General features: G+C 41.5%; 1 protein-coding gene across 1 annotated transcript; it reads right to left on the bottom strand.

Moving 5' to 3' along the window:
• Window positions 1-22,255: 22,255 nt before the first annotated feature.
• On the bottom strand, window positions 22,256-57,483 carry LOC128686373 (sodium-coupled monocarboxylate transporter 2; the record flags this gene model as incomplete). The annotated part of the gene is given in 6 exon segments (XM_070081329.1): window positions 22,256-24,102; window positions 45,886-45,980; window positions 46,308-46,570; window positions 51,292-51,382; window positions 51,865-52,104; window positions 57,343-57,483. Coding segments are annotated over 6 exon segments (1,051 nt in total), but the record flags the coding sequence as incomplete, so codon positions are not given.
• Between the last annotated feature and the right edge of the window lie 5,196 nt (window positions 57,484-62,679).

Below are 62,679 nucleotides of genomic sequence, written 5' to 3'. Positions count from 1 at the left end.
ACTATAAAGCACAAGTGAGTATTACAAAGACAGGTCATATGGTTGCATGCATTGTTGTACATTCAGTCGTATGGAGTATTCTGTTAGGTAGTGTATTTAAAAAAATAATAAAGTTAGATTGGGTTTTAGGTTTAACATTTATGTGATATAATTGTGAGAAACATTTAAGATATACAATTTATAAGGTTCAGTTATTCAGTATTTATTTGGTTTTGGGTGAGTAAGTGATCTTTGAGAAGAGACTTGAATTTATAAACACGTAGTGTTTCTTTTATATTTACAGGTAATGAATTCCAGATTTTAGGGCCTTTTATGTGCATTGAGTTTTTGCATAGTATGAGATGGACACGAGGAACATCAAAGAGTGATCTGTGCCTTGTGTTATGGTCATGTGTTCTGTTGAGGTTGGCAAGGAGATGTTTGAGGGGAGGGTTAATATCAGAGTTAAGTGTTCTATGTATGTAATAAGTGCAGTAATAAGTATGGATGTTTTGTATGGTGAGTAGGTTTAGTGTATTGAATATTGGTGGAGTGTGCTGCCTGTAGTGAGAATTTGTTATCATTCTAACTGCAGCCTTTTGTTGGGTAATTAGTGGTCTGAGATGGTTAATTGTTGTTGAGCCCCATGCACAAATTCCATAGGTGAGATAGGGGTAAATAAGAGAGTGATATAGGGCCAGGAGGGCTGACTGTGGAACATAGTACCGTATCTTCGATAGTATGCCTACAGTCTTGGAAATTTTCTTAGAAATTTGTTGTATATGTGTATGAAATTTGAGTCTATTATCAAGGTGGATTCCTAAGAATTTTCCCTCTGTTAGCTTTGTGATAGGTGATCCGTTTATCACTATGTTAAGAGGGACATCTGTAGCTCTGTTACCAAACTGAATGAAGTAGGTTTTGTCAATGTTTAGTGTAAGTTTGTTAGTCCTCATCCAGGTAGATATTTTCTGTAATTCGGTATTTACAGTATTGGCTAGCGTGACTGGGCTCGGGTGAGAGAAGACGTATGTAGTGTCATCTGCAAATAGTGTGGGTTTGAGTAATTGCGAAGCATTTGGAAGGTCATTTATGTATAGGAGAAAGAGAAGAGGGCCAAGGACACTTCCCTGTGCGACACCAACTGTAATTGGTTGCGCAGAAGAGTTTGCCCCATTTGCGTACACATATTGGCTTCTGTTGCTGAGGTATGACTTGAGGTAGTTGAGGGAGTGCCCTCTTATACCATAGTGTGACAATTTTACGTGGAGCAAGTCATGGTCAACTGTATCAAAAGCTTGACGTAAGTCAATGAAGATCCCCAGTGGGACTTCTTTTTTCTCTATTGCAGTGTATATATGTTCTAGCATGTATATAATAGCATCATTAGTATTTTTATTAGGCCTGAATCCAAATTGGCAGGGGTTGAGTATGTTTTGGGAGATAAGGTAGGAGTAGATTCGTTTATGAATTAATTTTTGAGAGAGGGTGTAAGTTGGATACTGGCCTATAGTTATTCAACTCTGTTTGGTCTCCTCCTTTGTGGATCGGGGTGACCCTAGCTATTTTGAGTACTGTAGGGAAGGTGGAGGATTCTATGGATTTGTTAAAGAGTGTTGCAATGATTGGTGATAGCACTTGTGACAGTTTTTTGTATATAAAGGGTGGTAAGGTATTTAAATCTCCTGCCTCCTCAGTCGTCAGTGGTCAGTCGTCAGTCGTCAGTGGTCAGTCGCGTCACGTGAGGTCACAGACCCTGAGCTGCTTTGGGGATTAGGCAGGTCACAGACCCTGAGCTGCTTTGGGGATTAGCGTGGACGGTTACAAAGCATGGCTTGCTTCTGCAGTGTTTTAAAAATTGAGGTTGGAGAGTTGAAGGAGGAGGTCTTGCTTCTCCAGGAGGAGATTAGGAGGCTGAAGGTCCACCTCAATGGGTCTGGGAGAGAGTGTGAGGTGGCTGGAGTTGTGGGGAATGAGGCTTCTAGCAGTGAGGTGCAGTCTGTCTCTCGCTGTGAGGAGGCTGTAGTTGGGGAGGTAGCAACGGCTACCAGCAGTGAGGTGCAGCCCAGCACCTGCTACAAGTGGCGAGTGGTTCACAGTAATGGGAGGCGCATCAGAGTAAGGAAAGTTAAGAGTGAAGATCTGAAGGTAGGAAATCGCTTCTCTGTTCTTCAGGATGAATGTACTTCAGTGGCCAGTGAAGGTAAGGGTACTACTGCCCCTGCTAATGGAGGTAAGCGCATTCTTGTGGTTGGTGACTCTCAGGTAAGATATATTGACCGTGCTTTTTGTAATAGGAATAAGAAGATGAGAGATAGAGTGTGCTTCCCTGGAGCTGGTGTTGGGGACATTGTCAACAGGCTGGATAATATCATGTCAGGTAATGGGAACAAGCCCATTATCTGTCTCAGTGCTGGTGGAAATGATATTGGGAAGGGTAGGAGAGAAGAGCTGCTAGATAAGTACAGGTCAGCTATAGATTTCATTAAGTCTAAGGGAGGGATCCCAATCATATGTAGCATCTTGCCTAGAAGGGGAGTAGGAAATGAATGGTTGTCTAGGGCAATTGGTGTAAATTGCTGGCTAGACAGATACTGCAAGGAACTTGCAATCCCATTCATTGACAACTGGAACAACTTTTATGGCAAACATGATATGTATGCAAGGGATGGGGTACATCTCTCTGGGGCTGGGGTGGTAGCACTTGCAGACTCGATTGAGAAGGCCATTGGTGAAATGCCTATGATTTTAAACTGATGGAAGATAGAGGTATGGGTGTGTGTGGGAAACAAGCAGGTTGCAACACTAGGGTTGGAAACAGTAAATGTATAAAAGGCATTCAGCATGAAGTTATAAATAAAGACAATAGATCAGGTCAGCAAACAAAGGGGGACAGCAGAGGGCAGCAAGGGACTAGCTCCCTTAAGGTTTACTATACTAATAGCAGGAGTGTAAGAAATAAGATAGATGAGCTAAGATTAATTGCAAGTGCAGGAAACATAGATATTATTGCTATAACAGAGACCTGGCTCAATCTGAAAGATAGAGAGATGCCCTCTGAATGTCACATACAAGGCTATAAATTATTCCACACTGACAGGGTCAACAGGAAAGGTGGTGGAGTAGCGATGTATGTCAGAGACAATTTAAATTGTTGTGTTAGACAAGATATTAAATTAGAAGCGTCAGCCACTGAATCTGTTTGGTTACAGCTTCTCGAGGGCCGAGAAAAACTAATTTTGGGTGTGATTTACAGGGCCCCAAATCTTGATAGGGAGTGCAGTAAACTTCTATGGGACGAAATTCGTAAGGCATCTACATACGAAAATGTTGTGCTAATGGGAGATTTCAACTATAGACAGATTGACTGGAGCAATTTGACAGGAAATTTAGAGTCAGGTGACTTTCTTGATACGATCCAGGATTGTTTTTTAAAACAGTTTGTGACAGAGCCAACTAGGGGAAATAACCTCCTTGACTTGGTTCTTGCCAGTAGGGAAACACTAATTAATAATCTTGAGGTTAATGATGAGCTTGGGGAAAGTGATCACAAATCACTCAGTTTTAATATATCATGGAATTCCCCTAATAATGGCAATCAAGTCTCCGTCCCTGACTTTCGCTTGGCTGATTTCATAGGACTGAAAAATTACTTAGGTGGGCTGAACTGGAATGACCTGACTAAGGGTCAGGTAGGTGGTGATGGTTGCCGATATGATGCTTTCCAGGGCATAGTTCTAGCTGCTCAGTCAAATTATGTTCCAAATAGGGAAATCAGATCAAACAAAAATGATCCTAAATGGATGAACAATAGATTAAAATATCTGATTGGTCAAAAGAGAGGCATATATAGGCAAATCAAAAGAGGAGAGGGGCAATTAAGAAATCGATATATTCAGTTAAAGAGAGAAATAAAAAAGGGAATTAGAAAAGCAAAAAGAGATTATGAGGTTAAAGTTGCAAGAGAATCGAAGACTAACCCAAAAGGATTCTTTCAGGTATACAGAAGTAAGATCAGGGACAAGATAGGCCCACTCAAAAGTTCCTCGGGTCAGCTCACTGACAGTGATAAGGAAATGTGTAGAATTTTTAACACATACTTCCTCTCAGTTTTTACACAGGAGGATACCAGCGATATTCCAGTAATGATAAATTATGTAGAACAGGACGATAATAAACTGTGCACGATTAGGGTCACAAGTGACATGGTCCTTAGGCAAATAGATAAATTAAAACCTAACAAATCCCCAGGCCCTGATGAACTGTATGCAAGGGTTCTAAAGGAATGTAAAGAGGAGCTTAGCACACCTTTGGCTAATCTTTTCAACATATCACTACAAACTGGCATGGTGCCAGATAAGTGGAAAATGGCAAATGTGATACCTATTTTCAAAACAGGTGACAGGTCCTTAGCTTCGAACTATAGACCAATAAGCCTAACCTCCATAGTGGGAAAATTTATGGAATCAATAATTGCCGAGGCAGTTCGTAGCCACCTTGAAAAGCATAAATTAATCAACGAATCTCAGCATGGTTTTACAAAGGGGCGTTCCTGCCTTACGAATTTATTAACTTTTTTCACTAAGGTATTTGAGGAGGTAGATCATGGTAATGAATATGATATTGTGTATATGGACTTCAGTAAGGCTTTTGACAGGGTCCCACATCAGAGACTATTGAGGAAAATTAAAGCACATGGAATAGGAGGAGAAATTTTTTCCTGGATAGAGGCATGGTTGACAAATAGGCAGCAGAGAGTTTGCATAAATGGGGAGAAATCAGAGTGGGGAAGCGTCACGAGCGGTGTTCCACAGGGGTCAGTGTTGGGCCCCCTGCTGTTCACAATCTACATAAACGACATAGATGAGGGCATAAAGAGCGACATCGGCAAGTTTGCCGATGACACCAAAATAGGCCGTCGAATTCATTCTGACGAGGACATTCGAGCACTCCAGGAAGATTTGAATAGACTGATGCAGTGGTCGGAGAAGTGGCAGATGCAGTTTAATATAGACAAATGCAAAGTTCTAAATGTTGGACAGGACAATAACCATGCCACATATAAACTAAATAATGTAGATCTTAATATTACGGATTGCGAAAAAGATTTAGGAGTTCTGGTTAGCAGTAATCTGAAACCAAGACAACAGTGCATAAGTGTTCGCAATAAAGCTAATAGAATCCTTGGCTTCATATCAAGAAGCATAAATAATAGGAGTCCTCAGGTTGTTCTTCAACTCTATACATCCTTGGTTAGGCCTCATTTAGATTATGCTGCACAGTTTTGGTCACCGTATTACAGAATGGATATAAATTCTCTGGAAAATGTACAAAGGAGGATGACAAAGTTGATCCCATGTATCAGAAACCTTCCCTATGAGGATAGACTAAGGGCCCTGAATCTGCACTCTCTAGAAAGACGTAGAATTAGGGGGGATATGATTGAGGTGTATAAATGGAAGACAGGAATAAATAAAGGGGATGTAAATAGTGTGCTGAAAATATCTAGCCTAGACAGGACTCGCAGCAATGGTTTTAAGTTGGAAAAATTCAGATTCAGGAAGGATATAGGAAAGTACTGGTTTGGTAATAGAGTTGTGGATGAGTGGAACAAACTCCCAAGTACAGTTATAGAGGCCAGAACGTTGTGTAGCTTTAAAAATAGGTTGGATAAATACATGAGTGGATGTGGGTGGGTGTGAGTTGGACCTGATAGCTTGTGCTACCAGGTCGGTTGCCGTGTTCCTCCCTTAAGTCAATGTGACCTGACCTGACTAGGTTGGGTGCATTGGCTTAAGCCGGTAGGAGACTTGGACCTGCCTCGCATGGGCCAGTAGGCCTTCTGCAGTGTTCCTTCGTTCTTATGTTCTTATGTTCTTACCACTTATACACTTCAATGATATCTCCCCTCATTCTACGCCTCTCCAGAGAGTGGAGATTTAAGGCTCTAAGTCTATCTTCATACGGGAGGTTCCTTACACAGTAAATCATTTTAGTCATTCTTCTCTGTATGTTCTCTAATGAGTCTATGTCCATCCTGTAGTAAGGGGACCAAAACTGAGCAGCATAATCTAAATGAGGCCTCACTAGTGATGTATAGAGCTGTAAAATAACTTTTGGACTTCTGTTACTTATACTTCTTGAGATAAATCCAAGTAATCTGTTGGCCTTGTTGCGCACACTGAGGCACTGCTGTCTTGGCTTTAAATTTCTGCTTACCATGACTCCCAAGTATTCTGTATGACCAAGCTCTTCGAGGGTTATTTTCACTATTTACATCCCCTTTATTTATTCCTGTTTTCCATTTATACACCTCGATCATATATTCCCTAATTCTACGCCTTTCGAGAGAGTGCAGATTCAGGGCCTTTAGTCTATCCTCATAGGGAAGATTTCTGATACATGGGATCATCTTTGTCATCCTCTTTTGTACGTTTTCCAGAGCATTTATATCCATTCTGTAATACAGTGACCAGAACTGAGCAGCATAGTCTAAATGAGGCCTAACCAAGGATATATAGAGTTGAAGAACAACCTGAGGACTTCTATTATTTATACTTCTAGATATGAAGCCAAGAATTCTGTTAGCTTTATTGTGAACACTAATGCACTGTTGTATTGGCTTTAGATTACTACTAACCAGAACTCCTAAATCCTTTTCGCAATCAATAATACGTGTATTAAGATCTACATTATTTAGTTTATATGTGGCATGGTTATTTAACTGTCCGACATTTAGGACTTTGCATTTGTCTATATTAAACTGCATCTGCCACTTCTCCGACCATTGCGTCAGTCTATTCAAATCATCCTGGAGTGCTCTAGTGTCCTCATTAGAATGAATTGGACGGCCTATTTTGGTGTCATCAGCAAATTTGCTTATGTCGCTATTTATTCCCTCATCTATGTCGTTTATGTAAATTGTGAACAACAACGGGTCCAACATTGACCCCTGAGGAACACCGCTTGTGACGTGCCCCCATTCTGATTTCTCCCCATTTATGCAAACTCTCTGCTGTCTTATTTGTCAGCCATGCCTCTACCCAGGAAAAAAATTCTCCTATTCCGTGTGCCCTAAGTTTCCTCAATAGCCTCTGGTGTGGAACTCTATCGAAAGCCTTACTGAAGTCCATATACACAATATCATATTCATTACCATGATCTACCTCCTCAAACACCTTAGTGAAAAAAGTTAGTAAATTCGTAAGATAGGAACGCCCCTTTGTAAAACTGTGTTGAGAATCATTAATCAATCTGTGCCTGTCAAGATGGCTACGAATTGCTTCGGCAATTATTGATTCCATAAATTTTCCCACTATGGAGGTAAGGCTTATTGGTCTATAGTTCGAAGCCAAGGACCTGTCACCTGCCTTGTAAATAGGTATTACATTTGCCATTTTCCACTTATCAGGCACTATGCCAGTTTGCAGTGATATGTTAAAAAGATTAGCCAAAGGTATGCTAAGTTCCTCTTTACATTCCTTTAACACCCTTGCAAACAGTTCATCAGGACCTGGGGATTTGTTAGGTTTTAGTTTCTCTATTTGTCTGAGGACCATGTCACTAGTTACCGCAATCGTACATAGTTTATTATCATCCTGTTCTACATAATCTATTATTTCAGGAATATCGCTAGTATTTTCCTGGGTGAAAACTGAGAGGAAGTAGGTATTGAGAATTTCACACATATCCTTATCACTGTCAGTGATCTGACCAGAGTTACTCTTAAGTGGGCCAATCTTGTCCCTAATCTTACTTCTGTATACCTGAAAGAACCCTTTTGGGTTAGTCTTTGAATCCCTTGCGACCTTAGCCTCATAATCTCTTTTTGCTTTTCTTATTCCTTTCTTTATTTCTCTCTTTAATTGAATATATTGATTTCTTAACTGCCCATCCCCTCTTTTGATACGCCTATATATGCCTCTCTTTTGACCAATGAGATGTTTTAATCTATTGTTCATCCATTTGGGATCATTTTTGTTAGATCTAATTTCCCTACTCGGAACAAAAGTTGTCTGGGCAGCTAGAACTATGCTCTGAAAAACGTCATATTGGCAACCAAGATCACCTACCTGACCCATAGTTAGGACATCCCAATTTAGCCCACCCAGGTAATTTTTCAGTCCCATGAAGTCGGCCAAGCGAAAATCTGGGACAGAGATTTGATTGCAGTTATCTGGGTAATTCCATGATATATTAAAACTTAGTGATTTGTGATCACTTTCCCCAAGCTCATCATTAACCTCAAGATTATTAATTAGTGAATCTTTGTTGGCAAGAACCAAAAAATATGTAAATGTTGTAAATAAATTTATTATTTCTCATTTAATTTTAATTGAGCCACCACAAACCTTAAATGGTATAAAACTGGAGTTTTTGTGCCACTCTCAGATCTTGAATAAATTAAAAAGTTTCTGTATATGGATTCCTGTTTAGGAAGTTTTGTGTAAAGTATAGTTTTTTAAACATCTGACACTTAATATCACAAGCCTTTAGTGTGGACTTCACAGTATTCCATACGTCTTGCTTGGTCATAGTTACTGTACTTGAATTTACCTAACAGCCTCCATATGTAGGAGCATAGTTATCTACTGGAAGACTGTGTTCTGTAAGGAGCCCATAATTTTGGCTTCAGGTTCTGTAGGTGTATTGTTATGTTCAGTATTATTGGCAGTGTCAGTGGGTAGACTGTTCTATAGGTTATTACTTCTCAGAAATAATTTTTCTACACTGGCTTGGCAATCTTCCAGTTGTAGTCTTTCATGCCCTCCAAGGGGAGAACCTCAATGCTAGTGAAAAGTTTTGATCTGAGGAATTGGAGCTATCCTCCTCATCCACCAATCAGACCTGAAGGTATCTCATTCATGAGACACTGATGACCCCTTACAGATTTAGCATTATCCTAAACAAACAAAACATCATTTTTCATAAAGAGGAGTACATAATTCTTTCAGTACAGTACGTATATAATGTACTAGTTACAGCCCACCTTTGACACAGACTCTCTCTTTGACTTTTTGTCAGTGACAGCTTTAATATAACACCTTTGATTGTACTTCCCTTTAGCACTCTTCACTGCACTTACTGACTGCCTCTGACATACTCTTCACCATTACTGGTCTCTGATCTTGCATATTACACCTTTAGCCCATCTACTCTGAAAAGCTGTATGACCCTTGTGGATTACCTGCTTAGTTTTGATTGTAATAATAAACAATTAGGGTATTGATATGTATAAATTGCTTTATAAAAATCCCCTTGTTATGCAAGGCATTTCAGGCAGCCTTAAAACTAACTAACAATTACTAGACAATGTACATTTATAGTAGTACATGAAAATAATATTACTTAGTTTATACTATAATGAAGGTATTCAGTAATTCAATAAACAAATCTAATAAAGGATGAAGCTATGTACCTAAACTGATATAAAAAAATCCCTTCATAATAATAGAGTTGAAGGAAGGATGGAACAAGAACAGGGACAATATTTCATGAAAGACAGGGATTCAGGATTTGTTCAGCATAAATTGTTGTCATGATTATGTAAGGTAAGGAGTATTTACTTGGATTTGAAGTTGTTGGCAGATAGGGAGCCTCTGGAATCTTCAGGCAAAGGGTTCCAGATACTAAGTATGTATGTTTATTCACACTGAGTTTTTACATAGGTTGAGTCAGACACGGGGAATATCATGGAGATTTTTGTGTCTTAGTAATAGGCCTCTGAGTTCTGTTGCAGCTATCAAGAAAGAGTTTCAGGGCAGGATTGATATTAGATATAGATAGTAGTAAGCTGGTAGACAGCAACCATCCAGGGAAGTACTACTGTCCCGCCAAAGGAGTGTCATACAGAAACCTGTATATGTTTTACATAATGGTAGGAGTGCTGATGTTTTTTTGTCTCATATGCACACAAGATAATAGGTAAATATATCTTGCTCCTTTACTGACAATTAGGTCACACTACACATACATGTACTCATTTATGTATAAACACTCATCTGAGTTTTCTTAACAGTTCTTGTTCTTATTTTCCTTTCATATCCATGAGGAAATGGAATAAGAATAGTTCCATAGTAAGCCATATGTGTTGTAAAAGTCACCTAAAATATTGGAAGTAATGGCAAAGACCAATTAAAAGACATGTTTGGCAACACTGAGGAGATAAAGGTAGCTATACTTTATCGGTTGTTGGATCTAGAGGCTTGTCGCCATGACCGTCAGAGCCTAGAGAAGTTCCGAATCGAAGTTATGAGTTTGACGAATAGTCTTAAAGATTTACATGATTGGGTTAAGTCGGAATGGTTCATCAGTCAGGTGATTCAGAGGAAACTGGCTGGCACTACAGTGCATGAGTTACACTTAAAATATCAGACGAATAGGTTCACGATACAACAGATCGTTGAGGGGTTGGGAGATCTCGTTTCTCATTTGAGTATAGGTGTGAGAGAAGAGTCACCACCATCGCCACATAAAAACCCAGAAAGTCACTCAAAGATCTCGAGAGATCAGTCTAAAGCTCGTACGACTAACGTTGGAGTGTACTATGGTAAAGAGGTGTCTAAGGTAAGAACCTCTAAGCAGAACCTTAGAGGCACTCATGCCAGAATATGCGTGTTCTGCGAAGGCGAACACTCTAGCACGAGTTGCCCGGAGTATACAACACTGAGCAGTAGGCAACAGAGACTAAGGGAGTTGAGACTCTGCTTCAAGTGTTGTGGGGAACACTATGCGAGAGACTGTGGCACCCAGCTCAGTGAGTGTCGAGTCTCTTGCAAAGGTAAGCACCATACTGCGCTATGTCCCAATAATTTAAGGGAACCCCAGGCTAGTAGGGATATCTCTCAGGTAGAGATAGAAAGTGAGTCCAAGCCTGAAATGGTAGCCAGCGTAATTAGTGGGAGTGAAGTCTCTAATCTGAGTGAGAATCACGGAGGTGCTGCCCTACCTACAGTCATGGCAAAGGTTGTGAATGGGCACAGGTCCGAAACAACCCGATTATTCTTTGACCCAGGAGCACAAGTATCCTTGATAACAAAGAAGTTGGTGGCTAAATTAAAGTTGAAGGCCACAAAGAAAGTTAGTATGATGTTGGGAGGGGCTATAAGTCAGGTCCCACCCAAATCTTATGATGTGGTGGATGTCACAGTCAAATTAGGTGGACATCGCAGAGACATTACAGCCTTGGTGGTAGAGACATTACCCACGGCAATTACAGCGAGAGGTCTTGCTGCAGCAGCTAAGCGATTGAAAGACCTTGACGTGAAGCTGGCAGACCAGGGAATTACCACTGACAGTCAGAAATGTAGGTATCCTGGTGGAAGCCAATCATATAGATGACTTCCTGTCTACACGACGGACGTTTAAGGAAGGAATTGGGTTATACAGATCCCCAGTAGGATACATCATAGGCAGCAGGATTCCACCTGAATTCCCTGCCACGCCAGATAGAGGAGAAGCTGTCCCCATGATAGCTGGGGGAGTAGTGATAATGAATACCAGTATACACTATGAACCACCAGGGAAGCTGAACCAGGTAGGTAGTGATGAACACTCGGCCACCTTGGGAAAACACTTTTACAGGGTACATAAAGAGGGAGATAGATTGCCTTTAAATCCAGGGAACCTCGTAACAGTGGGAGGAAAGGCTACCAGGGCATGTGGGCCACTGGGTGGGAAAGTACGGAGCCACTCAGTCAAGGCTAGACATACGAAAGACGCTAAAGTTAAAGGAAAGGGTGCTAAGACCACCGGAACCAACAAGTTTACACCCCCAGAGGTCCACACAGGGGAAACTGGATGGTTGAAGTTAGACCGGAGTCTGCTCGACGAGAGTGGCCGGACGGCACTCGTGTCCAGGGTCCGCTGTGGGGGCTTGTGGAAGGTGAACTTGATTTAGACTTAGCACCTACCTTCGCCAGCGGGAGGATGTGGAAATTTATTTGGTCCCTAAAGTTCCACAGGACAGATCCAGCATGGCCGTACAGGACGGCTGTGCTGGATGGCCCTTATACCCCACCCAAGCATGAAAGCATTCTCTCTAGTTGGCGATGGATTGTTGGTAGGCATGTATTTAATTTATAGATTTACTCTTCAGGGAAGGAATTGGTAGTTTTACTGTTAGTACACTAATATTAGGATTATTGAGGCAACTGTAGATAATAATAATTTAGACCTAAGACCTTAACATAGGTAGTAATAGGCCGATAATGTAGGCAAACACTAGGATAAGTTAGCTAGGGAGAACTGGCAGCCCTAGTTTGAACGAAGAGACGAGGGTCTGGAAGAGGGACCAGCTCATTCTTCTTAAGACAGACACCAGCTGGACAAGACGTGCCGTGATCAGCAGACGGCGCCCCCCACGTGTCTACACATTTGAGACCTGGGGAAATCTGGTAGAGGCACCTCGATGTACTGTAGATGACCTCCGTCAGGCCCATACAGTAAGACAAGACCTCCTTTATCTCGTACATTTCTGGCCAGTGTCTGGGGAGATTGTGAGTGAGTTGATCTGTGGGCCTAGTGTGCAACAGGCAGAGCATGCCCAGTAAGTACCAGTGTCTCAAAGCAGTCTGGAAGCTAGTGTCCGTGTCTGCATAGTTATACTAGGGGATACATACCCTCTTGGATATAGGAATTTCTGAGGTGCAGGCGGGACACTAATAACGATTGAATATTGCAGGAATTAAGGCTCTCGGTTGCACGTGGTTTCTGAGGGAAAGTCCAGAGGGGCTAAGGCTAAGCTTAGGGAAGTTGAAGATCAGGATATATGCTGCAACACCAAGTAAGTTAGTCCTTTATACGTGCATGCAGGCAAGTTTCTTGCAACATCAATCATTTGTGAAAATCTGTCCTATAAGCCACTTGTGAGGCTGAGGTACCCACCTCAGAGCTCGGTGTCAACAGAGTTTGCCAGGGTAGGCGACTCACATGGAAGCAGTCCACACAAATTTTCACACACACACACACACACACATATATATATATATATATATATATATATATATATATATATATATATATATATATATATATATATATATATATATCAATAACAGCACTGCAACTAGCCAAGGTCTCGAACCCATGCTGCTTTGGCCTGCCTCATGGTGGGCAAAAACTCATGATGCCTTAATTCACGGGACCACACAATCCTTAAGAGTAGCACACCCAGCAGAACTGAATGTTGTACTGACTACCCAAGGACATACGGTGATGTGTGTAAGAAAGGTATAAAATACCGACAATATGAAAGTTTAGACACATGTGCAACATCTGGGTATCTTTATTGTAGACGTTTCGCCATCTAGTGGCTTTATCAATACAAATTCTAGGACATAATTAGAAGACAGTAGAACTATATACAAAAGATAAGGTAATCAGTCCCTCAGCCTTGGAGTTCGTGTGGAGAGCACCGTGGTTGTAATGATTCTGGAGCAAACGATACGATAGGACTCACAGGTAAGGACCCACGAGGGGCGAGGGGCAAGTGGGGACAGTGCGAAGAATAGACGGTGAGAGGAATGTCTTGAGTTGAAGAGAGAAGAGTCAGGACTAGACCCAACTGCTAAGCCTGGATAAACAATAACGAAGACGACATAAAAGACAACAGGGACTCTGCGGGTGCTGAATGCAACTGACTGGAAGCATATCAACTTGCAATGACTGGATATGGTTCAGGGACACGTTGCTGCAAAGGCGACGCAAACGCACATCGCAAGCACTTCAGCCCTAAAAACGCACAAAGACACAGCTATACGGCAATGGCACTTTTAAGTTATTTGAATTTTTAAGCAAAAGTCAGATAATTTATGTGTATTGTGGTGGAGGTGCCGGATCATTCAACGATTGAAAAAGATTTACTTCATTGTAAGGACGTCTGATAGTATTTGCTAAGTATGTAGTCCAGTAGTCATGATATGTTTCAAGTCTGTCAAGTTGTTTGTCACTAAGTGTCTTCCAGTATACGTTCAAAGCTGGTGTGTTTGTCGTGAGGTGGAGAGATTCACTGGTGGCAAATTCGTCCCACCTCACTCCCAACACCCAACGTAATGCACGATTCTGGATACTTTGAAATTTTAGTGCGTTTGTCTTGGCGATTAACGTCAGAGCGAGTGGAAAGTAAGAGAGTAGAGGACGAATGAGTGCTTTGTAAAGATGTAGTTTTGTCTTGGGACTGGCTCCTCGCAGCTTACATAACCTTGAGAGTGCAGTTCCCGCCAGTGTGGTCTTTGCAGTAATGTGAGATTTTAGGTTCAGTGTGTGGTCAAGGGTAACACCAAGGACAACTGTCGAGAAGGAGCGTGGGATGGGGGTACGGGAGGTGCTTTTGAGTTCGACAAGAGTGGGGACATCACGCATTCTATGGAAGTAAGTGATTTTTTACTTATTTGGGTTGGTTTTGATGCGCCATAATAATTCCCAGGCGGTAATCCTGTCGACCTCTCTTTGTGTTCTGCGTGCAAGGAAACGAAAGTTTTCATGTGTTGTGAGTTGAGTGATGTCGTCTGCGTAAGAAAGGGTAAGTGTGTTTGGGTAAAGAGGTTCAGGTAAATCATTCGTGTAGAGTATATATAGGGTGGGAGACAGGACAGAGCCTTGGGGTACACCCGCTTTTAATGTGAAATAGTCCGAATAATGATCTCTGAACCGTATACGCATCGTTCGGCCATCTAAAAAGTGACATAATAATTTCATCATATTTATAGTTAAGTCAAAGGATGTGCAAAGTTTGTATTTTAATCCTTCATGCCAAACAGTGTCAAAAGCTTTCTCTACATCTTTGGCGACAAGGGCGGAGGTACAGTTCTGGGCTTTATTGATACGTACATAGTTCAGGATTATATTCAAAACGTCTTGGGTAGATCGTTGTTGTCGGAAACCGAATTGTCTTTCAGTAAGCAAGTTATGTGTCTCTAGGTGAGTCCTGAGTCGCATATTTACAAGTCGTTCAAAGGTCTTACCCAAAATTTCAAGGAGGCTAATTGGTCTATAGTTCTTGGGGTCAGTCAAGTCTTTCCCAGGTTTTGGTATGAGACATGCAGTTGCAGATTTAAAGAATGGGGGGAAATAGCCAGATGCAAGAGAGGCATTAAAGAGGTCAGTGATAGCAGAAGCAACAGAAAGTGGAAGGTGACGAAGGACTGAATGTGACAGACCTGAAGCACCTGGAGCTTTTTTAGGAAGGTGTGTTAGTAAGGAGTGAACATCATTTACAGTAAAAGGAGAGTTTAGAGGATGTGTGGAAGATAGGGTGTCTTCTCCCACCCAAACCCGGCTATACTTACTGACACTGTAAACAGCAAGTTACATGAAATATCAAACTGGATGACGCCCAACAAACTCATACTTAATATAGACAAAACCTACTTCATGCTTTTTGGAAATAGAGCATTAAATATCCAGCTAAATATGTCGATAAATGGTTCACCCATTAGAAGACACTGAGGGGAAATTTCTAGGTCTCCACTTTGACTGTAATCTTAAATTTCAGAACCACATCCAGCATATAACTAAGAAAGTTTTCAAAACAGTAGGTATCCTTCCAAGGTACGATACTATGTACCCCAAATGGCGCTCCTTACTTTATATCACTATAATATACCCTTACCTCACCTATGGTATTTGTACTTTGGGATCTACCATGGCCAATCACCTTAAACCTTTAATAAGCCAACAAAAAGCTGCAGTGCTGATGATCACAATCTCCTGTGCCAGATAACACACCCCACCACTCTTCAAGAGCTTGAACGTACTTAATATACACACTTATTATTGTGCCTACTCAAACTTCTAGACAGCTTCAACAGAACACACAAGCAAAACACAAGGCACAAAACACTTTTTGACATCCCTCGTGTCCATCTCACACTATGCAAAAATTCAATGTACATAACGGGCCCGAAGATCTGGAACTCTTTGCCCGAACCAGCAAAAGGTTCTCTGCCCACAAATCAGTTTAGGACTATATTTAAAAATAATGTCATCTCTCAGTAATAACCATACCCACACTATGTTAATCTCTAACCAAATTTGAAGCAACTCTCTTAAATATTTTATTATCCCTTATCTATTAATTCATTATTACAAACCTAAAAATGTATGTTTGTATCATAAATTGTACTACCTCATATTAATGTAATAAATGAGTAAAATATTGAATATTTGAAGTTTGTCTAGATTTAAGTAGTCTTTTAAGTATTAAGGTTAAGTCTGCCCGAAATGCCTCAGCATGATAGTGGTTTTCTTTGTACCAGTCAGATTATGAAATGTAAACACACATTGTAACCTTTGCAAAGAAATAAATTTTTTATTTGATTTTGCTCTCACGCCGCCGGAGATTCATACTCCGTCTTCACTCAGTTCACTTCTTGTTTTGCATTACTATTGGTTAATTTCAAGTTTATTTCTTTAAGATTTTCCATCTGTGCTTCAGTTCATGTTTTATTGTTTTCTCCTTTTATCCTCATCTATTAAAAAAAAATATTATTTGTCTATATTTCTAATTTGGAGGGAGAGAGTATGGAGGAGGTGAATGTGTTCAGGTATTTGGGAGTGGATGTGTCAGCAGATGGGTCTGTGAAGGATGAGGTGAGTCATACAATTAACGAGGGGAAAAAGGAGTCTGTGGAGACAAAGAACTTTATCCATAAAATCAAAGAGGGAAATGTATGAGAGTATAGTTATATCAATGCTCTTGCACGGGTGTGAGGCATGGGTTGTGAATGTTGCAACAAAGAGAAGGCTGGAGGCAGTGGAGATGTCATGTCTGAGGGCAATGTGTGGTGCGAATATAATGCAGAGAATCTGTAGTTTGGAGATTAGGAGAAGGTGTGGGACTACCAAAACTATTATACAGAGGGCTGAGGAGGGGTTATTGAGATGGTTTGGACATGTAGAGAGGCTGGAACGAAATAGAATGACTTCGAGAGTGTATAAATTTGTAGTGGAGGGAAGGCGGGGTAGAGGGTGGCCTAGGAAAGGTTGAATGGAGAAGTAAAGGAGGTTTTGTGTACGAGGGTCTTGGACTTCCAGCAAGCATGTGTGAGCGTGTTAGATAGGAGCGAATGGAGACAAATGGTTTTTAGGACTTGACGTGCCGTTGGAGTGTAAGCGAGGTAACATTTATGAAGCGATTCAGGGAAACCAGCAGGCCGGTCTTGATTCCTGGAGATGGGAAGTACAGTGCCAACACTCTGAAGGAGGGGTGTTAATGTTGCAGTTTTATAACTAGTGTAAGCATGCCTCTGGTAAGACAGTGATGGAGTGGATGATGAAAGTTTTTCTTTTTCGGGCCACCCTGCCTTGGTGGGAAACGGCCGATGTGTTAATAAAAAAAAATATATATTTTTCATTAAGGATTAAACTGAGATCTTGTACTACTGGTTCCACACCAAGATCCTCACAGTATAATTCGGAAACGCTGACTTAAAAATAGTTTCTTGCTAGAAAATGATGTAAAATAAGTTCTTATTGCATGTGATAATTTATCTATTTTTTCTAACATATCGCAGGTGTTAATATGGCCTCAACACAGTGTTCTTGATATATACTGCATCAAGCATCAATAAGTATGCCTTAATAATTATGAATATTCCTGATTTTTGGTGAATTAAATTTCCTTGGTTTTAATACTCATTTAATATATTGTACACACCATCCCTATACAGAAGACGTATGTGCAACACTTTCCATTAAGTAATAAGATTTATTAAAAAACTGGCGAATTTTAAATCAGAGAGCAAACAATAAGAAGCGCTATCGATACAACAAATATAATAGAATGCATAATAGGAGACACGAGCAAAAAAAGAAAGTCAATATTACATATGTTTTGTTGAGAGAAGTTTCTTCAGAGCTGAGAAAAATCAATGAAAACTGGTGAATGAAATTAATTCCTAATTAACATTGCATAAACTGATGTAACACTTTACGGTCACATGATATATAGTTTTTACAAAAGTGGATAACATTTAGCAGAACACATGCAGAAAATTTCGGGCATGGTAAATCTTAATAGAATATAACAAAATCTAAAAACATTGTACACACATGCATACAAAAAACAAAGATAATTCTGATGAATATAACAAATACATATGCATGAAAGTATATTAAAAGTGTAGCATTATACAGGACGATAATAAAGATAGAGTTATTTCCAGCCATATAAATTATGTTTTCATCCACATTTTTTTTAAACTTTAGTCGGTTCATTATTATTATTATTATTATAATCAAGGGGGAAGCGCTAAACCCGGAGGATTATACAGCGCCTTGGGGGGGGATGTGGAAGACATTCAGACTTTTAGTCGGTTCAGAGGCAGAAACACTGGCAGTGAGAACACAAGAGGTGAGCACTCGTTGTTGCTGTTGTTTGTTGTTGTTGTGATGGTGGTGGTAGTAGTCATTGTGTGTTGAGACTGTCCGGCGACTCTGGAGAAAGAGCGATGTGTTTTTATTCCTTTGTGAAATAACAGTCACAGTTTGATCATGTGACAACCCCCTTTGTCCTTCAAATATCGGATTTCACTCTCTCAAGAAGGCAGGACACCGACGAGAATAAGAGGTGTGCTTCGCCGCAGTTAAAGCAAGATGGATGTTGGTTGCAGGATGGATCATTATGGCCTGCTGCCCAGCAAATCGAACATTATTCTACATTGTTTGGCCAAGTGGCCATACCACCATCCTTTTTGTCATTGCTGGGCTGTTGATTTGTATGCTCTCACGTCGGAGTAATGACCTGCGATATTGACTGAGGAGGGTAGGTCGCCCCAACTGAAAACGAGTGACTACTTTGCTTGAACATTGTCTCCGCCCACCAGTTGGACGAATATAGGTTTCAACCTTGGTGTGAGGTAGATGTTGTATAGCAGAAGCTGTACTACAGTGTTGGACGATAATGATTCCATAACTTAATGAAGGAATTATATTGTATTGTAAAAAGAGTGTCACCAACAGTGTAGTTCTGCGAGTTTCCCTGATCAGAGGAATTTACTGGTGAGAAGCCCCTCACCAGCGTCAAGGGATCTACAATACAATACTTTATTTGGACATGATATATAGTTGTACAAGGAATTATAGTAGTTGGGTGTACATGCCAAAAGCCCCTTGTATGCAGAGCATTATGGGCAGGCTTAAAATTAACTTAAAATTAACTAAGCAATGATATATTCAGTGGTAAAAAATATCGTAAATAATTTACAATATAAAGTACAATTGAGTATCTGAAACAGTGAAGTTTGAACATTTCGATTTTGAAGCATTTAGTTGTGAATTTGTCGCATTACAATGTATAACATAACAAGATGATCAATTTGCTATTAGTTGTCTTGAGGTTTTAAGATTTAAGTAAATGGAAGATTTATTGGTAAAGTTATATATTGAGTATTGATTATTTAGTCCAGAGCGAGTAAGTGTTTTTTTTAGAAGTCTTAAATTGATCTTCACACCAGGTTACTTTAGTATTTTCTGGTAATGAATTCCAAATTTTGGGGCCCTTTATGTGCATAGTTTTTTTACACAGTGTGATATGGACATGGGGTACATCAAAAAGAGATCTGTGTCTTGTGTTATGGTCGTGTGTCCTGTTAAGGTTGGTGAGGAGAAGTTTGAGTGGAGGGTTATGTTTGCGTGTATTGTTCTATGTATGTAGTAGGCACATGAATAAGTGTGGATGTTCTTTACGGTGAGTAAATTCAGACTTTTGAAAATTGGTGGAGTATGCTATCGCGAGTGGGAATTTTTTATCATTCTGACTGTAGCCTTTTGCTGGGTTATTATAGGCCTTAGGCGATTTAATGTTGTTGATCCCCATGCACAAATTCCATATGTGAGATAAGGGTAGATGGGTGAATGATACAGTGCAAGGAGAGCTGATTGTGGAACATAGTACCGTATCTTTAATAGTATGCCTACTGTCTTTGAGATTTTCTTGGAAATTTGTTGTATATGTGTCTGGAATTTGAGGCTACTGTCAAGGTGGATTCATAGGAATTTTCTCTCTGTGAGTCTTGTGACGGGTGATCCATTTAGTGTTATGTTAAGTGGAACATTTGCAGCTCTGGTTCCAAACTGAATGAAATAGGTTTTGTCAGTATTTAGGGTAAGTTTATTAGTCATCATCCAGGTAGATATTTTCTGCAATTCAGCACATTATCTTTGTAATTGTGAGTTCATTACCTCTGTAACTTGCTCAGCTATCAAAACTTTGTAGTCCAGTCCCTGGACCCATTATGTACCTCTGTAATCTTTTGACTACCGCCCACAGGATGGGTATGTGGTGCATAATAAACAGTAGACCACGACATCCTACTCCACGAACTTGACCATTACGGTATAAAAGGCCATGCGCTTGCTTATTTCAAATCTTACCTTACTAATAGGTATCAGTATGTCACCATTAAAGACACAGCATCAACAACACGGCCACTTGATACTGGAGTTCCGCAAGGAAGTGTCCTTGGTCCCCTGCTCTTCCTCATATACATCAATGATCATCCAAACGTATCCCAACACCTGAAACCTGCTGACGACACGACTTATGTCATCTCTCACCCTAATCTTGCCACCCTCAACACCATTGTTAACGAGGAGCTGATCAAAATATCGACTTGGATGACAGCCAATAAACTTACGCTTAACACTGACAAAACCTACTATATTATGTTTGGTAGCAGAGCAGGAGATGCACAAATTAACATTAAGATCGACAACACTCTAATTACCAGACATAATGAGGGCAAATTCCTAGGCCTATACCTTGACAACAACCTGAATTTCAGCACCCATATCCAACACATAACCAAAAAAGTATCCAAAACGGTTGGGATCCTCTCCAAGATACGATACTACATGCCGCAAAATGCCCTTCTCACACTATACCACTCACTTATTTATCCATACCTCACCTATGCTATTTGTGCTTGGGGATCAACTGCAGCAACACACCTAAAGCCAATAATAACCCAACAAAAAGCTGCAGTAAGAATAATCACTAAATCCCATCCCTGGCAACACCCCCCCCCACTCTTCATAGATCTAAACTTACTCCCTGTTCAGTACATCCACACTTACTACTGTGCAATCTACATCTACAGGACCTTAAACTCCAATATCAACCTTGACCTAAAATGCTTTCTTGATAGTTGTGACAGAACCCACAGGCATAACACCAGACACAAACATCTCTACGACATTCCCCGTGTCCGACTAAACCTTTACAAAAATTCAATGTATGTCAAAGGCCCTAAAATCTGGAACGCCCTACCTTGAGAACTCTAGAACTGCAGACACATTCATCACCTTCAAAACTACCATTAGAAAACATCTTATCTCCCTGATACACCCCATCAACTAACTACACGAATACCACCTGGTGGTTCACACTTACACTCACTCACCCATTTGACCATAAACAGAAATATTAATCTCAATCTTAAAATAATGAATCCTATGATACTCCAATACTGAAACTATGTACTGTGCCAAAACAAAAGCATTCACATTGCTAAACTCACAAACTAGTATTTAGTCACTTAGCCATAATATCAACTTACCTCATAATTTGTAATATTTTAAAACAAAGAATTAAACTAAGTCTGCCCGAAATGCCTAGCCATGCTAGGCGTTCTAGTGGTACACTCTGTTATCATTATTTAACTACATGTAAACCACACAACAACCAAATTCTGTAAATTACCTGGAGAGGGTTTTGGGGGGTCAACGCCCCCGCGGCCCGGTCTGAGACCAGGCCTCATGGTGGATCAGGGTCTGATCAACCAGGCTGTTACTGCCGGCCGCACGCAAGCTGACGTACGAACCACAGCCCGGTTAGTCAGGTACTGACTTTAGGTGCCTGTCCAGTGCCTTCTTGAAGACAGCCAGGGGTCTATTGGTAATCCCTCTTATGTATGCTGGAAGGCAACTGAACAGTCTTGGGCCAGAGACACTTACTGTGTTGTCTCTCAGTATGCTCGTGGCGCCCTGCTTTTCATCGGGGAATGTTACATCTCCTGCCGAGTCTTTTGTTTCATAGGGAGTGATTTTCGTGTGTAGGTTTGGTACCAATCCCTCCAGGACCTTCCAAGTGTATATTATCATGTATCTCACTCGCCTGTGTTCGAAGGAATACAGATCAAGGACTTTCATCCGTTCCCAGAAGTTAAGGTGCCTTATCGCATCCTAGCGGATGAGGTAGATACATTGTTGTGGTCTTTGAAGGCGAGATCCTCTGACATTATCACTCCCAGGTCCTTCACATTACTTTTCCGCTCCATTGTATGGTTAGAATTTGTCGTATACCCTGACACATTTTTAATTTCTTCAAGTTTCCCATATCTGAGTAGTTGAAATTTCTCCTCGTTGATCTTCATATTGTTTTGAGTGGCCCATTCGAAGGTTTGGTTGATATCCGCTTGGAGTCTCGCGGTGTCTTCGATGGAGGTCACTGTCATGGTGATCCGGGTGTCATCCACAAAGGAAGACACGGAGCTATGGCTTACATCTCTGGGTTGTGTAATTGACGGGTATCTAGGTAGTTGGCTGTCTTGCTTCTTAGAACCCTATCAAAGACTTTTATGATATGGAATGTTAGTGCTAGCGACCTGTAGTTCTTTGCAGTTGCTTTACTGCCACCTTTATGGAGTGGGGCTATGTCTGTTGTTTTTAGTGAGTGTGGAACGACTCCTGTGTCCATGCTCCCTCCATAAAATGCTGAAGGCACGCGATAGGGGCTTCTTGCAATTCTTGATGAACACGGAGTTCCACGAGTCTGGACCAGGGGCAGAGTGCATGGGCATGTCATTAATTGCCTCTTCAAAGTCTTGTGGAGTTAAAATAATATCTGAGATTTTTGGGATGACCAAATTTTGGGTTTCGTTCATAAAGAATTCATTTGGATTGTCGACTCTTAGTCTGGGAAGCGGCTCGATGAATACTGAATCATATTGGCACTTTAGTATCTCCTTCATTTCTTGGCTGTCATCTGTGTATGTCCCATTCCGCCTACGCAGGGGCCCAACACTGGATGTTGTTTTTCCCTTACAGTTGGCAATAGAGAAGAATTTTTTTTTTTTCAATTTCCTTTATGGATTTTAGTTCTTAATGAATGTTGCTGTCACTAGAGATCCAGAATAAGATAAATCTCGTTCATTATAGAGTAAAAAATGGGGAAAGGGGGCATTTCCAAGGTTAAACAAACAATAAACCACGTATCCACCCTGAACCAGGGGTCACCTTCCCTGCGACTGGTTGTGTTGTTCCTCCCTGGTAACATTTGCTTATCGAACGTGGCACACATCAGGATGCCACCTCCAGAATTCTGGAGGTGGCATCCTGATGTGCTGTATAAGGATAATAGCGTCAACGGCAACCCGGAAAGAGTGCCAAGAGTCTTACACTGACGCTACTTCTGGATCCACAGGCAACCGCCAGTAGCATTTCCTTCATCAAAGGCCCCGCCAGGTGGCCACCCAATCTCTTCTTGGAGGTTGGAGGGTCAATTGACATGTCCCGAGATGATTCAGTGTTCCTGGAGTGGAGTGAGCACGTCAGCAGTACAAGCAGAAGTTCTTAACAGGGCAGTGAGTTATTCCTTTTCCCTTCTGTGTAGAAACTGGCTTTCATAAAAAGAGAAATATGCCAACTAATGAGGCGAAATGGGGAGAGAGGGGTTAGGGGTATATTCGAGTCAACTCGAGGAGAGAAGTAATACAACTCCTCGGATCAACAGCGCCCTCGTCAATTAATTTATCCCCTTTGAAGGGAATTATTTTACAAAGGCAGTACACACAACTCGTCTTGCATACAAAATTTTATGGAATGTCTTTAATTCCCTAATAAATAACATCAATATCAGATTAACAAGCATTCAGACAGTTTGTTACGTTCTAGGAACATAATTTCAGACAGCCATTCTGTTGTTGATATCGTCGTCTTTGTGTAGCGAATCCTTAACCTCACTCTCATCTGCCCTCAAGTCATTTTCATCTTCGACAGAGGAACGCCTGCAGATAATTGTCCTGTAGAAAAACTCTTTGCCTTGGGTAATAAGTGGTTTCTGGAACAAGACCCACGACTGTGGAGCGATCAGCTTCTTATCGACGTCCTCAGGCGAGTTGCTGCCTGCGGAGTGCACAACAACTTCATTACTGCTATTGTTATCATCATCATCATCATCATTTCTTTTTCTGTCTCATAAACACGCTAGATAACAGGGATATCTTGCTACTCCTACTTACACTTTGGTCACACTTCACAGACACGCACATGCATATATATATACATACATCTAGGTTTTTCTCCTTTTTCTAAATAGCTCTTGTTCTTCTTTATTTCTTCTATTGTCCATGGGGAAGTGGAAAAGAATCTTTCCTCCGTAAGCCATGCGTGTCGTATGAGGCGACTAAAATGCCGGGAGCAATGGGCTAGTAACCCCTTCTCCTGTAGACATTTACTAAAAAAGAGAAGAAGAAAAACTTTATAAAACTGGGATGCTTAAATGTGCGTGGATGTAGTGCGGATGACAAGAAACAGATGATTGCTGATGTTATGAATGAAAAGAAGTTGGATGTCCTGGCCCTAAGCGAAACAAAGCTGAAGGGGGTAGGGGAGTTTCAGTGGGGGGAAATAAATGGGATTAAATCTGGAGTATCTGAGAGAGTTAGAGCAAAGGAAGGGGTAGCAGTAATGTTGAATGATCAGTTATGGAAGGAGAAAAGAGAATATGAATGTGTAAATTCAAGAATTATGTGGATTAAAGTAAAGGTTGGATGCGAGAAGTGGGTCATAATAAGCGTGTATGCACCTGGAGAAGAGAGGAATGCAGAGGAGAGAGAGAGATTTTGGGAGATGTTAAGTGAATGTATAGGAGCCTTTGAACCAAGTGAGAGAGTAATTGTGGTAGGGGACCTGAATGCTAAAGTAGGAGAAACTTTTAGAGAGGGTGTGGTAGGTAAGTTTGGGGTGCCAGGTGTAAATGATAATGGGAGCCCTTTGATTGAACTTTGTATAGAAAGGGGTTTAGTTATAGGTAATACATATTTTAAGAAAAAGAGGATAAATAAGTATACAAGATATGATGTAGGGCGAAATGACAGTAGTTTGTTGGATTATGTATTGGTAGATAAAAGACTGTTGAGTAGACTTCAGGATGTACATGTTTATAGAGGGGCCACAGATATATCAGATCACTTTCTAGTTGTAGCTACACTGAGAGTAAAAGGTAGATGGGATACAAGGAGAATAGAAGCATCAGGGAAGAGAGAGGTGAAGGTTTATAAACTAAAAGAGGAGGCAGTTAGGGTAAGATATAAACAGCTATTGGAGGATAGATGGGCTAATGAGAGCATAGGCAATGGGGTCGAAGAGGTATGGGGTAGGTTTAAAAATGTAGTGTTAGAGTGTTCAGCAGAAGTTTGTGGTTACAGGAAAGTGGGTGCGGGAGGGAAGAGGAGCGATTGGTGGAATGATGATGTAAAGAGAGTAGTAAGGGAGAAAAAGTTAGCATATGAGAAGTTTTTACAAAGTAGAAGTGATGCAAGGAGGGAAGAGTATATGGAGAAAAAGAGAGAGGTTAAGAGAGTGGTGAAGCAATGTAAAAAGAGAGCAAATGAGAGAGTGGGTGAGATGTTATCAACAAATTTTGTTGAAAATAAGAAAAAGTTTTGGAGTGAGATTAACAAGTTAAGAAAGCCTAGAGAACAAATGGATTTGTCAGTTAAAAATAGGAGAGGAGAGTTATTAAATGGAGAGTTAGAGGTATTGGGAAGATGGAGGGAATATTTTGAGGAATTGTTAAATGTTGATGAAGATAGGGAAGCTGTGATTTCGTGTATAGGACAAGGAGGAATAACATCTTGTAGGAGTGAGGAAGAGCCAGTTGTGAGTGTGGGGGAAGTTCGTGAGGCAGTAGGTAAAATGAAAGGGGGTAAGGCAGCCGGGATTGATGGGATAAAGATAGAAATGTTAAAAGCAGGTGGGGATATAGTTTTGGAGTGGTTGGTGCAATTATTTAATAAATGTATGGAAGAGGGTAAGGTACCTAGGGATTGGCAGAGAGCATGCATAGTTCCTTTGTATAAAGGCAAAGGGGATAAAAGAGAGTGCAAAAATTATAGGGGGATAAGTCTGCTGAGTATACCTGGTAAAGTGTATGGTAGAGTTATTATTGAAAGAATTAAGAGTAAGACGGAGAATAGGATAGCAGATGAACAAGGAGGCTTTAGGAAAGGTAGGGGGTGTGTGGACCAGGTGTTTACAGTGAAACATATAAGTGAACAGTATTTAGATAAGGCTAAAGAGGTCTTTGTGGCATTTATGGATTTGGAAAAGGCGTATGACAGGGTGGATAGGGGGGCAATGTGGCAGATGTTGCAAGTGTATGGTGTAGGAGGTAGGTTACTGAAAGCAGTGAAGAGTTTTTACGAGGATAGTGAGGCTCAAGTTAGAGTATGTAGGAAAGAGGGAAATTATTTCCCAGTAAAAGTAGGCCTTAGACAAGGATGTGTGATGTCACCGTGGTTGTTTAATATATTTATAGATGGGGTTGTAAGAGAAGTAAATGCGAGGGTCTTGGCAAGAGGCGTGGAGTTAAAAGATAAAGAATCACACACAAAGTGGGAGTTGTCACAGCTGCTCTTTGCTGATGACACTGTGCTCTTGGGAGATTCTGAAGAGAAGTTGCAGAGATTGGTGGATGAATTTGGTAGGGTGTGCAAAAGAAGAAAATTAAAGGTGAATACAGGAAAGAGTAAGGTTATGAGGATAACAAAAAGATTAGGTGATGAAAGATTGAATATCAGATTGGAGGGAGAGAGTATGGAGGAGGTGAATGTATTCAGATATTTGGGAGTGGACGTGTCAGCGGATGGGTCTATGAAAGATGAGGTGAATCATAGAATTGATGAGGGGAAAAGAGTGAGTGGTGCACTTAGGAGTCTGTGGAGACAAAGAACTTTGTCCTTGGAGGCAAAGAGGGGAATGTATGAGAGTATAGTTTTACCAACGCTCTTATATGGGTGTGAAGCATGGGTGATGAATGTTGCAGCGAGGAGAAGGCTGGAGGCAGTGGAGATGTCATGTCTGAGGGCAATGTGTGGTGTGAATATAATGCAGAGAATTCGTAGTTTGGAAGTTAGGAGGAGGTGCGGGATTACCAAAACTGTTGTCCAGAGGGCTGAGGAAGGGTTGTTGAGGTGGTTCGGACATGTAGAGAGAATGGAGCGAAACAGAATGACTTCAAGAGTGTATCAGTCTGTAGTGGAAGGAAGGCGGGGTAGGGGTCGGCCTAGGAAAGGTTGGAGAGAGGGGGTAAAGGAGGTTTTGTGTGCGAGGGGCTTGGACTTCCAGCAGGCATGCGTGAGCGTGTTTGATAGGAGTGAATGGAGACAAATGGTTTTTAATACTTGACGTGCTGTTGGAGTGTGAGCAAAGTAACATTTATGAAGGGGTTCAGGGAAACCGGCAGGCCGGACTTGAGTCCTGGAGATGGGAAGTACAGTGCCTGCACTCTGAAGGAGGGGTGTTAATGTTGCAGTTTAAAAACTGTAGTGTAAAGCACCCTTCTGGCAAGACAGTGATGGAGTGAATGATGGTGAAAGTTTTTCTTTTTCGGGCCACCCTGCCTTGGTGGGAATCGGCCAGTGTGATAATAAAAAATAATAAAAAGGCTAAAGTGTCATTTGAAAACAGGTGAATTTGTAAATGAAGTGATAAGCCTATAGAGGCAGGTGCCAGAAGTCGCCAGAAACTTACCACAGTGGTCAGCTGTTTTAATAATCTTCCTGGCCTGCTAGTGTACTCGCATATAATCTAGTGATACCAGTGAATAGCAGAATACAGTGTTGTAGTAGCAACTAACCAGTATTATAATGGTACTTAGTGGAGTGGAGTGACTTTCATTAGTTTCTTTTTTCTTGAAATACCAGACGTATACTGTGAATTTCATATAACCTGTAGTTACCAGCGGTCGCAATATACACAACGAGAAGCAATTATTACTACAGAAAAAGCGTCCTTCCTCCAAAATTTCCACCAGTCAACTATAGTGATAATATAGCATTTATTGTGGTGGAGACGAAAAAAAAAAAATAGAAAAGCTAGATACAGCGATTGATAAACAAGGGTTGAGGCTCGACCGTTCGTCATTGTAGGAGCTGCCAGAAATCACCGGTTCTTCAACACGCAAGTTATACTTTTGTATCAATCAAATCACATATTACTCGGGTAGATAATTTCAAGTAGATCCTTCATGTGTTAGCCCAAATCACCGACCAGTATGTTTTAAATAAGTGACCCACTGATCAGATCAGATCGACTGGTCCGAACCCTCGACTGGTCCGAACCCTTGACTGGTCCGAACCCTTGACTGGTTTCAAACGGATTCGTTGGACAATAAAGCAGACTGTAAACGGATGGGGTTGTAGGCGCCCTTATCAAACACAAACAATAAATATAAATCAGGAACGTACACGGTAAGCTGTCCAATATACAAGTACAGTTAGAAATAGAAATACAAATAGCTAGAGCTTCATTTAAGGAGGTTATTAATAGAGTATTCAAGAGGTTGCTAGTAGAATTACAGTAAATCAACCATTCAAATCATTATGAAGCTCTGTGTAGTCTGCAGTCAATCAAACAAACGGGCTTCCACATGGATAAATTGTCATTTTTGTGGAAATTGGTGTCACGCCCCTTGTGCAGATATCCAAGAACTAGCTACAAGCAGTATTAAAACAGGGAAGTGTTTTTGGGTATGCCCAAATGAGATAAATCTGTGGACTAAAATCACAAGGGTATTAAAAGAGGATAACATCAAAGCTGCTTTCATAGACAACCTGGAAGCTTTCTACAACAGATGGGAACATAAAAAGTCTGGGCTGAATGGTACTGCCCTTGATACTGGCCATGTAGTCAGAAACTGTAAGGCTGGAGGTGATGTCCTGGTAGTCAGTAAATGTGGGGCTGATAGTGCTGTCCTGGGAGACAGTAATGGTGAAGCTGGAGGTGCTGTCCTGGGAGACAGTAATGGTGAAGCTGGAGGTGCTGTCCTGGGAGACAGTAATGGTGAAGCTGGAGGTGCTGTCCTGGGAGACAGTAATGGTGAAGCTGGAGATTTTGTCCAGGTAGTCGGGAATTATACGCAGGAAGGAATACATATAAATGACCTCATAGGGGACAGGAGCCGTAGTGGGGAAACAAGTGTAGTCAAAGATAAGATAAAACCAATATTGCAAACTAGAAATACCACAGGAAATAGCAAACAAGAGGACTCCACTAGCAATAGTGAGGATATATTACCAAAAACAACTGGTGGGAGCTCCATTGTTGGTGCTAGGGAGGATAGGAATAAGACAGGGAAACATGCACCAACAGGGAATACAGTCACAGAAACCCAAGGCAAACGGAAACCAAGCCTGTGCACATACTATGCACTTGGTATCTGCAGACATGGGAAATCTGGAAAAACAGACGGGACGTGCAACTATGACCACCCTAGAAAATGCCATGCCCATATGACAACAGGAAAATGCAAACTCCCTTCCTGTAAGCTTTTTCACCCTGAAATGTGTACCTCTTCAGTACAGGAAAGACTGTGCTATAACTTAAATTGCCAGGCACACCATCTAAAGGGGACAAAAAGATACAAAACATCCAGGCCATGGGAAAACCTGGGTAGCCACAGCCACTCAAGAGGGAGAGGTTTTTTAGTGCCAGGAAGGAAAAAAAACTGGCAGGAAATGGCAGAAATCGTACACCAAATCCAGTCATTCCTGGAGTGGAACCACAGTCGATGGCCTCCACTCCAAACCAACAGATACAGATACTAATGCCGGAAAAAAAATCCCCCCCCCCCAGTACCAACAATACCACCAGTCCGATGACATTCTTCTTTGCAAATATACAGGGTCTAAAGCCAGCAACAAACAACAAAATACCTTTCATCCGTGGACTGCTTGCAGAGGCAAAGGCAATGTTCGCGGCTTTCACTGAGACCCACATAAAGGATCACTTGGACAACGAAATATGGATCCCAGGTTACAACCTATACAGATGTGACAGAGTGAACAGGCAAAAGGGGGGGGGGGTTGGCCTGTACATTGCAGAGTCACTTGTTTGCACAGAACTGCTTAATGCCTCAAATGATGTAGTGGAAGTTTTAGCAGTAAAGGTCGAGAACCAAAACCTAGTCATTGTGGTAGTCTACAAGCCTCCGGATGCAACATCCCAGCAATTCCAGGAACAGCTGTTAAAAATTGACCACTGTCTGGAAAATCTTCCAGCTCCTGCACCCAACATCTTGCTCCTGGGGGATTTCAACTTAAGGCACCTAAAATGGAGGAATATAGCAAATAATATTGTTGCAGTAATAACACCAGGAGGCAGCTCTGATGAAAACTCACACTCACACGAGCTTTTAAATCTCTGCACAAAATTCAATTTAAACCAGCAAATAATAGAGCCTACTAGACTGGAGAATACACTAGACCTCATCTTCACTAACAATGATGATCTGATAAGAAATGTCACCATATCAAAAACAATATACTCAGATCACAACATAATTGAGGTTCAGACATGTATGCGTGGAGCCCCAGACCGACATAATGAGATTAGTCACGAGGGAGCATTCACCAAATTCAACTTCAATAACAAAAACATAAAGTGGGACCAAGTAAACCAAGTCCTAACCGATATAAGCTGGGAAGATATACTAAGCAACACAGACCCCAACTTATGCCTAGAACAGATTAACTTGGTGGCACTCGATGTATGCACAATGAAATCGAAAGAAACCCAAAGTATTTCTTCTCCTATGCCAAATTAAAGTCGAGAACAACGTCCAGTATTGGGCCCCTACTTAAACAAGATGGGTCCTACACAGATGACAGCAAGGAAATGAGTGAGCTACTCAAGTCCCAATATGACTCAGTTTTTAGCAAGCCGCTAACCAGACTGAGAGTCGAAGATCAAAATGAATTATAATGATTTAAAATGATTATATACACCTGGAAAACCCTAGAGGGACTAGTACCGAACTTGCACACGAAAATCACTCACTACGAAAGCAAAAGACTTGGCAGACAATGCAACATTCCCCCCAATGAAAAGCAGGGGTGTCACTAGCACGTTAAGAGACCATACAATAAGTGTCAGGGGCCCGAGACTGTTCAACTGCCTCCCAGCATACATAAGGGGGATTACCAACAGACCCCTGGCAGTCTTCAAGCTGGCACTGGTAAGATAAGATAAGATTTCGTTCGGATTTTTAACCCCGGAGGGTTAGCCACCCAGGATAACCCAAGAAAGTCAGTGCGTCATCGAGGACTGTCTAACTTATTTCCATTGGGGTCCTTAATCTTGTCCCCCAGGATGCGACCCACACCAGTCGACTAACACCCAGGTACCTATTTGCTGCTAGGTGAACAGGACAATGGGTGTAAGGAAACGTGTCGGAATTTCCACCCGCCGGGAATCGAACCCGGGCCCTCCGTGTGTGAAGCGGGAGTTTTAGCCACCAGACCACCGGGCCACTTCACTGGACAAGCACCTAAAGTCGGTTCCTGACTGGACAAGCACCTAAAGTCGGTTCCTGACCAGCCGGGCTGTGGCTCGTATGTTGGTTTGCGTGCAGCCAGCAGCAACAGCCTGGTTGATCAGGCTCTGATCCACCAGGAGGCCTGGTCACAGACCGGGCCGCGGGGGCGTTGACCCCCGGAACTCTCTCCAGGTAAACTCCAGGTAATATATATATATATGTCGTGCCGAATGTGTAAAACTGGTCAATTAGCAAGAACTCATTTAAAATTAAGTCCTTTCTAAAAAAAAATTCATATACGTTTAAAGATATATTATTTTGACAACGAAATATGGATCCCAGGTTATAACCTATTCAGATGCGACAGACTAAACAGAATCGCTCATTTGCTCAGATCTACTGACCAGGTTCATGTAAACAGTTGCCAGCAGTCGCCAAATCCCGCCCACACAGGTCTGCTAGTGTACCTGACGTATAATCAGTGATACCAGGGAGTAAAACATTCCTGTTGAAATACAAAGACGTGCAAAATCTCGAGTAAATACGAAAAGTGTACAGTTTTGTAGAAATATGATAAACAGTGTATAGTTGTTAGTACTTATTGTGATGGAGTGACGCACAGTATGTGGTAAACATGTAGTTAGCAGCAGTCGCAATATATACAACGAAAATCATTATTCCTCCAGTAATCTCCATGTACTGAAGCCATCGGCGCCCAAACACGCAAGTTATCCTTTTTGTGTTAAACTGAACACATATTACCCTGTTTAATTTTTTTCCAGTAGTCCTTTTCATGAGTTGGTCCAAAATCACCCAGTGAGCCTAATCCGGATCTGCCCGGATTCATCCAACGACCGGATTCAAACGGATTCGTTGATAACAATGTATCATCTGACTGGTTTCACTAACTGACGGGGCTCTACGCGCCATATCAAACACTCTAACAATAACTACAACAAATAGTCACAATACAGACAGACAGATCTACTGTTAAGGTGCTTATTAGGAAAAAGATATACAGTGATCCACTAACTGGATTCTTCCAGTTTCGCTGGATTCGGGCGGATTCAAATGGTTTCGTTGGAAATAAGCCAAATCGGAAGAACTGTTACAAAAAAATAAATACATCGGGAATTATAAACTAGCCAACTAGGATTGTAAGATGACCACCATCATGAAGACCTGTGTAGTCTGCAGGAAGGGTAAGGGACGAAGACAGGTCTGGATTGCTTGCCATCTGTGATGGTCAGTGATAGTATATGCAGGAATTTTAATCTATTGACCACTTTGACAAACTCAGAGAGATGTTTTTGGGTCTGCCCAAACAAGATACATCTGTATGAGGAAATGAATCTATATTAAAAGACAAGAATACAATAAAACATCCTTCTTGAAAGACATGTCAGCATGGTAGGGATGGGGCTGTCTTGAACAGTGCTTTTGAGGGTGCTAGTGCTGTCCTGGAGGACAGTGCTGAGGGGGCTAGTGCTGTCCTGGAGGACAGTGCTGAGGGGGCTAGTGCTGTCCTGGAGGACAGTGCTGAGGGTGCTAGTGCTGTCCTGGAGGACAGTGCTGAGGGTGCTAGTGTTGTCCTGGAGGACAGTGCTGAGGGGGCTAGTGTTGTCCTGGAGGACAGTGCTGAGGGTGCTAGTGTTGTCCTGGAGGACAGTGCTGAGGGTGCTAGTGTTGTCCTGGAGGACAGTGCTGAGGGTGCTAGTGCTGTCCTGGAGGACAGTGCTGAGGGTGCTAGTGTTGTCCTGGAGGACAGTGCTGAGGGTGCTAGTGTTGTCCTGGAGGACAGTGCTGAGGGTGCTAGTGCTGTCCTGGAGGACAGTGCTGAGGGTGCTAGTGTTGTCCTGGAGGACAGTGCTGAGGGTGCTAGTGTTGTCCTGGAGGACAGTGCTGAGGGTGCTAGTGCTGTCCTGGAGGACAGTGCTGAGGGTGCTAGTGTTGTCCTGGAGGACAGTGCTGAGGGTGCTAGTGCTGTCCTGGAGGACAGTGCTGAGGGTGCTAGTGTTGTCCTGGAGGACAGTGCTGAGGGTGCTAGTGCTGTCCTGGAGGACAGTGCTGAGGGTGCTAGTGTTGTCCTGGAGGACAGTGCTGAGGGTGCTAGTGTTGTCCTGGAGGACAGTGCTGAGGGTGCTAGTGCTGTCCTGGAGGACAGTGCTGAGGGTGCTAGTGTTGTCCTGGAGGACAGTGCTGAGGGTGCTAGTGTTGTCCTGGAGGACAGTGCTGAGGGTGCTAGTGCTGTCCTGGAGGACAGTGCTGAGGGTGCTAGTGTTGTCCTGGAGGACAGTGCTGAGGGTGCTAGTGTTGTCTTGGAGGAAAGTGCTGAGGGTGCTAGTGTTGTCCTGGAGGACAGTGCTGAGGGGGCTAGTGCTGTCCTGGAGGAGAGTGCTGAGGGTGCTAGTGTTGTCCTGGAGGACAGTGCTGAGGGTGCTAGTGTTGTCCTGGAGGACAGTGCTGAGGGTGCTAGTGTTGTCCTGGAGGACAGTGCTCCTGAGGGTGCTAGTGCTGTCCTGGAGGACAGTGCTGACGGTGCTAGTGTTGTCCTGGAGGACAGTGCTGAGGGTGCTAGTGTTGTCCTGGAGGACAGTGCTGAGGGTGCTAGTGTTGTCCTGGAGGAAAGTGCTCCAGAGGGTCCTAGTGATGTCTTAGAAGATAGCGCTCGAGAGGGTACTAGCGTTGTCCTGGAGGGCACTGAAGACAACTTTATTCAGTCCACATAGGTTCGAAATAGAGATACTGATGGAGATGGATCAAAATGGAATGTGGCCTCAGGGAATAGTGTCAACACACTACCAGCAAAACCTGGTGGAAGCACCGATGTCCATACAGGGGTAAAAGATATTGGGGAAACAGGAAAAATAAATACACCAGCAGTGAACGCAGCTACAATAATCCTAGCAAACAGAAGTACAATCTATGTAAATACTCTGCCTTGGGTATCCGCAGGCACGGTATATCTGGTAAAACAGGTGGGACATGCACCTTTGACCATCCCCAAAAATGCCACACCCACATGACAACAGGAGAGTGCAACTTCCCTTCTTGCAACTTATTTCACCCAGAAATGTGTCACTCATCAATCCACGAAAGAAAATGCTACAATGCATACTGCCAGGCACATCATCTAAAGGGGAAACAAAAGAGAGGAGCCACAACCTCTCCAGGGACAGAGGTTTTTTAGGGCCAGAAGGGAAAAAAGACTGGCAAGAAATGACAATAATCCTACACCTGAAAACACTTCTGGAGCAGAGGCACGGACATTGGCCTCTTCCCCAGAACAACAGATATTAGAGCCAGCAAATAAAACCCCTCTAAATTCCACCAATACGACATTTCTCTTTGCAAACATATAGGGTCTAAAGCCGTCAAAAAACAACAAAATTCCTTAAATCAAGGGACTGCTCACGGAATCAAATGCAATGTTTGCAGCATTCACAGAGACCCACATAAAGGATAATTATGACAACGAAATATGGATCCCAGGTTATAACCTATTCTGATGCGACAGACTAAACAGGCAACAAGGGGGGGTTTGCCTGTATGTCACAGAGTCGCCCATTTGCACAGAACTACTGAACACCTCAAATGATGTAGTTGAAGTTTTGGCGGTAAAGATCGAAAACCAAAACCTTGTCATTGTGGTAGTTTACAAGCCTCCAAATGCAACTTCTCAGCAAATTCCAGGAGCACCTTGAGAAAATTGATTTCTGTCATTACGCCCTACATCATATCTTGTATACTTATCAAATCATATCTTGTATACTTATCCTCCTCTTAAGAGAGGAACCACAACCTCTCAAGGGACAGCACACACACACACACACACACACACACACATACACACACATACACACACACACACACACACACATACTCACATACCTCGATCGAGACAGAACACAGGACGAAAGGAAGACGATGAAAGAGAGAGTTCAAAAACGAAAGGAGAAATGGGAGGAAATGAAAAAGGAGAGCAGAATAACCCAGGATCAAATGGAAGGACAAGCACACCCCCCAGAAACACCTGCAGAAGGACTCCAGCCACGACACCCCCAAGGCAACTGAACAATCCAAACCAACCATCACACACCGATCCCTCTGTTTCCACCCCCCGCACCACAGTTACAGTATTAGAACAGAAGTTGAAGGTTTGGTACACAAATGCAGATGGATTAACGAATAAACATGAGGAATGGCAAGAAAGAATCAATGAGAAGTCCCCAGACATCATAGCAGTTACAGAAACAAAACTCACGGAGACAATAACAGATGCAATCTTCCCACCAGGATACCAGATCATGAGGAAAGATAGAAGGGGCAGGGGGGGAGGTGGGGTTGCTCTGCTCGTAAAAAACAGATGGAAATTCGAGAAAATGGAAGGCATAGATGAGACGGGAGAAAGAGACTACATAGCAGGTACACTTCAGTCTGGGGAACACAAAGTGGTCATTGCAGTGATGTATAATCCACCACAGAACTGCAGGAGGCCAAGAGAGGAATATGAAGAGAGCAACAGAGCAATGGTGGACACACTTGCTGAGGTGGCAAGAAGAGCTCACTCCAGCAGAGCAAAGTTGCTGGTTATGGGGGATTTCAACCACAGGGAGATTGACTGGGAAAACCTGGAGCCACATGGGGGTCCCGAAACATGGAGAGCCAGGATGTTGGACGTGGTGCTGGAAAACCTCATGCACCAACATGTTAAGGACACTACCAGAGTGAGAGGGGAGGATGAACCAGCAAGATTGGACCTTGTGTTCACCCTGGGCAGCTCAGACATTGAGGACATCAAGTATGAGAGTCCCCTAGGAGCTAGCGACCACGTGGTTCTGTGCTTTGAATACATAGTAGAGCTGCAAGTGGAGAGAATAACAGGAGTTGAATGGGAAAAGCCTGACTATAAAAGAGGGGACTACATAGGGTTGAAGAACTTCCTGCGGGAGGTCCAGTGGGACAGAGAACTGGCAGGAAAGCCAGTAAATGAAATGATGGAATATGTAACAACAAAATGCAAGGAGGCAGTGGAAAGGTTTATTCCCAAGGGCAACAGTAACAACGGGAAGACCAGAACGAGCCCCTGGTTTACCCGACGGTGTAAGGAGGCAAAAACAAAGTGCAATAGAGAATGGAAAAAGTACAGAAGGCAGAGAACACACGAAAATAGGGAGATCAGTCGCAGAGCCAGGAATGAGTATGCACAGGTAAGGAGGGAGGCCCAGCGACAGTATGAAAATGACATAGCATCGAGAATCAAGACTGACCCGAAACTGTTGTATAGCCACATCAGGAGGAAGACAACAGTCAAAGACCAGGTGATCAGATTAAGGACAGAAGGTGGAGAACTCACAAGAAATGATCAGGAGGTATGTGAGGAGCTGAACAGGAGATTTAAGGAAGTTTTTACAGTAGAGACAGGAAGGGCTGTGGGAAGACAGCACAGAAGGGAACATCAAGAGGGAATATACCAACAAGTGTTGGATGACATACGAACAACTGAGGAGGAGGTGAAGAAGCTCTTAAGTGACCTTGACACCTCAAAGGCGATGGGACCGGACAACATCTCCCCATGGGTCCTTAGAGAAGGAGCAGAGATGCTGTGCGTGCCTCTAACCACAATCTTCAACACATCCCTTGAAACTGGGCAACTACCTGAGAAATGGAAGACAGCTAATGTAGTCCCCATATTTAAGAAAGGAAACAGAAACGAGGCACTAAACTACAGACCTGTGTCTCTGACATGTATTGTGTGCAAAGTCATGGAGAAGATTATCAGGAGGAGAGTGGTCGAACACCTGGAAAGGAACAAGATTATAAATGAAAACCAGCATGGGTTCATGGAAGGCAAATCTTGTATCACAAACCTCCTGGAGTTTTATGACAAGGTAACAGAAGTAAGACACGAGAGAGAGGGGTGGGTAGATTGCGTTTTCCTAGACTGCAGGAAGGCCTTTGACACAGTTCCCCACAAGAGATTAGTGCAGAAGCTGGAGGATCAGGCGCATGTAAAAGGGAGGGCACTGCAATGGATAAGGGAATACCTGACAGGGAGGCAGCAACGAGTCATGGTACGTGAAGAGGTATCACAGTGGGCGCCTGTTACGAGCGGGGTCCCACAGGGGTCAGTTCTAGGACCAGTGCTATTTTTGATATATGTGAACGACATGATGGAAGGAATAGACTCTGAAGTGTCCCTGTTCGCAGATGACGTGAAGTTGATGAGAAGAATTAAATCGGACGAGGATGAGGCAGGACTGCAAAGAGACCTGGACAGGCTGGACATGTGGTCCAGTAACTGGCTTCTCGAATTCAATCCAGCCAAATGCAAAGTCATGAAGATTGGGGAGGGGCAAAGAAGACCGCAGACAGAGTATAGGCTAGGTGGACAAAGACTACAGACCTCACTCAGGGAGAAAGACCTTGGGGTGACCATAACACCGAGCACATCACCGGAGGCACACATCAACCAAATAACTGCTGCAGCATACGGGCGCCTGGCAAACCTGAGAATAGCGTTCCGATACCTTAATAAGGAATCGTTCAAGACACTGTACACTGTGTATGTTAGGCCCATACTGGAGTATGCAGCACCAGTCTGGAACCCACACCTGGTCAAGCACGTCAAGAAGTTAGAGAAAGTACAAAGGTTTGCAACAAGGCTAGTCCCAGAGCTCAGGGGAATGTCGTACGAGGAAAGGTTAAGGGAAATCGGACTGACGACACTGGAGGACAGAAGGGTCAGGGGAGACATGATAACGACATACAAGATACTGCGGGGAATAGACAAGGTGGACAGAGATAGGATGTTCCAGAGAGGGGACACAGGGACAAGGGGTCACAACTGGAAGCTGAAGACTCAGACGAGTCACAGGGACGTTAGGAAGTATTTCTTCAGTCATAGAGTTGTCAGGAAGTGGAATAGCCTAGCAAGTGAAGTAGTGGAGGCAGGAACCATACATAGTTTTAAGAAGAGGTATGACAAAGCTCAGGAAGCAGAGAGAGAGAGGACCCAGTAGCGATCAGTGAAGAGGCGGGGCCAGGAGCTGAGTCTCGACCCCTGCAACCACAATTAGGTGAGTACAATTAGGTGAGTACACACACACACACACACACGACACACTTGGACTCGATCCCTGCACAATTAGGTGAGTACAATTAGGTGAGTACACACACACACACGAGCTACTAAATCTCTACACCAAATTCACCTTAAACTAGCAAATATCAGAGCCTACAAGACTAGAAAATACGCTGGACCTCATCTTCACTAACAACGGCGATCTGATACGTAATATAACCGTATCAAAGACAATACACTCAGATCACAACATAATAGAGGTACAGACATGTATGCACAGGGCTCCTGACCAGCAAAATGTGATCAGTCATGAGGGTGTCTTCACAAAATTCAACTTCAATAACAAAAACATACAATGGGAACAAGTCAACCATGTCCTAAATGAAACAAGCTGGGAAATTATGCTAAACAACATGGATCCGAACCTCTGGCGAAAAAGAATTAACTTTGTGGCACCTGAAGTCAGCTCAAGGCACATTCCATTAAGAAAAAGAAAGAGAAGATGTAAACTAGAAAGAGAGAGATGCTCCCTATACAGGCGAATGCCAAGAATCACAGAGCTGCTGAGAGGGGACAACATATCTGAAATACAAAGGGAGACACTGGTCAGAGAAATAGTAAATATCGAACTTAAGCTTAAGGAATCTTACAGGAGACAAGAATCTCAGGAAGAACTAAAAGCCATAAAGGAAATTGAAAAAAAAAAATACTTCTTCTCTTATGCCAAATCTGAAGGTAAAACATCCAGTATTAGACCCCTGCTTAGGCGAAATGGGACATAGATAACCAAGAAATGAGTGAGATACTAAAGTACCAATACGACTCAGTGTTCAGCGAGCCATTTCCCAGACTAAGGGCCGACAATCCACATGAATTCTTTATGAACGAGACCCAAAATTTGGTCATCTCAAAAATCTGATAATATCCTAACACAACAAGACTTTGAAAAGGCAATAAATGACATGCCCATGCACTCTGACGAACTCCGTGTTCATTAAGAACTGCAAGAAGTCCCTGTCACGTGCTTTCAGCATTCTAAGGAGAGGTAGCGTGGGCACATGGGTCATCCCACTCACTAAAAACAACAGACACAGCCCCACTCTACAAAGGTGGCAGTAAAGCAAATGCAAAGAACTACAGACCGATAGCACTAGCATCCCATATCATAAAAATCTTAGAAATGGTTCTAAGAAGCAAGATCACCAACCACCTAGATACCCATCAATTACACAACCCAGGGCAACATGGGTTTAGAGCAGGTCGCTCCTGCCTGTCCCAGCTACTGGACCACTATGACAAGGTCCTGGATGCTGTAGAGGATAAACAAAATTCAGATGTAGTAAACACAGACTTTGCAAAAGCCTTCGACAAGTGTGACCATGGTGTAATAGCGCACAAAATGCATGATAAAGGAATAACAGGAAAAATTGGTAGATGGATCTATAACTTCCTGAGAAATAGAATACAATGAGTAACAGTAAACAGAGTAAAGTCTGAGACAGCTACAATGAAAAGGTCTGTTCCACAAGGAACAGGACTCGCTCCCATTCTATTCCTCATCCTCATATCTGACATAGACAGAGATGTAAGCCATAGCTCCGTGTCTTCCTTTGCCGATGACACCCGAATTGACATGACAGTGTCCCCCATCGAAGACACCACAAGTCTCCGAGCGGACATCAACCAAATCTTCAAATGGGCCACTCAAAACAATATGAAGTTCAATGAAGAGATATTTCAACTACTCAGATGTGGAAAACTTGAAGAAATTAAAACTGTATTAGGGTATACGACAAATTCTAACTATGCAATAGAGCGAAAAAGTAATGTGAATGGCCTGGAAGTTATAATGTCAGAGGATCTCACCTTCCAAGACCACAACAATGTATCTACCACATCTACTAGGAAAATGATAGGATGTTTAATGAGAATCTTCAAAACTAGGGACACCAAGCCCATGATGATTCTCTTCAAATCACTTATTCTCTCTAGGCTAGAATACTGCTGTACCCTAACTTCCCCCTTCAAGGCAGGCAAAATTACTGACCTAGCGAATATACAAAGTACTTTTATGGCACACATAAGTACAATAAGGCACCTAAATTGCTGGGATTCCGGAACCCTCTCCCCGCATACTCCCGGTATCTTCCCGATGTCTCTAACTCTCTATTTAGTAACTCTCCTTTCCTATTTTTAACTACCATATCCACTCGTTCCCTAGGCTTCCTCAGCTTATTAATATCACTCCAAAACTTTTTCTTATTTTCAACAAAATTTATTGATAATATTTCACCCACTCTCTTTTTACATTGCTTCATCAGTCTCTTAACCTCTTTTTCTCTATATATTCTCCTCCCTCCTTGCATCACTACTACTTTGTAAAAATCTCTCATATGCTAACTTTTCCTCCCTTACCATTCTCGATACATTATCATTCCACCAATTGCTCTTCTTCCCTCCCGCAGATTACAGAGGTACGTAATGGGTCCAGGGACTGGGCCCCCAAAGTTTTGATAGCTGAACTAGGTACAAAGGTAATGAGCTCACAAGTTACAAAGGTAATGAATTCTGTAGAATGGTTACTTACGTTTATACTTTGGCTACAATCATGAACAAATTATAGAGTAATGAGCAATTCACACTTCCACACCCGGTCACAACTGTAATGAGTTATTGGTGCAAATATTGATTGTTGAGTCACACACCACACACACACACACACACACACACACACACACACACACACACACACACACACACACACACACACACACACACACACACACACACACACACACACACACACACACTTTAGTTTAATATCTTTATGCACCCCATACCCATCCTGTGGGCGGTAGTCAAAAGATTACAAAGGTACATAATGGGTCCAGTGACTGGACCCCAAAGTTATGACAGCTGAACTAGTTACAAAGGTAATGAACTCCAGGTAGATCTGGTCACTAATCATGGCAAGTTACAGAGGTAATGAATCAGCTTCACTCCTATACATGGTTACAGTCATGAACAAATTACAAAGTAATGAACCACTGATACGTCCACACCTGGTCACAATTGTAATGAGTTATAAATACAAATATTAAGTGGATCATACACCCACACTAGCGCGCGCGCGCACATACACACACGAGGGCGCACGCACGGACATGTGCACACGAGCGTACAAATATATGCATACACACAAGGACGCACACCCACACACACACACCCACACACACACACACCAACACCCACACACACACACCCTCACACACACCCACACACACACCCTCACACACACCCACACACACATACACACACACACACACCCACACACCCACACACGCACACACACACCCACACACGCACACACACACACACACACACACACCCACACACGCACACACACACACACACACACACACGCACACACACACACACACCCTCACACACACCCGCACACACACCCTCACACACACCCACACACACGCACGCACACACGCACACACACACACACACACACACACACACACACACACACACACACACACACACACAGCCTAGTGGGCACCTGTTGCCACATTGTTACATATATACAAAGTACAAAGCGAGTGACTAAAGAGAAAAGATTGTGACCAGACTTACCTGGAGTTCATTACCTTTGTAAATTGTGAGTTCATTACCTTTGTAAATTGTGAGTTCATTACCTTTGTAAATTGTGAGTTCATTACCTTTGTAAATTGTGAGTTCATTACCTCTAACTTGCTCAGCTATCAAAACTTTGGAGTCCAGTCCCTGGACCAATTATGTACCTCTGTAATCTTTTGACTACCGCCCACAGGATGGGTATGGGGTGCATAATAAACATATTAAACTAACTTCCCTCCCGCATCCACTCTCCTGTAACCACAAGCTTCTGCTGAACACTAACACTACATTTTTAAACCTACCCTATACATCTACCCCATTGCCTACATTCTCACTAGCCCATCTATCCTCCAATAGTCGCCTATATCTTACTTTAACTGCCTCCTCCTTAAGTTTATAAACCTTCACCTCTCTCTTATTTGCTGCTTCTATTTTCCTTGTATCCCATCTACCTTTTATTCTCATTGTAGCTACAACTAAAAAAATGATCTGATATATCTGTGGCCCCTCTATAAACATGTACATCCTGAAGTCTACTCAACAATCTTTTATCTACCAATATGTAGTCCAACAAACTACGGTCATTACGCCCTACATCATATCTTGTATACTTATCAAATCCTATCTTGTATACTTATCCTCCTCTTAAGAGAGGAACCACAACCTCTCCAGGGACAGAGGTTTTTTAGGGCCAAAAGGGAAAAAAACTGGCAAGAAATGACAATAATCCTACACCACCTGAAAACACTTCTGTTGCAGAGGCACGGACATTGGCCTCTTCCCCAGAACAACAGATATTAGAGCCAGCAAATAAAACCCCTCTAAATTCCACCAATACGACATTTCTCTTTGCAAACATACAGGGTCTAAAACCGTCAAAAAACAACAAAATTCCTTACATCAAGGGACTGCTCACAGAGTCAAATGCAATGTTTGCAGCATTCACAGATGTTTTAGCAGAGATCACCCAGGGAGGCAACTCAGATGAAAATTCACACAGACACGAACTATTAAATCTCTGTACCAAATTAACCTTAAACCAGCAAATAGTAGAGCCTACAAGACTAGAAAATACGCTGGACCTCACCTTCACTAACAATGATGATCTGATACGTAATATAACTGTATCAAAGAAAATACACTCAGATCACAACAAAATAGAGGTACACACATGTATGCATAGGGCTCAGGACAAGCAAAATGTGAGCAGTCATGAAGGTCTCTTCATGAAATTCAATTTCAATAACAAAAACATACAATGGGATCAAGTAAACCATGTCCTAAATGAAACAAGCTGCGAAGATATCCTAAACAACACGATATCTGCTTGTAAAAAATTAATTCTGTGGTTCTTGAGATCTGCTCAAGACACATTCCATTAAGAAAAAGAAAGAGTAGATGTAAACTAGAAAGAGACGCTCCCTATACAGACGAAGGCGAAGAGTCACAGAGCTCCTGAGTGGGGCCAATATATCTGAAATACGAAGGGAGGCACTAGTCAATGAAATTGAAAATATCGAACTTAAGCTGAAGGAATCTTACAGGAGACAAGAATCACAGGAAGAACTAAAAGCCATAAAGGAAATAGAAAAAAAAAATACTTCTTCTCTTATGCCAACTCTAAAGGGGGAAAAATCCAGTATTGGGCCCCTGCCTAGGCGGGATGGGACATACACAGATGACAGCCAAGAAATAAGTGAAATATTAAAGTACCAATACAACTCGGTGTTCAGCGAGCCCTGCCCAGGCTAAGGGTCGACAATCTAAATAAATTCTTTATGAAGGAAACCCAAAATTTGGTCATCTCAAAAATCTCGGATATTATCCAGACTCCACAAGACTCTGAAAAGGCAATAAATGACATGCCCATGCACTCTGCCCAGGCCCAGACTCGTGGAACTCTGTTCATCAAGAATTGCAAGAAGCCCCTATTGCGTGCCTTCAGCATTCTATGGAGAAGGAGCATGGACACAGGGGTCATCCCACACACACTAAAAACAACAAACATAGCCCCACTCCACAAAGGTGGCAGTAAAGCAATTGCAAAGAACTACAGACCGATAGCACTAGCATCCCATATCATAAAAATATTTGAGAGGGTTCTAAGAAGTAAGATCGCCAACCACCTAGATACCCATCAGTTACACAACCCAGGGCAACTCGGGTTTAGAGCAGGTCGCTCCTGCCTGTCTTAGCTACTGGACCACTATTCAAATTCAATTCAAATTCAAAGTTTATTCTCTATAAGGATTACAATGCTGAGTTTACAGAATTTGGTTATTGTGTGGTTTACATGTAGTAAAATAATGATTACAGAGTGTACCACTAGAACGCCTAGCATGGCTAGGCATTTCGGGCAGACTTAGTTTAAATCTTAATTTTAAAATATTACAAATTATGAGGTAAGTTGGTATTATGGCTAAGTGGCTAAATACTAGTTTATGAGTTTAGCAATGTGAATGCTTTTGTTTTGGCACAGTACATAGTTTCAGTATTGGAGTATTTATTACATAGGATTCATTATTTTAAGATTGAGATTAATATTTCTGTTTATGGTCAAATGGGTGAGTGAGTGTAAGTGTGAACCACCAGGTGGTATTCGTGTAGTTAGTTGACAGGGTGTATCAGGGAGATAAGATGTTTTCTAATGGTAGTTTTGAAGGTGATGAATGTGTCTGCAGTTCTAGAGTTCTCAGGTAGGGTGTTCCAGATTTTAGGGCCTTTGACATACATTGAATTTTTGTAAAGGTTTAGTCGGACACGGGGAATGTCGTAGAGATGTTTGTGTCTGGTGTTATGCCTGTGGGTTCTGTCACAACTATCAAGAAAGCATTTTAGGTCAAGGTTGATATTGGAGTTTAAGGTCCTGTAGATGTAGATTGCACAGTAGTAAGTGTGGATGTACTGAACAGGGAGTAAGTTTAGATCTATGAAGAGTGGGGGGTGTGTTTGCCAGGGAGGGGATTTAGTGATTATTCTTACTGCAGCTTTTTGTTGGGTTATTATTGGCTTTAGGTGTGGTTCTTGATCTGCATTCTCTCTAACGCAGGCGAGAAATACATGATAATATACACTTGGAAGGTCCTGGAGGGATTGGTACCAAACCTGCACATGAAAATCACTCCCTATGAAAGCAAAAGACTCGGCAGGAGATGCAACATTCCCCCGATGAAAAGCAGGGGCGCCACGAGTACATTGAGAGACAACACAATAAGTGTCCGGGGCCCAAGACTGTTCAACTGCCTCCCAGCATACATAAGGGGGATTACCAATAGACCCCTGGCTGTCTTCAAGAAGGCACTGGACAGGCACCTAAAATCAGTACCTGACCAGCTGGGCTGTGGTTCGTACCTCAGTTTGCGTGCGGCCAGAAGTAACAGCCTGGTTGATCAGACCCTGATCCACCATGAGGCCTGGTCTCAGACCGAGCCGCGGGGTCGTTGACCCCCGAAACCCTTTCCAGGTAAACCTTCTACATGTGCATACATTTATTATGACGCACTTTTCGCATCCGACCCATATTTTAATCCACATAATCTTTGAATTTATACATTTATATTCCCTCTACTCCTATAGCGTTTGGTAGTTAGTGTAGTTGGTATATGCATGCAGTGAATCACCATACATATGACGACCTTACCTGTGACAATGGTGACAATGACAGCCACCACTATACAGAAGAGTGTCCCCCACAGCGAGTTGAGGCAGTAGGAGAGGCCATACAGAGGATGGATCCTGCAACGCAAGTGACACAAGTTCAAGCACTAAACATATTCTTTTAACATGGTCATTCCCAACTATTTCCCCAAAACAACTAATATACAATCTTCATTTTCAACAATCTGCTAATTTCAACACTGATGATTCTGACAGGTAGAGGGCAGAAGTGTTGTGATCGTAATAGTAACATTACAGAGAAATATTAAAACTAATAACTGCGCTTAAATCTTTCAAAAATAACTGTTTTCTATTTTAATTGTTCTTAATGTGCTAAAAGATGCAACTGCGGAAAGTTTAATTTACTATATTAATTTAGTAATCTAAAATAACGAGGTAACTAACTTAGCGGTTGGAGGAACAGCTGTTGAAGAAACATCTGTTGAAGAAACAGTTGTTGAAGAAATAGCTGTTGAAGAAACAGCAGCTGTAGAAAAAACGGTTGAAGGAAGAGCTGTGAAGTTAAGAGGCACAGACATCGTAGTGTTGATGCCTGGAGGACACCCGTCTCGGGACAATCTCAGGAACTTCGCCTTAGGTTCCATGAGCTGACCAGTGACGATGCAGATGTTGATAATGATTGATACAACAAAACCGGCTGAGGCTCCCTGAAAAAGGATTTATAATTGGTGCAAGTGACCTTTGTTGTTTCAGTATATGATGAGCCATAATGGTTAAGAACAGAAGCTCCAGAATTCATCACACATAGTAATACTGCCTAAGTTAATAAGTTATGACTTTTTCTCAAGACTTAAAGAGGGGAATGTACCAGTCAACTTGATATCTGTCCTATTTGTGATCTTTATATATCTAAAAAAAAAAAAAATATATGAATGGACCTTCATGTTAAGTAAGCTGTTTGTAGTAATTATGGTCATGTGAAAAATATTGACAAAATAATTAATAATCATTATTCCATCGTATTTCACTAGAGATACAGTTATTCCTGTTATTTTTATTTAGAATAATTCATCTACTTAATGCTTTTCAATGTTAGATTATATTTACGTCCTAATCGGTTGATTAAAAAATTATTAGAATTTGTTTAAGCTTACACTACACATTAATTGTATAGTAGTCATGTTCAGTGTTATTTAATTTTAGTTTTCCCTAAACGAAACAGATTCTCATTAAACTAGTGAGCACAAATATTATTTAAAGTCGAGTTTTCCCCTCAGGGAAGGTTCCTTGATGTTGGTGAGGGGCTCTTGATTTAGGGAATTGGATCTGTGTTCCAGTTCCCCGAATTAAGCCTGAATGCCTTCCACATCCTCCCCCCCAGGCGCTGTATAATCCTACGGGTTTAGCGCTTACCCTTGATTATAATAATAATAATAAAGTCGAGTTTTAAGACTGGGAGACGTGGCGTTACTTTCACAGAGGAAGCTGATCTGAGCCTAGTCGAGAACAATACCTCAGTAATATTGCTTCAAGTTGGTTGTTGGTTCCGGCTCTTTAACCTGGCACTTTCTCAACGACTGTGGACACTCCTCTCCAACGCTATTCTTCACCTGTCCCATCTTCCCAGCTCACCTCACACGGGGTTTAACCTAAACTTTCTTGTCTTGTGGCCGAGAGCTATCATGTGGATTTTTTTTTCCTAAATTTCGGGAAATCGTAATGTATAATTTTGATTGATGTAAATGAGCATAAAAATGGTGTTGATTTGACACTTGGAAAATCTGCGCCTGCACGGAGAGGAGACGAAGTTAGTTTAATATCTTAATTATGCACCCCATATCCATAATATTTTGCCATTTCTTGAACATTTCTTAGTGAGTTGTCTCTAAATTCATTAATTTTATCGCACTCCAGTACATAATGATGTAGGGTGTGACAATAGTTCACCTGGCAAAGTTTACATTTCGTTTGGTCTACATCTGGTGGTGGTGATTTAACCTGCCATAGATACTTGTAACCCAGCCGGAGCTGGGCAGTAGTGACATCCAAGAGTCTGCTTATCTTGTTGGATGCATCTAGACATGTGGCTCCTCCTGCATGATGGAATAATGATAGATGGACTGACTTATGTCAATCTTCCTAAGTCTTAAGTCAATAAAGTTCTTTTCGTATAATTGTTCTCAAACTGCTAATTGACAATCCAAGATTGTAATCTACTCCCTCTTTGAAAGCATACATCTTAGCCAATTCACCAGTTCTATCATGCATCTGAAGACCAATGTGAGATGGAATCCACAGCATGTGCACTTTGACTCCACTGTCCACAATCTTACCATACCTGTGTCTGGCTTCCGACACGAGCATTCCACAATTTATACTTAATGAGTTGAGAGCATTTATGGACGACAGAGAAATGTACCTCTGTAATCTTTTGACTACCGCCCACACGTTGGGTATGGGGGGGGGCATAATAAAGATATTAAACTAAGTAACTGTGGGCGGTAGTCAAAAGATTACAGAGGTACATAATGGGTCCAGGGACTGGGCCTCAAAGTTTTGATATCTGAACAAATTACAAAAATAACACTGGTCTGCATGATTTTTTTTTATTGACTATGGCATCTTTTTTGGTATATATATGGAAAATAGTGATTCATTGTGCTTTTTATTCATCTCTATCACAACAGGTTGTCAAGTTATACGGAAATGTTACTTTTATCTTTTCGTATAACACAAGTAAATGAGAAAGTGGTATATTATCAATTAAAATGTTTACCTTATATTGACTTCAATGTTAAATCTAATATATTTTTCTTTTTTTTTCAGATTATTAATGTCTAGAGGCTGCAGAAATTCACCAGACATATTTTGTTATGTCTGCGGGCAATTCACACCTTCAGATTCCCGGAACAACATTACTTACTCCTTTATTGAAGCGCTGCTACTTTGCTAATTTTGACCATGGCAAACCATTTGCACTACACAAAGGTTGCAAGAGTTGCATCAGCAAGTTCCAAATGCGCTCCATTGAAAAACTGACGTATCCTTTGGAGTACCGATGGTACCAATGGTATGGCGGGAGGAGATGAACCATCATAATGACTACTACTTTTGTATGACTAAAGTAGCTGGATTCAACAAGAAGTTCTAAAGATCGCATAATATACCCAAATATTCCTTCAGCAATAAGGCCTGTTCCTCACTCTGAAGATATTCCTGCACCTGTGCCACCTGAGACATGGCAAATTTCATCAGTCTGATACCATTGATTCTAAGGAGATGGACGTAGACTATGAACCACCAACAAATGACGATCCCAAACCCTTCAACCAAGTTGAGCTCAATGACTTGGTGAGAGACCTTAACTTTCCAAAAGAAAGTGTACAGTTACTTGGCTCCTGGAGCAACATTTGCTTGGTACCGTCATCGTGAAGCGGAATTCACTCATTTCTTTGACAAAAGAGGAATCTTTAGTTTTCTGTTCAAAATTTCTGGCCTTATTGAACACATGGGGATGTCATACAAAGCAGATGTGCTTTTCCATGATTGCTTGCCTAATTTTAATAAATTGACAATTGATTAAAAATTCACATTTTTTATCATTAATTTGTATTTTATTCAAAATCCTTACATGATAGAGCAAAATAGTTTAGATATTTACAATCAGCAGCCCAAGAATATGTAAGATGGCAACCATGAATAAAAATAGAAATTAAAAAAATTCCAAATGCAGACCAGTGAAATGAACTCTAGGTAGATCTGGTCACAGTCATGGCAATTTACAAAGGTAATGAACCATCTACACTCCTATACATGGTTACAATCATAAACAAATTAAAAGCAATGAACCACTGACACGTCCACACAAGGTCACACACCCACATCAGAGCGCATGCACACACACACACACATAGTAATTTTCAAGGCATAATCAGCTCGAACCAGGATCCTGCAGGAGAAAGCACAACTGAAGGACAAACCAGAGTACCGGAGTACCGGAGTACCGGAGTACCGGAGAGTGTACCTCGATTGCGACAGAACACAAGAAGGAAGGACAATACTGAAAGAGAGGGTACAAAGACAGTACAAAGAGGGTACAAAATTAAGTCCTTGCTGAAATTTTCTTTTATACGTTTAAAGATATATTTTTTTCATTAATGTTAATGTAAAAATTTTTAATTTTGCACCAGAAGAATCTTAGAAAACTTACCTAACCTTATTATAACAAAAACAATTTATTTTAGCCTAACCCAACTAAATATATTTTAGATTTGTTTACAGTAATTTAATACTAAAAAAACACAGTGAAATATATTTTTTTAGTTAGGTTCAGAATGATTTTGACGAAATTATTGCATACACAAATTTTCACTTGTCCTATATGGCAAGATGAGCGTTGCTATTTAAGCCGAGATCGCAAGTTCTGCCTATTCGGCAAGACATATATATATATATATATATACATATATATATATATATATATATATATATATATATATATATATATATATATATATATATATATATATACTGTATATATATACACATCCAAGAACAAATTAATAAGTAAATATTGTTTACAAGTATTTGTTTATTTATTAAATTATATATAAGCTTTGCTTCCTGTGGCCTATCAAGTTTTTCCTGAGATAAACTTAAGGAACATTTGTTAATAATATCATGCAAGAATTTTTTTGGCCAGTTTCATCTCCGACTTCGTTTACATATTCTTAGTTTGAATACATCAAAATGTAATTGAAGATTGTGTTAAAACGAGGAATATCTTTACTCTTGTGTTGGCACAGACATATTCAAGTTTTCTACAGTTAATACAAATAAACAGATGAAATCTGGTAGGTAAGACACATAGGCAACAGTTAGGCAACTTTATTCCGAAACGTTTCGCCTACACAGTAGGCTTCTTCAGTCGAGTACAGAAAGTAGGCAGGAGCAGTAGAGATGTGAAGACGATGTAATCAGTCCATCACCCTTGAAGTCGTAGATTTGAGGTTGTCAGTCCCTCAGCCTGGAGAAGTTCTGTTCCAAAGTCTGGAACTATCTGAAGATCAAGCGACAGTGTTGAGACTTAAATACTGTCGGAAGGAGAGGTGCAGAGTAGTAGTAGTGAGAATGTAGCCACTGAGAGGTCACGTCCCTCTCAGATCAAACAATTCTCACTTGAAAAAGTTGTCCAAGGTGTTTTCTCTTCTGTACCAAGATGCCATTGTGTTGCAGTGTCTGACAGAGTGAATATCAAAATGGTATATAATACCGACAGGTTGGTAGGTAAGACACACAGTAGGTTGTCAGTCCCTCAGCCTGGAGAAGTTCTGTTCTAAAGTTCCAGATTTTGGAACAGAACTCAAAATCTACTTCAAGGGTGATGGACTGATTACATCGTCTTCCCATCTCTACTGCTCTTGCCTACTTTCTGTACTCGACTGAAGAAGCCTACTGTGTAGGCGAAACATTTCGGAATAAAGTTGCCTAAATGTTGCCTATGTGTCTTATCTACCAACCTGTCGGTATTGTATACCATTTGATTATCAACTAAAGCAATGACGGAAGGAAAGTGACAGTAACTAATCAGGTGCTAAAACTTAAGGAAGGGAAATGATCACGAAGTACTATAAGAAAGACTGGGAAGAGCCCAGTATAAGATTTCAAGACTCGTCGATAAAAATAAACAAACCAGTTCTTTGGCAGCAGGACTAAATTTGACCCTTTAGTTATCTGTGAATATTTCATACAGTTTATCAACATCAACTGTTTTATTGTGATCCGTTTGATTCATGAAGGATTATTTCTAGAAGCTAGATTTAAAAAAAATAGATATATAAATAATTAAATGGATCATAAAAAGCTTTGTTTAGTGAACTAAAACGCTTTTACCAATAACAGTTCTTAGCTGACACCCTCTTACAAATGGCTGTACAGCAAAAGTAGCTGGAATATGGTATTAGACATTACCATCTGTTTCATCTGCTAAGTTATAAGAAACTTGAGTTTTGAGGCATACCTGAGGACGGCGGCATAGATGGCTGCTACGAAGAGGCCTGACAGACCAGGGATCTCTGTAAGAACTCTTAGGACATACGCTATGACCACGATAGATGGGTCTGAGATTGTGCCTGAGGCGGTGATAGGGTCGCAGTCCTTGAAGTGAGCGTACATAACTAGCCCGGAAAGGTGGATCAATGCTCGCAGGAACACCATTCCCATAGCAGCATAGTATAATACCCTGTGTAAGACACAACCACATCAATAACTATAGGAACCACTAACAGAAGCACATGGTATATCAAGTTTAATAGAAAAGAGGTCTGAAATAGATCTGTAAAACTAGAAGTATTATGGTTTCTACGCGATCCTAAAAAAGATATCTCCGTATTCCATAACCTCAGTCCCCTGCGCCTCAGTTCACGGTAGAACAAGTTCATAATGCGGCTAAGTAATATCCAGATTTCTTCAATAAAAATAGTAAATTAGGACATCTAATTTAGATTTCTGACGGTTATCGAAGACACCACTATCTTAAAATACACAAAGACATTAAGCCGCCTGAAGCCGCTCAGATGTTGCGTTATCAAGGAATCAGCATGGAAGGGCTGAAGTTAATCAGATGTGACACTCAGAAACTATCTCACGAGAAGCAGTATTTCAATTTTTCACAAAAAAGCAAATTGGAATCTACATGGGCCAAAATCAGTCCAAACTTTTTATTAAGAAGCTAAGTTCCATGTAACCTTAGTGTATATGTGGAAACTTACTGGGAGACCAATTAACTTCCACAGAGTAAACAGTAAATAAGCAGTATGAGCCCTTAACATCTACACACACACACACACACACACACAAGGAGGTAGGGACTGTACATATTAATTTATTTATTTATTAATTTGAACATGATACAGAGAAGTACAAAAGAATACAGTTAAATGCAGCATGCCAAAGCCACTTGAATGCATAGCATTACGGGCAGGCTTAAAATTAACTTAAGATTAACTAAGCAATGAAGTATTCAGTGGTAAAACATTATTGTAAACAGATAACAATTAAGCACAAATGAGTATTACAAAAACAGGTCATATGGTTGCATGCATTGCTGTACAATCAGTATTTATTTATTTATTTATTTATTTAATTTGAACATGATACAGAGAAGTACAAGGAATACAATTTTTAAAGTGTAACATGCCAAAGCCCTTTGATGCAGAGCATTATGGGCAGCTTAAAATTAACTTAAGATTAACTAAGCAATGATATATTCAGTGGTATAAAAATTATTGTAAAACAGTTAACAATTTAATACAAATGAGTATTACAAAGACAGGTCATATGGTCATTACTGTGTTGCTGTGTAATCACTAGAATGGAGTATTATGTTAGGTAATGAAGTTAAATTGTAACAAAGTTTGATTGGGTCACAGGTTGACATTTATGAGATACAATAATGAGACATATATAAGATATAATTTATGAGATACAATTATTCAGTATTTATTTAGTTGTGGGTGAGTAAGTGATTTTTGAGAAGAGACTTGAATTTATAAACAGACAGTGTTTCTTTTATATTCACAGGTAATGAATTCCAGATTTTAGGGCCTTTTATGTGCATTGAGTTTTTGCATAGCGTGAGATGGACACGAGGAACATCAAAGAGTGATCTGTGCCTTGTGTTATAGTCATGTGTTCTGTTGAGGTTGGTAAGGAGATGTTTGAGGGGAAGGTTTATGTCAGAGTTAAGTGTTCTATGTATGTTGAAGGTGCAGTAATAAGTATGGATGTTTTGTATTGTGAGTAGGTTTAGAGTTTTGAATATTGGTGGAGTGTGCTGCCTGTAGTGGGAATTTGTTATCATTCTGACTACAGCCTTTTGTTGGGTAATTAATGGTCTGAGATGGTTTATTGTTGTTGAGCCCCATGCACAAATTCCATAGGTGAGATAGGGGTAAATAAGTGAGTGATATAGGGCCAGGAGGGCTGACTGTGGAACATAGTACCGTATCTTCGATAGTATGCCTACGGTCTTGGAAATTTTTTTGGAAATTTGTTGTATATGTGTTTGAAATTTGAGTCTATTATCAAGGTGGATTCCTAGGAATTTTCCTTCTGTGAGTTTTGTGATAGGTGATCCATTTATCATTATGTTAAGAGACACATCACGCATCAAGGAAGGTTTAGATAGGTTTACACAGTTAGTTACTAATATTAGAATTTGAGAAGTAACCTTAGATGTTAATATTGTAGCCTTAGGACCTTTACATAGGTAGGCTTAGGCTTTTAATATAGGTGAATATTAGGTTATATTAGCTAAGGAGAAATGATAACCCCATGCTCGAACGGAGGCGGGAGTGACAGAGACGCCAGCAGCCAGCAGCTGGTGTGAAGCAGCTCGGAGCACCCGCGTGTCTTCATATACTTGCCTGTGGAATGCAAAATCATAGAGGCTTTCCGAAGTACCGTGGAAATTTGTCTCTTCCCAGGCGCACCCCAGGCGCACTCTCAGCATTAGTTGGCCAATGATATTATGGGGAAACGTGGCTCACGAAACCGTAATGGCACGATTGCAAACAAGCCATACCACAGGCGGGATTGAACCCGCGGCCAGAGAGTCTCAAAACTCCAGACCGTTGCGTTAGCCACTGGACCAGCTAGCTACTATAAGATTCGCCCAACTAGGTATATTTCTACACCATAGGAAGGTTAGCTTAGTCATGTTGACGGCATTGAGAGGACTTGAGCTAGAGTTTGTCACGGCCACGCTAGCTGGAGATTCGTCTGTAAAAACTTGCATTTGTGGTCACAGTGGTGCCTATGCTAACCTTCCTATGGTGTAGAAATATACCTAGTTGGACGAATCTTATTGTGGCTAGCTGGTCCAGTGGCTAACGCGACGGTCTGGAGTTTTGAGACTCTCTGACCGCGGGTTCAATCCCGCCCGTGGTATGGTTTGGGAAACGTGGGTTTTAGTCGATCTGTGGGGTCTTGAGCAGACGGACACCCGAAGACCAAAATAAATCCTTCACTGCACGTGGTGTCCTGAGGGTGAGGGACCAGAGGACTCTACACCGCCAAGCGATTTAGTCCTCCTTCATTCGTGCATGTAGTTAGGAATTTCTTGCAAGATCAGTTGCATATGGAAACGTATGTATTTCTGATCAGAGGAGATATTCTCCAATTATTTCACAAATTAATTTGATTTATAAAATTAGCACACAACCTAACATCAAGAGATTGTTTCCTCTGAAGAAAATACGGCACCAAAAGTTTAAAGCTGATCAGAAGATGCGTCAGTCGTTGAAGATTGATGCCGTTAACAAGTGTTATGTTTTAACCAGGAAAGTACGAAATTCGTAAGGGTCATATAGCACCTGTGGAAAGGAAGGCATTCAAATTCTATCAAGTGATGAGAAGATCAGTTCAGTTCACTGGATCAAGAGCTCAACAGCATAAAGGCAAAATAATGCAATTATGTAAAATAATACTACATCCTTTCGAGATTAAAAATAACAAAATCACATCAACACACTCCATTAAATATATAAACCATTACCAAGAAGGATACACGAGTGTTGCAGTTTTGAAGGCGATCAGAGGAGCTCGTCTCTACCTACCTTATAGAAACAAAATTTGGGAATGATTTATGTAGCATTGTGCATAGGTTACTCAACGTATGCAGACACGTGAATCTGGATTAAGATACATTACACACGTGTTGAAAATTTAAACCTGATCGAATAAGGTGTTCATAAGTTACAGAAAAAAATTTGCGAGAAAGTAAACGAAAATGTTGCTGAGAATGTTCCCAAAAATAGGAAAGTCTGCCCTTGTTCAACTTGAAAATACAATAATACAGTAATATTTCTAAATAGCACCTACTAAAATTAAACTCATCCTTCCTGTACAATGTTTCATCAATAATATTTTGAACATTAAAATGGTATAAAATACCGACAGGTTGTTAGGTAAGACACATACGCAACAGTTAGGTATCTTTATTATGAAACGTTTCGCCTACACAGTAGGCTTCTTCAGTCAAGTACAGAAAAGTTGATAGAAGCAGAAGATACTTGAAAACGATGTAATCAGTCCATCACCCTTAAAGTTTTGAGGTGGTCAGTCCCTCAGTCTGGAGAAGAGCATTGTTTCATACTATGGAACAATGCTCTTCTCCAGACTGAGGGACTGACCACCTCAAAACTTTAAGGGTGATGGACTGATTACATCGTTTTCAAGTATCTTCTGCTTCTATCAACTTTTCTGTACTTGACTGAAGAAGCCTACTGTGTAGGCGAAACGTTTCATAATAAAGATACCTAACTGTTGCATATGTGTCTTACCTAACAATAATATTTTGAAAGCAATCAAAAGAAACAGTCTTTAGTTATTGAAAAAAAAAATTAATATTACTACTTAATAATAATCTTTATTTCTACATGTACAACGTAAACAAACCTAGCTGACCTCAATGACATCTGTAGAGAAAGCCCAATGTTATGCAGAGCATTTCGGGCAATTTAGGTCAATTTTGCCCCCAGAATGCGACCCACACCAGTCGACTAACACCCAGGTACCTATTTTATTGATAGGTAAACTGGGACAGCAGGTGTCTAACTTAAGGAAACACGTCCTAATGTTTCCACCCGTACCGGGGATCAAACCACGGACCTCAGTGTGAGAGATGAGTACACTAGCAACAGTGGTGGAAATTTGAAGCCGATAAGATGGGTCATTCTTCAGTTACAGCATGGAGTCCAGCGATTCCAAGTTTTTTATTTTTACTGTTTGCGTCACGCAAACGAAACTTGATATGTACTCCTTGCTCTAGGATACACCAGTCATTCAGTACTGAAGCCGTTCGGAAGAGGTAAACTGAAACTGATTTAACGTGGTTTAATAGGAATAAAAATTTCACACTACGCTTAAAATGGTGAAATCTGCTCCTACACTATTGAATTCCGCCCTGGGAATGGGTTCAGTAACTTCGGTCATAGGACACGTGACCATGCTAGTTGTTCCAAGAATTTGGGTCTCGTTACCGTATATAAGTGGGAACATCTGAAGGCAAGGGAATGAGGCGTTCTCGAGTTATATGCTAGACTGGGGGAAGATCATCCCCCCCCAAAAAAAAAAAATCAAGCAACCTCTTAAAGGTCCTTTTTCAGGGATACCTAATTATTCCAACACAAGCACACCCGATACAATTATTCTCACTTGTAAATTATGTTCTTGAATATAAAATAATAAAAAAATATAAGATGTGATGACGCCACTTTTGTGGCGTCTTAACATCTCTATCACAAGTGACGACTGTAAACTGAAACTGAAGTAATTCATAAGAAGTACTAAAATAAAATTACTCAATTATTAGTTGAATGCAGGAATAATATCCAGGAGGCAATATAAAGATGAGACACCAGGAGCATAGCTCTGATCTTGTATGTATTACAAACAGAAAATCACAGTAAGTACCTACCATTGTGCCTGTTTGATAGATCCCGTGCTGAAGTAGCGTTGTGTCTGGCTCTGGTTGACACCGTAGGTACCCAGGGTGAAGAAGAAGCCTAAGACGATACAAAGCCAGAAGCTGTGACGCTGGTATGGGTTCAAGTCAAAGCTGCCGGCAACAATACTCGTTGGTCTCACTCGCTTCCAAAGAAGAACTCAACTCCACTCAGTAAAATTGAAACATTAGTGCTTTATTTTTAAAATATAATACATTTACTACCACTATTACTACTACAGCTACTATGAGCAGTCGCGAAATGCATTGTACAGTGATAATATTTTATTTTCCATAGGTATATATAATATGTATGTATGTGTGTGTGTGTTAGTTACCATTTTGTCCTAGGAACATGTCGATTCGACACTAGGCCTGTGTGTGTGTATGTGTGTGTGTGTGTGTGTGTGTGTGTGTGTGTGTGTGTGTGTGTGTGTGTGTGTGTGTGTGTGTGTTGTGTGTGTGTGTGTGTGTGTGTGTGTGTGTGTGTGTGAGTGTTTGTACTGTACTGCACATTAGTTTATTGACTGACTACTGCTGCTGCTGCTAATGATGATAATAATAATAATAATAATTATTAAGTCTTCATGAAATGTCAGCGTGTCTCGTTGTGCTCCGGGTTATCTCGTGTTTTCACGGTCGCTCTTACGTGCTAGAACTTTAATTGGTGTCATCAATCCTATACGATACATCCCTCTAGCGCCTGGAACCAATCTTGGGCGGAAAACATTATATACTGAGTCAAAAAAGGAGAATTAGTGTGCACTACCTAGCAGAGTTTACTGCCAGAGGGGAATCATAGGCCTGTGTCCCGTGTGGAAAAAAAAATAATAATTGAACTTTTCGTGTCAGAGGAAAGAAAGTCTCTCTGATAACATTGAGTATACATAGTGTATAGTGTATACTACAGTGGCTCCCTAGTATATTGATGATAAAGGCTAAAGTGCCATTTGAAAACAGGTGAATTTGTAAATGAAGTGATAAGCCTATAGAGGCAGGTGCCAGAAGTCGCCAGAAACTTACCACAGGTCAGCTGTTTTTAATAATCTTCCTGGCTTGCTAGTGTACTCGCATATAATCTAGTGATACCAGTGAATAGCAGAATACAGTGTTGTAGTAGCAACTAACCAGTATTATAATGGTACTTAGTGGAGTGGAGTGACTTTCATTAGTTTCTTTTTCTTGAAATACGAGACGTTACTGTGAATTTCATATAACCTGTAGTTACCAGCGGTCGCAATATACACAACGAGAAGCAATTATTACTACAGAAAAAGCGTCCTTCCTCCAAAATTTGCACCAGTCAACTATAGTGATAATATAGCATTTATTGTGGTGGAGACGGAAAAACAAAAATAGAAAAGCCAGATACAGCGATTGATAAACAAAGAGGTCGACCGTACGTCATTGTAGGAGCTGCCAGATATCACCGGCTCTTCAACACGCAAGTTATACTTTTGTATCAGTCAAATCACATATTACTCGGGTAGATAATTTCCAGTAGATCCTTCATGTGTTAGCTCAAATCACCGACCAGTATGTTTTAAATAAGTGACCCACTGATCAGAGCAGATCGACTGGTCCGAACCCTTGAACCCTTGACTGGTCCGAACCCTTGACTGGTCCGAACCCGGGACTGGTTTCAAACAGTTTCGTTGGACAATAAAGCAGACTGTAAACGGATGGGTTTGTAGGCGCCCTTATAAACACAAACATTAAAAATCAGGAACGTGACGGTAAGCTGTCCAATATACAAAAAGAGTTAGAAACAGAAATACAAATAGCTAGAGCTTCATTTAAGGTTATTAATATAATATTCAAGAGGTTGCTAGTAGAATTGCAGTAAATCAACCATTCAAATCATTATGAAGCTGTGTGTAGTCTGTGGTCAGTCAAACAAACGGGCTTCCACATGGATAAATTGTCATTTTTGTGGAAATTGGTGTCACGCTCCTTGTGCAGATATCCCAGAACTAGCTACAAGCAGTATTAAAACAGAGAAGTGTTTTTGGGTATGCCCAAATGAGGAAAATCTGTGGACTAAAATCACAAGGGTATTAAAAGAGGATAACATCAAAGCTGCTTTCATAGAAAACCTGGAAGCTTTCTACAACAGATGGGAACATAAAAAGTCTGGGCTGAATGGTACTGCCCTTGATACTGGCCATGTAGTCACAAACTGTAAGGCTGGAGGTGATGTCCTGGTAGTCAGTAAATGTGGGGCTGATAGTGCTGTCCTGGGAGACAGTAATGGTGAAGCTGGAGGTGCTGTCCTGGGAGACAGAAATGGTGAAGCTGGAGATACTGTCCTGGGAGACAGTAATGGTGAAGCTGGAGATTTTGTCCAGGTAGTCGGGAATTATACGCAGGAAGGAATACATATAAATGACCTCATAGGGGACAGGAGCCATAGTAGGGAAACAAGTGTAGTCAAAGATAAGATAAAACCAATATTGCAAACTAGAAATACCGCAGGAAATAGCAAACAAGAGGACTCCAATAGCAATAGTGAGGATAAATTACCAAAAACAACTGGTGGGAGCTCCATTGTTGGTGCTAGGGAGGATAGGAATAAGACAGGGAAACATGCACCAACAGGGAATACAGTCACAGAAACCCAAGGCAAACGGAAACCAAGCCTGTGCACATACTATGCACTTGGTATCTGCTGGCATGGGAAATCTGGAAAAACAGATGGGACATGCAACTATGACCACCCTAGAAAATGCCATGCCCATATGACAACAGGAAAATGCAAACTCCCTTCCTGTAAGCTTTTTCACCCTGAAATGTGTACCTCTTCAGTACAGGAAAGACTGTGCTATAACTTAAATTGCCAGGCATACCATCTAAAGGGGACAAAAAGATACAAAACATCCAGGCCATGGGAAAACCTGGGTAGCCACAGCCACTCAAGAGGGAGAGGTTTTTTAGTGCCAGGAAGGAAAAAAAACTGGCAGGAAATGGCAGAAATCGTACACCAAATCCAGTCATTCCTGGAGTGGAACCACAGTCGATGGCCTCCACTCCAAACCAACAGATACAGATACTAATGCCGGAAAAAAAATCCCCCCCCAGTACCAACAATACCACCAGTCCGATAACATTCTTCTTTGCAAATATACAGGGTCTAAAGCCAGCAACAAACAACAAAATACCTTTCATCCGTGGACTGCTTGCAGAGGCAAAGGCAATGTTCGCGGCTTTCACTGAGACCCACATAAAGGATCACTTGGACAACGAAATATGGATCCCAGGTTACAACCTATACAGATGTGACAGAGTGAACAGGCAAAAGGGGGGGGGGGGGGGGATGGCCTGTACATTGCAGAGTCACTTGTTTGCACAGAACTGCTTAATGCCTCAAATGACGTAGTGGAAGTTTTAGCAGTAAAGGTCGAGAACCAAAACCTAGTCATTGTGGTAGTCTACAAGCCTCCGGATGCAACATCCCAGCAATTCCAGGAACAGCTGTTAAAAATTGACCACTGTCTGGAAAATCTTCCAGCTCCTGCACCCAACATCTTGCTCCTGGGGGATTTCAACTTAAGGCACCTAAAATGGAGGAATATAGCAAATAATATTGTTGCAGTAATAACACCAGGAGGCAGCTCTGATGAAAACTCACACTCACACGAGCTTTTAAATCTCTGCACAAAATTCAATTTAAACCAGCAAATAATAGAGCCTACTAGACTGGAGAATACACTAGACCTCATCTTCACTAACAATGATGATCTGATAAGAAATGTCACCATATCAAAAACAATATACTCAGATCACAACATAATTGAGGTTCAGACATGTATGCGTGGAGCCCCAGACCGACAAAATGAGACTAGTCACGAGGGAGCATTCACCAAATTCAACTTCAATAACAAAAACATAAAGTGGGACCAAGTAAACCAAGTCCTAACCGATATAAGCTGGGAAGATATACTAAGCAACACAGACCCAAACTTATGCCTAGAACAGATTAACTCGGTGGCACTCGATGTATGCACAAGGCTTATTCCTCTAAGAAAAAGGAGGAGTAGATGTAAAATAGAAAGAGACAGGCGCTCCCTTTACAGGCGACGGAAAAGAATAACAGAGCGGCTAAAAGAGGTCAATATATCTGAAATGCGCAGGGAGACACTGGTCAGAGAAATAGCAAGCATCGAACTTAAGCTAAAAGAATCCTTTAGGAGTCAGGAATCGCGGGAAGAACTAAAAGCCATAAATGAAATCGAAAGAAACCCAAAGTATTTCTTCTCCTATGCCAAATCAAAATCGAGAACAACGTCCAGTATTGGGCCCCTACTTAAACAAGATGGGTCCTACACAGATGACAGCAAGGAAATGAGTGAGCTACTCAAGTCCCAATATGACTCAGTTTTTAGCAAGCCGCTAACCAGACTGAGAGTCGAAGATCAAAATGAATTTTTTATGAGAGAGCCACAAAATTTGATTAACACAAGCCTATCCGATGTTATCCTGACGCCAAATGACTTCGAACAGGCGATAAATGACATGCCCATGCACTCTGCCCCAGGGCCAGACTCATGGAACTCTGTGTTCATCAAGAACTGCAAGAAGCCCCTATCACGAGCCTTTTCCATCCTATGGAGAGGGAGCATGGACACGGGGGTCGTCCCTCAGTTACTAAAAACAACAGACATAGCCCCACTCCACAAAGGGGGCAGTAAAGCAACAGCAAAGAACTACAGACCAATAGCACTAACATCCCATATCATAAAAATCTTTGAAAGGGTCCTAAGAAGCAAGATCACCACCCATCTAGAAACCCATCAGTTACACAACCCAGGGCAACATGGGTTTAGAACAGGTCGGACCTGTCTGTCCTAAATGCACTTGAAGACAAAAAGAATGCAGATGTAATATATACAGGAGGGAGAGATACATGATTATATACACCTGGAAAATCCTAGAGGGACTAGTACCGAACTTGCACACGAAAATCACTCACTACGAAAGCAAAAGACTTGGCAGACGATGCACCATCCCCCCAATGAAAAGCAGGGGTGTCACTAGCACGTTAAGAGACCATACAATAAGTGTCAGGGGCCCGAGACTGTTCAACTGCCTCCCAGCACACATAAGGGGGATTACCAACAGACCCCTGGCAGTCTTCAAGCTGGCACTGGACAAGCACCTAAAGTCAGTTCCTGATCAGCCGGGCTGTGGCTCGTACGTTGGTTTGCGTGCAGCCAGCAGCAACAGCCTGGTTGATCAGGGGCTGATCCACCAGGAGGCCTGGTCACAGACCGGGCCGCGGGGGCGTTGACCCCCGAAACTCTCTCCAGGTAA

Source organism: Cherax quadricarinatus, unplaced genomic scaffold, assembly GCF_038502225.1.
Source record: "Cherax quadricarinatus isolate ZL_2023a unplaced genomic scaffold, ASM3850222v1 Contig2358, whole genome shotgun sequence".
Lineage (NCBI taxonomy): Eukaryota > Metazoa > Arthropoda > Malacostraca > Decapoda > Parastacidae > Cherax > Cherax quadricarinatus.
This window is presented reverse-complemented; position numbering and strand designations above follow the sequence as displayed.